The 60,429-nt window shown below is 47.5% G+C and overlaps 1 protein-coding gene and 1 long non-coding RNA gene across 4 annotated transcripts; one reads left to right on the plus strand and one right to left on the minus strand.

The window, feature by feature from the left end:
* The first annotated feature begins 3,709 nt into the window (after window positions 1-3,709).
* MCHR1 (melanin concentrating hormone receptor 1) lies at window positions 3,710-6,120 on the plus strand. The gene is made up of 2 exons (XM_042947910.1): window positions 3,710-3,806; window positions 5,141-6,120. Exons 1-2 carry the CDS (start codon window positions 3,725-3,727, stop codon window positions 6,118-6,120), a joined length of 1,062 nt encoding a protein of 353 aa, XP_042803844.1. The 5' UTR covers window positions 3,710-3,724.
* Window positions 4,237-48,283, minus strand: LOC122225161. Of its 3 annotated transcripts, none has more exons than XR_006205135.1 (3): window positions 47,906-48,283; window positions 43,632-43,702; window positions 4,237-4,362 (listed from the first exon to the last, which is right to left on the minus strand). It is a non-coding gene; the product is annotated as an uncharacterized LOC122225161 (long non-coding RNA). The 3 variants fall into 3 exon arrangements; XR_006205133.1 differs by lacking the exon at window positions 4,237-4,362 and adding an exon at window positions 6,008-6,085; XR_006205134.1 differs by lacking the exon at window positions 4,237-4,362 and adding an exon at window positions 6,750-7,793.
* Between the last annotated feature and the right edge of the window lie 12,146 nt (window positions 48,284-60,429).

Consider the following 60,429-nt stretch of genomic DNA (forward strand, 5'->3'; position numbering starts at 1 on the left):
GCCAGTAGGAATGAGCCACACGTCTCAGTCTTGGGTTCCTAGAAAACAGAGCCAGAGACAAAGTCTCTGGGTGTTTGACAGCTTGGGTGTTTGACTGGAAAGTGTGGCTCTAGGAATCAGAAGTGAGGACTGAGCAGCAAAGGAGGGAAGCTGGGAGCACTATGGAAGGAAGTCGAGTTGGCCATCAGTACAGGTGACTGGTTGCTCTACCCCATGGGAGTGCTGGTTAAATGGTTCACCCCATCCACTGGTTAAATGTTTACCCTAAGGGGTGTTAACTCTCCCTGTACTTCCGAGTTGCTCATGCATGGGGCAGTTTCATGGATTCCCATATTCTAAGTTGTGACAGCAACACAGAGCAGAGGGTAAAGGACACACGGCGCAAGGCTAAGACACAGCGCCAACAGGTCATACCTGCACCTGCACCTGTACCTGAAGTTGGTCAGGGACTGTGCAGAGTGGGTCACTGCAGCAATGGATGGAATATAACCTGTGTGGCCAAGAGGATTTGAAGGGGTGCACGTGGGCAACCAGTAGACATGCTCATTCCTAAAATGGCCACTGGTGAAGGTCATGAGGTTGCCATTGACTGGTTTAAATCAATCATTTGTGATGAATGGATGCTGAGGGTTCCACCCGAATGCCTCCTCAAAGAAGTCATCCTTAACTCTCCTCTCTAAAGGACCCCAGTCATTCCCTTGGTGACGCTACCACAGTGAGTAATCAGCCCGTGTGGCTGCCACTGTGAGTTGACTAACTCAGTGTTCACACACACCCCCACCCCCCAGCGTGCAAAAGCTAGAAAGATCAAACCTGCCCTTGCTGCTCAGTCACGGTTTAAATTCAAGCAGAGTCATTTTGCTAGTGCCGATGGTGGAAGTGGTGGCATCATTTGCCCTTTTTATGAACACCTAAATCCCTTCGTGATGAAGTCACCTGGACTTGGCTGGATCTCAGCAGGAAAAGGGGTATCTTGTTTACTTGCCAACTTGCTCGTTATTAGCTACATGTCCCCACTTAAGCTGAAGCTCCTTGATAGCAGGCACTTGTATTCTTTACTGTGTGGATGGTGCCTGGTGCACAGCAGAAGCTCAAGAATGATTTGTTGGGGGCACCTGGTAGCTCAGTCGGTTAAGGGTCTGACTTTGGCCTAGGTCATAATCTCACCGTTCCCGAGTTCAAGCCCCGTGTCGGGCTCTGTGCTGACAGCTCAGAACCTGGAGCCTGCTTCGGACTCTGTCTCTGTCTCTGTCTCTCTCTCTCTCTGCACCCCTCCCCCACTCGCTCTTTGCCTCTGTCAAAAATAAATAAACATTAAAAAAAATTTTTTAAAAACCCAATGATTTGCTGGACAGATGGATGGACAGATGGAGGCGGGAAGACGATGGCAAGTGGAAGAAGAGGTCATAATGCTCATTTTCCCACCCTGAAAGCTTTGGAATGCCCCAGGGTCAAGTCCACACAACTCTATCCACACGCATGCACTCCCTAGGTGAGCTCATTCAGGGTCGTCAGTTTAATTTTGTATCTCCAGGCACCACTTCTGCCTCGAGTTTCTGACTCACATCTGACTACCACCCAACATTTCCACTCAGGTGTTAATAGGCATCTAGAATATAACAGATCCAAAATGGAACTCTTAATTTCTCCTCCAAATCTTCTCCTCCCACAGACTTCCTTATCTCAGTAAATGACAACTGCATTCATTAGTTGTTTGGGCTCCAAACTTGGGAGTGACCCCGATGCCTCTTCCTCTCACACACTTCCAGCTCTCCAGCAAATGGTCTGGTCTCTATACAGTGTATACAAGCCCACCATTTCTCCCCACCTCCGCCTTCCTGATCTGGGACGCCATCCTCTTTCAATTGGATTGTCACAGCAGCCTTTTACATGGGACGTTTCTGGTAACCCATGTCACATTTCCCCCGGCCACTTCTGACTTCAGCTCTGGCTGCAGCGGACAGTTGTAGGTGAGTTTAGCTGATCCTATGCTTATCGTGTCTTGCCTCGAGTGCACACCTCGCACCTGTTTGCTTTTTGCCCTGGATTTCATACTGTCGGAGTCCTCTTAGTTCCAGCACAAGATTCACTTGCCTCTTACCTCGGGTGTGAGCACCCTCCTGCCTCAGGGCCTTTGCACTGGCTCTTCTTGCAGATATTCCCAACCATGCCTCTTCATTTCCTTCAGGACTCTTCTGAAAACACTTCCAGAGAGGCCTTCCTATGTAAAATAGCAACCTCCACTTCCCCTAGTGTTGCCTGGCCCCCTCTTTTTCATAGCACTAATCCCTAACCTTGTAAATTGTCTTTTTTATTTTTTGTATACTTTCCATTCCCCCCAACCTTCCCTCCTCAACTTGAATGTAATCTCCATGAGGACAAGGATTCAGGGACTTTATTGTTGTTGTTGTTGTTGTTTTTTCATTACAAAACCTAGAACAGTGCTTGGCAAGTAGTAAGTGCTCAATAAATATTTGTTGGATGAAATGAATAAATAAGACTGAAGACACACACAGGTAGGGATCAGGCTGTTGTTACCTTGAAGCCCCTGCTTCCGAGTCTGGTGGTAGGTGTGTTGGCAACTCTTGGCCGTGAGGGGCACTGGAGGCTGGCAGCAGGACACCTCTGCCCAGAATTCCTTCAATGCTTTGCCCTCTAAGGTTCCCAGTTGACAACTTCAGGGACGGGGGTGCTACACTCTGAAAATTGTCTCAAGAATCAAATCTCGGGGCCCCTGAGTGGCTCAGTCGGTTAACCACCTGACTCTTGATCTCAGCTCAGGTCATGATCTCACAGTTCATGAGATGGAGTCCTTCGTCCGGCTCTGAGCTGACAGCGTGGAGCCTGCTTGGGATTTTCTCTTTCCCTCTCTCTCTCTGCCCTTCCCCACCTCTCTCTCTCAAAATAAATACATAAACTTAAAAAAAAAAGAAAGAAAGAAAAAGAAAAATCTCTGTACGTTTGGTCCTCAATTCTGTGCAGAGGGTAGTGTCCCCTTCTGGTCCCTAAGACCTTGGCCATCAGCAGCATCAAAGAGTGACCCCAGTCACCTCTGAGTGCTGGTCAACAGCTCAGCGGCCAACGAATCTGCTTGTGGCGGATGCTGGAGGTCCAGCCGGTGAGATGGTTAGGGTACCGGAGAGCAGCTGAGGGTGGCCTGGGGGACAGGCATGCTGTGGTCTGAGCCTTCCATCTCCGAGCTCTGTGAAGTCACCCCTAGCCCCTGCCACATGGCCCAGCCACCCATATCTGGGGTTAGGGACTAGGCCAGGCTCATTCACTTTTCCGGAGGGAGGCAGCCCGTTTGTCTTTACAGGCACCTGGATCCTCCCAGGAGGCAAGCTCCTGGGGGCACAGGAGCACAGCCCCCAGTGCACGTGGGAAGGAAGCCCCCTCCCCGATGGCTTTGCCTAAGCTCGCCCCCGCGCCCCCACCAGCTCCCCAGGCTCCGGGGGCTCCGCAGGCAGTCGGATGCGGGAGCTGCTGCTCGGGACTGAAGAGGTTAACGTGCATCTGCCTCCGAATGTTAATGTGTCTAGGTGATGTCAGTGGGAGCCGGGGAAGGAGGGAGTGGGGAGAGAAGCGGGGCTAGGAGGCGGCAGAAGCTGCCAGACCGCCAGCAAGACCCCCTTCCGGACTGCAGGGCTCGTGCTGTGGGACGGGCGGGCGGCGCTGCCGCAGCCTGCGTGGGTGGACGGGCGAGCAGGCGACGGGCAGCGGCAGGATGGACCTAGAAGCCTCGCTGCTGCCCACCGGCCCTAATGCCAGCAACACCTCGGACGGCCCCGATAACCTCACCTTGGCGGGTGAGTAGTGTTGGAGGGGAGTCCTCCCTCCTCTGCGCTGGGGGTGGGGAGTGGGAAGGTTTCACCTCTGCGCTCAGGAACTGCTCAGGAAACTTTATTACAGTTCTAGAGGATCAGACCTGCAGTCTGCTTTGCCCGGAGGGGAAGGGGAGAAGGGGGCGGGGCAGGCAGCGGCAGAAGGGGGCCGGGGAGGAGGAGAATGAGAAGAGCGAAAAGGCACATTGGGAAGTGGCAGGGGATGGGGGCCAGCCCTGAGGGAGACAGGAGGAGATTCACCCGTGAGTTCCAAATGCTTTGCAGATAAAAATTCCAGGCTGGAAAAGCAAGCAAGAGAAGATAGAGGACAGTGTGTGAGGAGAGAGCCGGGTAGGCTCACTCATTTGCTGGTCCCCCTGTCTTTTTACTGAAACTGTGGTAGTGGGATCTGAAACATCCTTACTGACCCCTGGGAAAGGCCATGGGAAGGGATAACTCACAGAGCCACGAGAGGATTAACTTTGCTGGTGAATGAAGCTTCCTGACATTTCCAGAGCTGAGATGCCCTGAAATTCTACCTCTGAGGAAGGAAAAAAGAGGAAAGGCTTGGTGGAGAAAAATCTCAAGCGGCTTAGGCTGCAACACACAGCTTTGGTCTCTGCTCACTTGGGAAGCCCAGGGTCATAAGATACAGACCAAGGAAGCCCCTGATAGGCACCCAAGAGAAGAGAGGGCTGCGGGCCTGATGTGCAAAAACCTCTCTCCACAGGAGAGTGGCCCACAGATATGCCTAGGAATCAGCGCACAGCTTCCAACCAGTGATTTCTAAAATGAGATGATCAGGGCTGCAAATAGGAAAACACATGCATGCGCCCATGCATACTCTTGCTCGCCCGCATGCGCGCGCGCGCGCGCGCGCGCACACACACACACACACACACACACTTTCATGTCCTTCTGGCTATTTTGATGAGGTTTCCTGGTAAAGCCTAGGGGCCCACAGAATAATTCTCTGCAGACAGCTGTGGTTCTTGAATCTGTGCCTTCTGAGACAATGCAGGAAGCAAAGGACCGGGTCCTTCAACTAACAGGTGGTGCGGGAGAATCTGGTAGGATTAGCCAGGGAACCGGTGGAGGAGGGCAAGGGGACAGGATTAGCAACGGTGTGGAGAGGGAGAATGTGGGGAGGGAGAACAGTAGGAAAGGATTCCAGATGAATGGCAAGCCCTGAGGGAACCGGAAAGAAGATAAAGAGGTAAGCAAGCACATGATTGCTGGAGGCTAAGCACCCAGTAGGACATTAGCCCTTAGAGAGGAGTCCATGATAAATGGTCACAGCTCGCTCCTTTTGTCCCCAGGGTCACCTCCTCGCAGAGGGAGTGTCTCCTACATCAACATCATCATGCCTTCAGTGTTTGGCACCATCTGCCTCCTGGGCATCATCGGGAACTCCACAGTCATCTTCGCGGTGGTGAAGAAGTCCAAACTGCACTGGTGCAGCAACGTGCCCGACATCTTCATCATCAACCTCTCGGTGGTGGACCTCCTCTTTCTCCTGGGCATGCCCTTCATGATCCACCAGCTCATGGGCAATGGAGTCTGGCACTTTGGAGAGACCATGTGCACACTCATCACGGCCATGGACGCCAACAGTCAGTTCACCAGCACCTACATCCTGACCGCCATGGCCATTGACCGCTACCTGGCCACCGTCCACCCTATCTCCTCCACCAAGTTCCGGAAGCCTTCTGTGGCCACCCTGGTGATCTGCCTCCTGTGGGCCCTCTCCTTCATCAGCATCACCCCCGTGTGGCTCTACGCTAGGCTTATCCCCTTCCCAGGGGGCACGGTGGGCTGTGGCATCCGCCTGCCCAACCCAGACACTGACCTGTACTGGTTCACCCTGTACCAGTTCTTCCTGGCCTTCGCCCTGCCCTTTGTGGTCATCACAGCTGCGTATGTGAGGATCCTGCAGCGCATGATGTCCTCCGTAGCTCCCGCCTCTCAGCGCAGCATCCGGCTGCGGACAAAGAGGGTGACTCGTACAGCCATCGCCATCTGCCTGGTCTTCTTTGTGTGCTGGGCCCCCTACTATGTGCTGCAGCTGACCCAGTTGTACATCAGCCGCCCGACACTCACCTTTGTGTACCTGTACAACGCAGCCATCAGCTTGGGCTATGCCAACAGCTGCCTCAATCCCTTTGTGTACATCGTGCTCTGTGAGACATTCCGCAAACGCTTGGTCCTGTCGGTGAAGCCTGCTGCCCAGGGGCGGCTTCGAGCCGTCAGCAATGTCCAGACAGCTGATGAGGAGAGGACAGAAAGCAAGGGCACCTGACGCTTCCCCTACAACCCTGGGCACCTCCAAGTCGGGACAGCACGGCGGACCATGATGGGGAGAGACGCTGAGAAGAACCCAAGACCCCTCTGGGAGAATGCGGGGAGGCTGGGTGGTGAGGGGTTGTTGCAACTAAAAACATTCCACGGGGTCCACAAATTGCCGGGGAGGCTGGCAGCCAGATTTTGGGGGCTTCAAGCATCAGACATCCCCTTAGGAGAGGAGGAAGAGACCTTTGGGTTGAACAGAAACTGAACAAGAAGAAAATTTTCATTCAAATGTTCAGTTGAGCCCTATATCTCTTGGCTCCCCAGTGTCTTTTTCTAAATTGCTGATTTATTTAAAACCTGGGAAGGCCAGGGTGTGAGCAGCGGGGCCCTGGGGAGGTTGGAAAGTGATGTGGCCTCAACGCTCCTTCCCATCTCTCCCTGGTGTGATGGAGGGCAGCCCTTCTCCCAAGCTGGCGGGTGATGAAACGAAGCATGCCATCTCTCTGCGTTCCAGCATCCTGTGTCGATTTGCCTGTATCTCTAGGGGATGCATGTTTATTTTGGGGCGGGGTAGGGTGGGGTGGGGTGGGGCTCTGAGCCCACAGGAGTAGGAGAGCCACTTATTGAGAATGACAAGGCTACCTTAGGTGGGTATGGGCAGAAGTCTTTAAAATTAAGAAAAATGGGGAAGAACAAGGGGGCTTTTGCAGCTGTGGGGACGTTGTTGTCATGAGGCACATTTGTTAATCACCTGATCTGGAGTGAGTGTCCATCAGAGTCCTGCATGTGCAAGGGTCATTCTGATGCCTGGTGTGTTGGCATAATCTTTTTGCTCCAGCCCTTCCTCTCCAAAATAAAAAACGAATAAAGGAAAATCTCCACCCACATCTCTTTGGATGTTCCTGTATAATTGCATGGGTTTGGGGGTGGGGGTGGGTGGCAGCAAAGGAAAAGAGGGGTCACTTGGCTGCGGCATCTAGACCTTGGTCAGGCTGCATTTTAGAAAGCAGGAAGCAGGGGATCTAAACCCACAGGGAGGGATCCTCTAAACCCACAGGGAGGATTCAGCCACACAAACGGAATTGCTGTGAATTCATTAGACTGCTGCTCAGCTTGGGCTCAGGACTCATCTTCCTGTCTTCTGCTCAGTTGTCATCAGTCCTGGCCCCCGGGGCCCCAAGTCCCACCCGCCACCTCCCCCGCTGAGTCACCAGTCTCAAGGCTGGCTTCTGGGGCAGCCCGAGCCTGCCTCCTGCTGCTGCCAAGATGTGGTGTTGAGCAGGAAGATTACAGACGGGCCGCTGGGCGGCAGCCAAGCCTGCTGCTTCTCAGCTTCTTCTCCGGGAGGAGCTGGGAGCCAGGAGTCCGGGGCAAACTGCTCGGCAGATGTGGATGAGATGGGGGCAACACATTGCGAGCTCCCAGCTTGTCCAGATGCATCTTTAAAGCGGGTGCCGCGGCACAGCCTCTTCTTGCTGGGTGTTTTTCACTGCACGGTTGCAGCAGGTATAGGCTGCCTAGCAAACTTCGGGTCCCGGGCAGCTCTTTTTGTCATCGTCATTAGCCGCAGTGTCTTCGGGCTTGAGTTCCACTCCACCTCGGTACCAGGGGGAGCCGAGAAGCTGACAGTTGTCCTTACTCGCTGACAGTGGGGGCTGTAGCTGCCACAGGTAAACTCCCAAGCTATTTCAGATTCACATCCAACAAAAGAAAAAAGATTCTTAGGGGAGCCTTGAGGCAGCTCCCACCCACCAGTTCCAGAAAAGGAGGTTTTCCTGCATCTGGTTTGCCTGTGAAAGGCTTCCTGGGGGTCTACCCCTCCCGCCCCCTCCAAAAAGGAATCTGGGAGGAGAAATAGGTGAGGTGGCCTCTCCCAGGAAATGCAAGTGACCCAGTCTACAGCTCACTGAGGTAGGCGGGCTGAGGAAGGCCCAGCAAGCCCTGGAGAGGGGACACCCCTTCCTTCAGCTCTCAACCCCTACTGAAAACTGATATTGAAGCAAAGTAGGTTGAAACAGAAAGTGAGTGGGTGGAAATGTAAACAGAAGGGAAGGGAGAGGATGGGGGAGAGTTGGAGAAGAGTTGGAGGAACACGGGCACACAGAGAGGAGGGGGGCAGGGAGATTATAATGGGGGAACCCTCGCCAACACATCCTTCCCCAGCCCAAACCTGCAGGTGACACCGGGTAAGAACAAGCGTGTGCAGGAAGAGGGGGTGGTGGCACTGGCAGGACGCTCTTCGTGACATGGTTAGTGGGAATGGTGGGCTGAGAGTAGGGCTTGAGGCTGGTCTGAGGAATGAGTGGGATTTTCCTTTCCTCCTCATTCAAGCTGGGGCTATGAACAGCCCAAACTTCAGGGAACTGGGGGGGCCACGGTGAGGTACAGAGAGAGTACCGGAAGTGGGTGAAGAAGACAAAACTGATCTCTTTGCTCTTTTTCCCCTTTCCACACCTAACAAATACCATCTCTCTCATTGGGCCCCGTCACACCATCTCCCCAAACCGGGTGAGTGCCCTCTACGCTGCCCCCTCCTCTACTCCCCAGAAGATATTTCCTCTCCAACTGTGAGGATTAAGTCCCTAAAGTCCCCTGTGGTGGAAGGATTCTGCAGCAGGGGGACTTAGGATCTCACAGATGATGCAAGCCAAGATTGCAAGTGACTAAGTGACTGCAGGGAAACCCTTCTGCATATTCATACTCACTAAAGAAGTACTGACAAGAACACCAAATAAAGAGACTAGGAATATTTTTATTTCCTGTATTATCAGTTTTATTTGATTTTTAATTTTTTTAATAAATTTTTTTAAAGTTTATTTACTTATTTTGAGAGAGACAGAGACAGTGCAAGTGGGGGAGGGGCAGAGAGGAGAGGGGAGGGGAGGAGAGAATCCCAAGCAGGCTCCATGCTGCCGACGCAGAGCCTGACGTGGGGCTAGAACCCACAAAACTGTGAGATCGTGACCTGAACCGAAACCCAGAGTTGGACGATCAATTGACTGAGCCACCCCGGCATCCCCCTTTTTACAAATGTTTTTTTAATTAATTAATTAATTAGAGAGAGAGTGAGCAAGCAGGAGAGGGGCAGAGAGAGAGGGAGGGAGAGAATCCCAAGCAAGCTCTGCACTGTCAGCACAGAGCCCAAAGCGGGGCTCAAACTCCCTAACCGTGAGATCGTGACCTGAGCGGAAACCAAGAACTAAACACTTAACCAACTGAGCCACCAGGCGCCCCATTTATTTATTTTAATGTTTATTTATTTATTTTGAGAGAGAGAGAGAGAGCGCATGCAAGTGATTAGGGCAGAGGCAGAGAGAGATGGAGGGGGAGGATCCCAAGGAGTCTCCTTTCTGACAGTGCAGAAGCCCAATGTGGGGCTTGATCCCAACACCTGGAGATCATGACCTGAGCTGAAATCAAGAGTCGGATGCTTAACCGACTTAGTCACCCAGGTGCCCCTCATCTTGACTGCTTTTGAATGTACAGTTCAGTTGTTATGTATATTTTACCACAATAAGAAACAAAATAGGGGCGCCTGCATGGCTCAGTTGTTAAGTGTCCAACTCTTGATTTCAGCTCAGGTCATGATGTCACAGTCATGAGATCAAGCCGCGCGTTTAGCTCTGCACTGGGCGTGGAGCCTGCTTAAGATTCTCTCTCCACCTCCCTCTGCCCCTATCCCCTGCTCATTCTCTCTCTCTCTCTCTCTCTCTCTCTCTCTCTAAAAAAAAAAAAGTCAAGATGGTACGTTTTAATTATGTGTATTTTACCACAAAAAATATATAATACATACATATTTTCTGTATATATTAACCACATTCAAGTGTAAAATTCAGTGACATTAAATAATTCACATTATTGTGCAACTACCACCACTACTCATCTCCAAAATTTTTTGGTCTTCCCATACTGAAACTCTATACCCATCAAACACCAACTCCCCATTCTCCTTCCCCACAGCTCCTGGCAACCACCATTCTATTTTCTGTCCATGATTTTGACTACTCTATGTACTTCATATAAGTAGAATTATACAATGTTTGTCCTTTTGTGTCTGGCTTATTTCAATTACTATAATGCCTTGAAGGTTCATCCAGTTTATAGCATGTATCAAAATAGTTCCTTTTCAAAGTTGAATAACATTTCATTGTATGTATTTACCACCTTTCATTTATCCATTCATCTGTCAATGGGCATTTAGCCTGTTTGTACCTTTTGGCTATTGTGAATAATGCTGCTATGAACATGGGTGTACAAACATCTGTTTGAGATCCTGCTTTCAATTTTTTTGTGTGTTTATAGCCAAAAGTGAAATTGCTGAATCATATGGCAATTCTATGTTTAACTTTTTGAGGAACTGCCATACTTTTTCCACAGTGGCTGTGCCATTTTACTTTCCTTCTGGCAATGCTCAAGGGTTCCAATTTCTCTACATCCTTGCCAACAATAGTTCTTTCTTTCCTTCCTTCTTTCTTTCTTTCTTTCTTTCTTTCTTTCTTTCTTTCTTTCTCCCTCTTCTCTCTCTTAACTAATAGCTATCCTAATGAGTATAAAGTGGTCTTACTGTGGTTTTGAATTGCACCTCCCTATTGATAAATGATGTTGAACATCTTTTCATGTGCTTATTGACTATTTGTATATCTTTTTTGGAGAAATGTCTGTTCAAGCCCTTTGCCCATTTTTAAAATTGGGTTCTTTTTTATTGTTAGCAATAATATTATACTCAACCTCAATAAGGCAGGTTCTTAATGCCTTATTACTAAGAAAAAAAACCATTATTTTAGCTAGGCTATTTCTCCTTGCTATTCAATGAGTTTACTTGTCTCTGCCCACCCGCCTCCCTCCTCCCCGGCCTTGAACATTCGGATGGAAAACCACAAAGCCTCCAAAACCTCCTCCTCCCTCCTGACTTATGACGTGCAAGAGTCAAACTGATCCAGTAGCTTCAGGTGAAGAGGTCAGAGAAAGCAAGGCAGCATCCCATCTTGGAAGAGGTTTGGCGAGGCCAGGCTAAACGTAATTTTACAATTAGCGATGACTTACTAATTATACCTAAATTTTGAGATTGTGGAAATGGGGGTGGTGGTCATGGCGATGGGGAAGGGGAGGGAATTCCTCTTTGAGGCGGGATTCCTGTTGAACAGCGATGGGCAACCTACTGTGAGTACCCCAGCCTCATGTCTAACTGTCAAAGGATAACCAAGGGAAGAACCTTCTAGAAGGTCGGGGTGGAATAAAGAAGCCATTCACTTAATTATCTGCTAAGCTATCTCCTCCATTAGTGATGGGTAGTGGTGGTCTCAGGTGACACAGAAAGGCGACATCCTTTGTTAAAAGAAAAAGAAAAAGAGTAGCTTCTGTTTCTTTTTAAGGTCATTCTTCTGCCAAGTGCTATGCTAAATACTATATTTACTTAATAACTCATTTAATCCCCCCACAAGCCTTTTGTGGGAGGGAGAACTTTATGCCCATTTTAGAGACGGGTCAGTTGTGACTTAGGCTAAATGACTTGCCCAAGGTCACAGAGTTAGTGGCAGTGCCAAGATTCAAATTCAAATATGCTTGATTCTGAAGTCCACACACTGTATTATCTCTTCTCAAATCATATGCTTTTCCTCAAATTGGCCCGAGTCTCATCTCCACCGACCTCCAATAACTGCACCCTGGGTCTCACATCTCTCTGCCTTGTACACCCCTGAGCTGAAGAACCCCTTCTCCTCTCCCAGGTGCAATTCTTGCTTGCCCTCTGAGATGAACTGCATCCCCCAAAAGGAGACACGCTGAAGTGTTACCTCCCAATACCTCAGAATGTGACCTTATTTGGAAATAGGGTCTTACGGATTTACCCAAATCCAGATGAGGGTCCTAATCTAATCAGCGTGGGTCCTAATCCAATATGATTGGTGTCCTTATGAAAAAAGGGCATTTGGACATGAACAGACACACACTCAGGGAAGATCATGTGAAGACATGGGGAGAATGCCATGGAAGATGGCAGATTAGAGTGATCCATCTAGAAGCCAAGGAATGCCTGAGGCAACTAGCAGCTGGGAGACAGTCCTGTGACAGACCCTTCTCTAGCATCTTCAGAGAGACCACCTCTCTGGTCCTGCCCATCCCCTGACTTCACATTTCACAAATTCTGTTGTTTTAAGCCACCCACTTTGTGGTACTTTGTTATGTATAGCAGCATCAGGAAACTAATGTACCCCCCACGTGTCATCTCTGATGTGTTCTCATCTGGAAGGACAAGGGCCTCCCCTCCTGAGGTTTAATTGCTTTCCCTTCTGGATTCCCAGAGCTCTGCATAAGCACCCCACTCCCCCTCAGTTACCACCTTGCTGAAGGGCTCTTTAGTGCATTTGCCTCCTCCAGTGAGTGAGCTGCCCAGGCCGGGATTATTCACTTTTGCTTCTCAGCCTCTCTCACAGGACCCCCAGCACAAAAGCTCAAGCACATACATCATCCACATGAAACATCATGGAATCATGCGGTTGGGAGGCCGGCACTGGTCTTCTAGTCCAGCCCATCATAAACAGACTTGTCCAGGAGGCTCCAGAGAAGGCCCAAAGGCTGTAGACTGACTCACAAATTGGCCAAAGCAAACCAGGTTTTCATCCCCCTGCCATTTCTACTTCTATGGCCCCCTTTCAGGCTCTGTCTCTTCAGAAATACTGCGCCTCCCTTTCTCCCCACAAGGGCCGTGCAGGTAAATCCCACGACTTGCTAGCACTTAGTAGGCGGTGGCCTTGACAAGTGACTTCCTCCCTTGGGCCCATTTCCTTATCTGTAAAATGGGGAGAACAACACCTGGGCGGTGGGCTGTTGGGGTGATTAAAGGAAATGTCACATATGCACCCTGAGGGATTCCCAGGTTCACCTTCACCTGAACTTAACATCTCTGTCCTGGGGTGGGGGGGGTTGCAGGCAGGCCGGTGCCTCCTCAAACATTTCTGCCAGTGGTTGTGTATCACCAGCCACCGCTGGCTCAGACCCTCCCCTGCCTGGCTCTCTGCAGGTGGCTTCACCCTGAGGCAGCCAGGGCTAGCCCAAGCCTGGGACAGCGGGACTCAGAGACTGTCAAAGCAGGGAAGGAGGGGAGGGCCCAGAATCCAAGGACTGAGGTGGCCAGCAGGTCTCAGGATTCCTGCAGTCTGTCTGTGACACCAGGACACAGGGAGTCACTTCTGCCCCCTCTTCACGGGCTGGGACTGTTGCCCTGTTACTGAGCCATGGACACTGGACCTGGACCCTTTCCCCGTCTCCTTCTTCCTCCTTGCTTTAAGGCCTCCAATCTCTTCTTCCCTAGCCTGCTCAAAGAAAACCCACAATCCAAGGTAAAATGCAAAATTGTTCCTGCCAAAGAAGATATACCCTTTTACTCTATTATGCAGAACAATGTATTTAAGTCTCTGTATCTCAACCTATCTCATTGCTGACAGGGGAAGAAGAGACACTTGATCTTTGCAAACCCCGCCTCCTAACCGCACAAAGTGCTTCTCACAGTAAACTGTCAGTAACTTTTCTTTTTTTTCCTTTTTTAAATATTTATTTTATTTTGGGAACTCGCAAAAAGGGGAGGAGCAGAGAGGGGGGTGCAGAGGATCCAAAGTGGGCTCTGCACTGACAGGCTGACAGCAGTGAGCCCAACGTGGGGCTCAAACTCAAGAACTGTGAGACCAGGACCTGAGCCGAAGTCGGATGCTCAACCAACTGAGCCGCCCAGGTGCCCCAGTAATTTTTCGAAGGAGAGTTTTCCGTCCATGATCCTTAGAGCAGAAGTCTATGTTTGGCTGCCTAAGATGCTGCATCTGACCTATAGATGTGAATTTTTGGGTTTTGCTTTGTTAAGATAAAAGAGTTTGCGAGTTAGTTGCCAACTTTTAAATTCCTAGATTTACTTAAAAATCTGAATGACCTAGCTTCTCTTAAAATATCGGAAGGTCTGGCGATGGGGCCTGCCTTCTCCCAGGCCAACAATCTGCTGGATTCGAGAGAGACCATCCCCTTTCACAGGCATGCACGCTACAGTTTGCCACAGTCCCCACTCTTCCTTATCGTTTCCTTGACTCTGCTAGTTTCATTTATCTAAGTCACTTGCCTGTACCCTCTAGACATTTGATTTCATAGCCTAGCCCCGGGCCCAGCTCATATAGGGTATTGTGAACCATACCAATGATTTTATTTTTATTTTTATTTATTTTGTTTGTTTGTTTATAGCTCCATGCCCAAGGTGGGGTTTGAACTCGCAATCCCAAGATGAAGAGTCGCCTGCTCCACCAAATGAGTCAGCCAGGTGCCCAGTGATTCTGGATTTTATACCAAATCTAAGCGAAACCATCAAAAGGCTTTAAGCATGTGAATGATATGCTTATGTTTGTATCTGAAAGTCATCATCCTGCGTTCTGTGTAGACAGTGGATTAGGAGCGGGTAGAGAATAAAAGCAAAGGGCCAGTCTACAGTAGTAACTCTGGCAAGGAGTGGCCTGCATTGGGTGGTGGCCGTGGAGACGGAGAGAGGTGGACACATGCGAGACACATTTGTGAAGAAGAAGCCATGGGGCCTGGGATGAGCTGGATGTGGAGGGTGGAGAATGAGTTGATGGAATGTGTAACTGGGGGGGATAGGGCTTCCGTTTATGGAAACGGGGGACCCGAAAGGGGTGCAAATTTATGGGAGGACATCCTAAGTCCCGTATGGGGTTTGTTCATATGTGAGACGCTCAAGTGTCCCATTGATTTCAGAAGAGCCAGGCTGGGAATACAAAGTCGAGGGCCACTGGCCCACAGATGGATGAGATGGCCTAAGGGGAGAGTAAGTGCAGAGTCAGATAAGAAGAGGCTTAGGCCTCGGGGCGCCTGAGTAGCTCAGTCAGTTGAGCGTCAGACTTTCGCTCAGGTCATGATCTCACAGTTCTTGGTTTCCAACCCCACATCAGGCTCTGTGCTGACAGCTCGGAGCCTGGAGCCTGCTGCAGATTCTGTGTCTCCCTCTCTCTCTGCCCCTCCCCTGCTCACGCTCTCTCAAAAATAAATAAACATTAAAAAAAAAAAAAAAGAAGAGGCTTGGCCTGAGTCCTGGGAAATTCCCATGCAGAGGCTGAACTGAGGAGGAACAGACAGGCCAGTGAACACATCTGTAAAGGAAGAGTCACAGGGGTAGTAGGAACACCGAGGAAGTGTGGCATCATCGAAGCACGAACGGAGTAGTTTAAGGAGGAGGAGTCAGCTGGAGCAAAGCTGCCTAGGAGGTCAGGTCAATGAGGCATGAAAGGGTCCATTGGATTTAAGATCACGGTGGTCACTGAAGACCACAGCTCACTGGGGCTGGGGAGTGATGGCTTCCTTTCAGAAGAAGCAAATGCTCCCTAGTTTGTCACAGCCCCACCACTCCTTCCCATCTAACACTTGGTCCAGAGTCACATTTATTTTGTCCGGTTCCTGGAAGCATTTATACATCTCACCCTTGCCCTGCAGCAGCAAGCCCTATTTTGCAGCATAATTTTAAAACAGCAATTTTTCTTTCTCCTAACATAAAAAGCACTTAACATTAGGCCTAGCACTTCATAAATGTTAGTGGTTAATTATCTCACTTTTTCCTGTCCTGTTCTCCATAAACCTCCACGGGATGCTCCAGACTCTTTTCTTCTCTGGTTGATTGCAAATAACTTAAAGGCTCTGCCCCAGGGGCGCCTGGGTGGCTCAGCTGGTTAAGCATCTGACTTCAGCTCAGGTCAAGATCTCATGGTCTGTGAGTCCAAGTCCTGTGTTGGGCTCTGTGCTGACAGCTCGGAGGCTGAAGCCTGCTTCAGATTCTGTGTCTCCCTCTCTCTCTGCCCCTCCCCAACTTGCACTCTGTCTCTCACTCTCTCTCTCTCTCTTTCAAAAATAAACATTAAAAAACAAAACAAAAACCCCTCTGCTCCTGCCCTATGGGGTTTCCTCCATCTGATTTGACCTTTCATCCCCTGTGCCTACTTGAATCCTACCCACCCTTCTGTTCCAGCTCAGTTTCCTGCTTCTCTGTACAGCCTTCCCAGCCCTCACTAGTCTCCAGTGAGTGAATCATTCTCCGGACTCATAAAACTTCCTAGCTATGCCACTTACGTGATTAATCTTGCTCTGACATGTGACTTGGATGGTTATCTACTTGAATTATTGCCTTGTCTCTCCAACTTAATTGTAAACTTGTGGTCAGGGAGGTATATTTCTATACATCCCAGCAATTTTTACACATCGTCTTGCACACAGTAGGTCCCAACATAATGGCTGATTGATAACTTAATCACACCTTCCTAGAAGTGGACACCTATTGTTTTGTCTGACAGATCCATCTTCCTTTTCTGGAAAATGTCTACTGTCCCTCTGCCTCCCCCCTCCCCCCTCATGGTGACAAAAGAAGCATGAGGTCTTTACTGGGGAACACCTGCCACCTCAACCCTCTTCCCTGCCCATTCACTCCTCTCTGAGGCCCTGACAGGAACATACAAAGATGTCTCACCAAGCTCCTGGCAGAAAGCAGCAGTCACGGCCAACACTTATTGAATGTGTGTCAGGGACGGTTTCACATGCTGTACAAACGTTTTGTTCAGGCTCATTAAACCCATACAAGATCCCTACGAGGTAGATAATACCATTCTCCCCATTTTACAGATGAGGAGACTGAGGCAGACCTCCCATCTTTCCCACGTCTCCTGTGTGGAAGCTAGACTTCTCACACTCTGAGCTATTTCTTCCCTCGCCACTGAAACTCCACTTTATTCTCCTCCCGCCTCCTCCACAGCACAGGTCAGGTGTTTCCTACCATCACGCCTTTTGTTGTACCAATCTCGCTGCCTGGGAACACTGTTCCCCCCTTTTTTGCCCAAGTAACTCCTGACAAAGGTCAGGTGGTGCCTCTTTCAGGAAGCCCTCCTTGAATAGCCTCCTCCCTCCTAGATGGGAGAACGGCTGTCATCTCTCCACCGTGCCCTGGGTGACCCTCCAGGATTATACTCACTACGTTGCAATTCCCTAGTCTGTCGACTTATCTGTGCCTCCATAGACTCTGGGCTCCACGACAACATGGAGACCAGGGTCCAGCACTGGGCCTGATACAAAGTCAGCAGAGTGAAAGCAGAAACAGCGGTTCTCCCCAAATCCATGGTGTCGCGGTTAACGCTCCTGTGCCAGCCTCACAGAACTGTGGAGGAGCGAGAGCCCCAGAGAGCTTCAGTTCAACGAGTTGAACGCCTACCGCGTGCAGTCACGGTGGCAGAGTAAGACGGGCACTAACAAGTTCTGGCGAGGATGTGGAGAAATCAGAACCCTCAAACACTACTCGCGGGGATGTAACAGGTGCAGCCACTGTGGAAAGCAGTGTGGCGGTTCTTCAAACGGTGAAGCACAGGGCCGCCTGGGTGGCTCAGTCGGTTCAGCTTCCGTCTTCAGCTCAGGTTATGATCTCACCGTTGGTCGGTTCGAGCCCCGCGTCGGGCTCTGGGCTGACAGCTCTGAGCCTGGAGCCTGCTTCGGATTCTGTGTCTCCCTTTCTCTCTGCCCCTCCCCTGCTCGTACTCTGTCTCTCTCTCCCTCTCTCCAAAATAAGTAAACATTAAAAAAAGGTGGGGGTGGCACCAGGGCGGCTCAGTCGGTTGAGCGTCTGACCTCAGCCCAGGTCATGATCTTGTGGTTCACGAGTTTGAGCCCCGTGTCGGGCTCTGTGCTGACAGCTCAGAGCCCGGAACCTGCTGCACATTCTGTGTCTCCCTCTCTCTCTGCCCCTCCTCTGTTCACGTTCTGTCTCTCTCTTTCCCAAAATAAATAAAAACATTAGACAATTTTTTTAAAAAAAAGGTTAAACAGAGTTAGCGCATGACCCATCAATTCTGCTGCTGGATGTACACTCAAAAGAAATAAAAACATACATCCACACAAAAACCTGTACACAAATGTTCATAGCAACATTCTTCGTAATAGCAAAAAGGTAAAAGCAACCCAAATGTCAATTAACTGATTACTGGATGAACAAAATGTGGCAAATCCATGCAGTGGAATAATATTAGGCCACAGAAAGAATGAAAAAGAAACCACACATGTTACATCGTGGATCAACTTGGAAACACTCTGCTACACAAAAGAGTCCAGTCACGAAAGACCACATGTTGTATGATTCCATTCATATGAAATGTCTGAGAATTGGCAAATCCATAGAGACGGAAAATAGATAGTGGTTGCCATCTTTGGGGAGAGGATGATAGAAATGTTCTAGAATTAGACAGCAGTGGCAATTGCACAACCTTGTGAATCTACTAAAAACCACTGAATTGTACACTGTAAAAGGGTAACTCTTATGGTATGTGAATTATATCTCAATTTTAAGAAAAGTGGCAGAGTATGCAAAGCTGAGGGAGGTGGAGACTAGGGGAGGTGATGAGGAGAACAGGACAGTAATAATAATGGCTAATAGTTATCAAGTGCTGGGTATGGGATACACACGAGGCTAAATATTTACCATAAATAAATTATCCTACTAAATCCTCACAGCAACTCTGTGAGGTAGGTTCTATCATTACTCCCATTTTATAGATGAGGAAATTAAAGCCCTGGAGAGGTTCAGCGGCTGATCCAAGCCATAACCATAAAGCTGCACCACATTGGAATACTGCCTCATGCACGTGACCATCCACAAGACAGAATTAAGTCCCCGAATAAAAGTAGAAGGTGATGGAAGAGGCTGAAGAAGTCTTCACATCTCACTGGGGGTTTGGGGCATTTGAAAAAGATTTTGGAGAGCAGATAGGACTGTGATAAGCAAAGATGGAGAAGAACAAGTTTCAGAAAGGTGGAAAAAACTTGAACAAATATGTAGAGTTGAGAAAGCTTGAGTGTATTTATCTTTTAAACTTTTTTAAAAAGTTTATTTGTTTATTTATTTATTTATTTTTATTTTTTTAACGTTTATTTATTTTTTTGGGACAGAGAAAGACAGAGCATGAACGGGGGAGAGGCAGAGAGAGAGGGAGACACAGAACCGGAAGCAGGCTCCAGGCTCTGAGCCATCAGCCCAGAGCCTGACGCCGGGCTCGAACTCACGCTCCGCGAGATCGTGACCTGAGCTGAAGCTGGACGCTTAACCGACTGAGCCACCCAGGCGCCCCTGTTTATTTATTAATGTTTATTTACTTTTGAGAGAGAGGGAGAGCACAAGCACGGGAGGGACAGAATGGGGGGTGGGAGGGCAGAGGATCAAAAGCAAGTTCCATGCTGTCAGCACAGAGCCTGATGTGAGGCTTGAACTTGTGAACCTCGAGATCATGAACTGAACTGAAGTCAGATGCTTAACTGACTGAGCCACCCAGGCGCCCCATAAAGTTTATTTATTTATTTTTGAGAGACAGAAAGAGAGAGAGAGCAAGAGAAAGAGAGAATGAACAAGGGGGAGAGAGAAAAGGAGAGAGAGGATCCCCATGCAGGCTCCACACTGTCAGCGTGGAGCCCAAAGTGGGGATCGAGCTCACCTGATGAGGGGCTCAAACTCATGAACCATGAAATCATGACCTGAGCTGAAGCAGGATGCTTAACTGACTGAGCCACCCAGGCACCCCAGTTTGAATGTATTTAAAGGACTGCCTAACATTATCGGTGGCCCCCCCCAATAGTCATGCCCTCTTCTTCCTCACCAACAGAATCTCCATGTGACGGATCACGATTAGTCCAAGACCATTGGACAAAACAGTCTCCTGCTTTCCCAGCCTCCCTTGCAGCTAAGGGTGCACATGTGATCCAGTTTTGGCCAAGAGGACCTAAGCAGATATCTGATGGGAAGTTTTCCTTCCTGATTGAAGGAAACAGATGAGCTTCAGACCATTGGGCCCTTCCTCCTTTCTCCCTGCCTTGAATGCAGATACTTTGTCTGGAGCTGCAGCCACTCTCCTGGCATCATGAGGTGACAAGTATGAGAATGCTAATCAATGCACTGAGGTTGGTGGGGCAGAAAGACAGAAAGAGCATGGGTCCCTGAAGCTATCACTGACTTGCTGAACCAACATCATCCTCCAGACTTCTTGTTGTGCAAGAAAATAACTTCTATTTGTTTAATAACGGTTCTGTTAACTCTCCTGATAACATCCTGAACTTGTAACCTTGTGGTTTACCAAGGACTGACCCCACCTCCCAGCTCCAGGGATGGGCCCCAGCTGGCTTTAACCAATCACTCTATCCCATCTCCCCGGCTACAGTGGTTCATTCAGGGATGCAGCACTTTGATCTTAGACTTCTAGCTTCCAGAACTGGAAGAAATCAAAGTCCATTGTTTGAGCCAGTCAGTCTATGGTATTTTATTACAGAAGCCTGAGCTGACTGAGACAATCTGCGAGAATTTTTTGATTGTCAGTGACAGAACTTCAACTCCAACTGACTTGAGCAAAAAAGGGGAATGTATTGGCCTATTAAGTAAAAAGTTCAGGGCTGGCTAAGGCTTTAAGTCATGACTGGATCCAAGGGCTCAAACTCTGCGATTAGCACACACTCTCCCTTTTTCTCTTCCTCATGCCCCTCCCTCTCTTCATGGCTTTCCTTAATTTCGCTCTTCCTCAACTTCATGCTCAAGGGATGGCCGCCCATGTGGTGGCAAAGATGGCCACCAGCAGGTGTATGAACTTGCATTGTCCTCACAGACAACAGCTCTAGGCTTAGCCAGCATTTCCGTCCTGTCACCTGATAAGACCTTGGCCCCACAACATCTGTTTCAAAACGGGAAGAGGCCTCTGATTTTGGTTCTGTGTTTACAGACTTTCCCACGTCCACTCGACCAAGTGTGAGAACTAGGAAAATGGGACACTCCTGTCGGCTAGTCCAAGTCACGCGTTCACCCCAGCGGGGCCATTTCATTGGAAGCCCCATTGTGTGCTTGTGCGCCATTTCTTTTAAGAGAAAAAAAAAAAAGAGCGTTTCTATTACCTCAAGTAGACAGAAAGGTGATAGGAAGACAAAATCAACAGATATTCTGCCGGGCTGGGTCTCAGTAGTAGAGAGGAGGGCATAGAAAGTCAAATGGGCAAAGGATGTAGGTGACCCCAAGAATGAGAGCTGTTTGCTGTTGAGGATTTTGCACAGGAAGGAATCTTCAATCTTGAATCTGACGAAAATCTGGATTCTCCCCATCTCAAATAAACATTTCCACGTGCACTTAAAATACAGCAAGTAAGGGGCGCCTGGATGGTTCAGTCGTGGAGCATGCAACTCTTGATCTCCAGGTCGTGAGTTGGGAGCCCCACATTGGGCATAGAGACTACTTAAAAAAAAATACTGCAAATAAGTGTGGAGGGTTTTTAACCTCCTCCCTGGATGCCCGAAGAAGAACCCTGAGGAATGAGCAATTCCTAGAGGTGAAATCTAGAAACGTTCATCAGATAATCCCACACATCAGTGTAAACAGTTGGGATTCTACAACAGAGAGGTATGAGAGAGAATAAGTGCCGGACAAGGATAGAGCTGAAGAAGTGACATTTCAGCCACCAAGCCAGAAAGGATACGGAGGGGAGGGGCCTTCCTGCTAAAGGGAGTCACCTGTGCAAGAGCCTTGTGTTTGGAAGGAGGTGAAGGAAAGGCTGATGGATGCCCTGATATGGTGAACCCAGGGTGAGCCCTACTGTGTTCTCATGTCCTCCTGGGTCTACTTTATAGTGCGAAACAAGAAAGAAATCTGGGGGCCCCTGGGTGGCTCAGTCAGTTGAGCATCCAACTTTGGTTCAGGTCATGATCTCTCAGTCATGGGTTTGAGTCCCGCTTTGGGCTCTGTTCTGACAGCTCAGAGCCTGGAGTCTGCTTCACATTCTGTGTCTCCCTCTCCCTCTGCCCCTACCCTGCTCAAAATAATAAATAAACACTAAAAAATGTTTAAAAAGAAAGAAATGTGGTTGTAATTGTGGTTGTGGTTGTAATAGCAGTCTGGGGGCAAACCATTCATTGCAAAAGGGAAAAAACAAGAGAGTTTAGTTCATAGAAGCTCTGCTGTCTTTCCATCCTGGTCTCTCCTGGATCTCAGTAGAAAAAATAAAAATAAAAAGGCTGCAATCCCAAATGCCAGCTTAATTACCACCCATACTTGATAAAGCTCTGACTCATCAGACAAATGGATCTTGAGCACAAACCACGCTACCGCAGAGCCACTGCTTGGTGCTCCTAGGTCAGCTCCCCCACCCCTGCTACCAAGCCCGCATCCTTGCTACAGGGCATCTGAGAGTAGCATCAGTGCTCTACCCTGCAGCCAGGTCCCCGGCAGCTTCTACCCAGGCTCACCTGGCTGCCTGCCAACAAGAGCTTTTCTGGAGACCTTCGTTATTTCTGGTGGCCTCCCCAGTTCTCCTTCCTTCCTCGGGAAATGGAGTTAAGAGGAAGAAATCAGAAATCAAGCCAACTATCTTCCTGAAGGAAATGGGGAAGGGAACTTTAAATGCCAGAGCACCTTGTAGATAAAGCAGGTACAGCACCCGAAAGTCACCAGTCACAGCCTTTGCCCTCATCTCCATCTCCTTGACCAGTTGACCACTCCCCCCTTTTTAGTGATGCTTCTCAAATTCCTATCTCCCTTCCTGCCCCCTGGTCCAAGGTTCCCATCTGTCTACCATCCCAGACTCAATATGGTGGAAGCCATATGTTTATTATTTATTTGTTTATTTATTTAATGTACTTATTTTTGAAAGAGAGAGAGCTCAGACAGGGGAGGGGCTGAGAGAGGGGACAGAGGATCCGAAGCGGGCTCTGTGCTAACAGCAGCAAGCCCGATGTAGGGCTCCAGCTCAAGAACCATGGGATCCTGACCTGAGCCAAAGCTGTAGGCTCAACTGACTGACCACCCAGGTGCCCCAGAAGCTGTATTTTTACTATCCTCCTGCTACTTACTCCTCACACTAACTTTCCCAATCCCCCATTTTTCTTCAGGGCATCGTGTCTTTTGCTCTTTTTGTTCCATCATGAAGTCCCAGCATGTCTTATATTAAATTATTTCACAGATTCATTCCTTATATTTAATTTCTAGACTCAGAGACACATGGGTTTATACCCCAGCATGGCCATTAACTTGCTGTGTGACCCTGGGTAAATCACTTAACCTCTCTGAGCTTTTTTTTTTTTTAATTTTATTTATTTATTTTGAGAGAGAGACAGAGAGAGTGAGCAGGGGAGGGGCAGAGAGAGATGGAGAGAGAATACCAAGCAGACTCCGTGCTGTCAGTGTGGAGCCTGACATGGGGCTCAAACCCATGAACTGTGAGATCATGACCTGAGCCAAAACCAAGAGTCAGACACTTAACTGACTGAGCCACCCAGGTGCCCCAACCTCCCTGAGCTTTATAATCTGGAAAATGGAGGTAAGAATACATTCCTTGCAAGGTTGCTGTGGGACTTGAAGCATATGTAAAGTAGTACCCACTAGTTGCCCCATAAAACACGAACAAGTTCTCTTCTGCCCTTGCTGTCTCCCTTGGTAGCATCCTAATCTAAACCCTCCTCATCACATACTTCCCAAAGGTCCCCAGTTTTCTAATCTTCTTCTCCAATCCAATATATCCAAACACGAAGACCAGAGAAATTTCAAAATATTGTGTTCCTTTTCCCACTCTTCTGACCCTATAACAGTCCTTTGCTATTGCCATCAGGTAAAGCTGAAGACCTTTTCTAGTCCTAAAATGTGCAATAGCATGGCCTCATACATCCCAGGATGACTCCACTGTGTCTTGTTGAAGACCATGGGAATGATTGTGATTGCCTGAGGGGGACTGGAAGATGAAGAGACCTAAGGACAGGACAGAAGGTTGGGGACATTAGCCTTTCAGGGCTGGAAGGAAGAGAACCAGTAGAGGAGCTTGTAGAAGGCCAGGTAGAGAGGTAGGCCTGGCATCCAGAAAAAGTTAGTTTCCAAGAGAAAGTGATCACGAGTGTCAAATGTTGCAGAAAGGTCAAGTAGAGAACTGAAAAGGGCATGTCACGAGTTTGAATACTGTCCTCCAAAAAGATGTGTCAAGTCTTAACCCCCCACACTTGTGAATGTGACTTTATTTGGAAATTGGGTCTTTGCAGCTGTAATTAAGTTAAGGATCTCAAGATAAGATTGCCCTTCACTCTGGAAAACAGTATGGAGTTTCCTCAAAAAATTAAAAATAGAACTACCCTATGACCCAGCAATTCTACTACTAGGTATTTATCCAAGGGATATAGGTGTGTGGTTTCAAAGGGGCACATGCACCCCAATGTTTATAGCAGCCCTATCGACAATAGCCAAGTATGGAAAGAGCCCAAATGTCCATCGACAGATGAATGGATAAAGAAGATGTGGTATATATATATATATATATATATATATATATATATATATATATACAATGGAGTATTACTCGGCAATCAAAAAGAATGAAATCTTGCCATTTGCAACAACGTGGATGGACCTAGAGGGTATTATGCTCAGCAAAATTAGTCAGAGAAAGACAAGTATCATATGACTTCATTCATATGAGGAATTTAAGGTACAAAACAGATGCACATAAGGGAAGGGGAGCAAAAATATAAAAACAATGAAGGGGACAAAACATAAGAGACTCTTAAATACAGAGAACAAACTGAGGGTTCCTGGAGGGGTTGTGAGTGGGGAGACAGGCTAAATGGGTAAGGGGCATTAAGGAGGGCACTTGTTGGGATGAGCACTGAGTGTTATACACAGGGGATGAATCATTGGAATCTACTCCTGAAATCATTATTGCTCTATATGCTAACTTGGATGTAAATTAAAAAAATAATTAAATTAAAAAAAAAGATTGCCCTTGATTTAGGGTGGGTCGTAAATCCAATGACTGATGTCCTTGGTGTTTATTAAAGGAGAGGGACACAGGGACACAGAGACACAGAGACACAGAGGTCAAGGTATGTAAAGACTGAGGCAGAGACTGGATGAAGGTGTCCATGAACACCAGAAATTAGGAGAGAGGCACCGATCTCTGGATTTCGGTTTTCTGGCCTCAGTGAGAGAATACATTTCTCTTACGTTTGATTTTGTCACAAGCTACCATGTTTGTGGTCCTGTTACAGCAACTCTGGGAACTAATAGAGGACGCCTTGCATTTATGAATAGAGTGGTTGTGGGCGCCTGGGTGGCTCAGTCGGACCTCAGTCTGGCTTCGGCTCAGGTCATGATCTCACGGTTTGTGAGTTCGAGCTCCATGTCGGGCTCTGTGCTGACAGCTCGGAGCCTGGAGACTGCTTTGGATTCTGTGTCTCCCTCTCTCTCTGCCCTTCCCCTGCTTGTGCTCTCTCTCTCAAAAATAAATAAACATTAAAAAATTAAAAAGAAAAAAAGAAATAGAGTGGTTGTTGGTTGACCATGGTGGGTTCTGAAGTAGTAGGAACACCTTTTCCAGGAAGCTTTACTAGAGGGGTGAGGAGACGAGGGCAGTAACTAAAACTAGGTCATCTAAAGAAAAGGGCTTTTATTTTTTAATTTTATTAATTCATTTTTTGAGAGAGAAAGAGAGAGACAGAGTGTGAGCTGGGGAGGGGCAGAGAGAGAGGGAGACAGAATCGGAAGCAGGCTCCAGGCTCTGAGCTGTCAGCACAGAGCCCAACGCGGGGCTTGAACTTCCCAACTGCGAGATCATGACCTGAGCCGAAGTTGGACTCTTAACTGACTGAGTCACCCAGGCACCGCAAGGTTTTTGTTTTGTTTGGCTTTTGTTTTTTACAAAATACTGCTCATAGGAGTTCCTATGCCCAACAGTGTTAGAAGGACAGAATCCACAGATTCACAGACTTTCAGGGCTGGAAGGACCCTTAAACATGCCTGGTCAGAAGTGTGTGGACTGGGAAGAGGATCTGTTGAAAGGGAATCTGGGAAAGAGGATCCGCCAGAAGCATCTGTTTGCCCTGGAGAGGATTGGGAATGCAAAGAGAAAGAGGGAATCGCTGCTTGGCTTTGCACATCCCCAAAAATATTCCAGCGTGTAAAGCAAAAGCGAATAGCCTTGAAAGCCAGTCTCTGCCAAGAGAGACAAGATTTTCTAAATAATATAAACCCACATTAACATATCAAGAGCCAGGCCTGGTGGACTAGGCCACCGAGTTTTGTTAGGAGCCTGGAGTGGAAGGCAGAGGCCAGGGACACACAGGGTTTCAATCTCCTCCTCTGGGCCAAAGCCAGGGGCAGGGGGACGGCGTGTGAGAGGGTTGAGGAGTAGCGAAAAGCACTGCCTTCTTGGCCCTCCTTCTTATTTGGATCCCTAGGAGACCCACAGTGGGCTAGACAGCGTGTCCAGCAAGCAGAGGGGCAAAAATGCAACACGGAGGTGGGAAAATGACTGGCTAAGTGACCCTGGTCCCCCTGGCTGCAGGGGATCCCGAAATTCCTCTGGGATCCACTAAGGGAACTGGGGTGCTGGAGGGCCCAGAGGGTCTCGGAAACCACCCTTTGTAGGGCATGATTCCAGCAGTGGCTGTCAGCAAGACACTCCAGAAAGCCCTCGGTGGCCCTGGCCACCACCACCATGGATAGTGGCAGTAGAAAGGAAAGGAACTTTAAAGGACTGTGCATTTACCCTCCAGAAACTGAGTCATCGTGAACTGGCAAATTACCTTTCCTTTCTACCTCCCCGAAGAGGGGCAGGGGCTCATCAGAGAAGTTACAGGAACCATTTTTCCTTGAATCTTTGTACCTGCTCCCCTTGCCACGGTCACCAGGCGGCGCTCCGAAAGCTGGGCCGCACGGCACGCCTGGGGCGGCATTTCTGAGGCCTGCCGCAAGGGGTGGGCTTGTGGGACAGGGTTGCTTGTGGGTCTGGACCATGGAGACTAACTGTGTGTGTGAATGGGACAAGATTCTTCTGGGAATGGTTCCAGGGATGGTTGCCGCTGGCACAGGATGTAGAAAAATCAAATTCGAGGATATAAATCTATACTGTCATATACCCTGGAGGCTAGGGAAGCACCTTCCCACCAGAGAGGCGGCGTAAGAGAAAGCAGAAAAGGCTCCCAAGCCACTGGCTGGGTGGAGATCTGGGCTGTTTAACAGAAATGTCACATCATGGGATCCTTCCTCTCGGTTCACTTCATCCTCCCCACAGCGCTAAGTGTTCTTATAAAAAACAGACAAGACCCAGAGCACCGGTTTCCCATATTCCTATTTTGAAATGGGGGTTCAGACGAGGTCATGATCCACAGCTAGTATGGGTCTGAACCTCCACGCCCCCATGTTTTCCCCACCAGAGCTCACTGCCTGATTCGAGAGGGAGGTGGAGGTTAAGGAGGAGGGGACTGGCAGGTGAGGGGAGCACAGGAAGCTCATGGGTCAAGTCCCCATAGACCTCTTTGTCATCTCCAAATTATCTACTGGTTGGGGGTGGGGAACATGACCTTGGGACCCAGGCAGGGCCAGGTTCATGTATCTGCAGTGAGATCTTGGGCAAATAACTTAAGCTTTGGGGCCTCTGATTTCATTCTTAGAACAATGGGGATGGGGACGCCTGGGGGGCTCAGGTCATGACCTCACAGTTCAGTTCGTGAGTTTGAGTCCCAAGTCGGGCTCTGTGCTGACAGCTCAGAGCCTGGAGCCTACTTCGGATTTTGTGTCTCCTTCTCTCTCTGCCCCTCCCCCACTCACGCTCTGTCCCTCAAAAATAAAATAAACATTAAAAAATAATAATAATAAAATAAAAGGAGATACTAAAGCATTAACAACAACAAAAAAGAACAATGGGGGCAATAATTCCCCTTATGGAGTGAGGGCTGAAGGGTTAGATGAGGGTATGTCCACAGTGTGCCCAGCTCAGAGCCTGATACAGGGAACAGGTCAAAATAATTTCATTCTGCTCTGTTCCAGTCATCATTTTCAAGGCTAAATGCTCTGGAGAAAGCAGAGCAGAGTGATTTAAATTTTTTTTTTTTTTTTAATGTTTGTATTTATTTTTGAGAGGAGGGGGCAGAGAGGGAGACACAGAATCTGAAGCCGGCTCCAGGCTCTGAGCTGTCAGCACAGAGCCTGGCGTGGAGCTCGAACTCACAGACTGAAAGATCATAACCTGAGATGAAGTTGGATGCTTAACAGACTGAGCCACCCTGGCACCCCAGAGCAGAGTGATTTAAACCAGGGACTGGTTTAAGAAGCCTGACCAAGCAAGCTTCCCCTGACCTTGACCTTTGGCGTTCTTAAAAAACACGATCTAGAAAACCTTTTCTTGTGAAGGGAACAGAACAGTCTCCTCGGGAGCTTGGCCCACCTGCTGCCTCCAGAGAGCATCAGAAAAGACAGTGCAGGTCGGTGGGGTCCATTGTCTCAGTGTTTTAGGCAAGAGACACAGGTGCAGCCGTGCGCTGGGTGAATGGGGCTCAGCCAGCTCCTCGCCTCCAGAGGACATCTGAGAATCACATTTTGTCAGTGACAGGGTGGTCACTGTCTGAAAATGTGCACTGACCTCAATAAAAGAATGCCAAACTCCGTCTTTCTTCCTCAAGTAATCTTGAGAGGAGAGAAGCCTCTGCCAGGTGCAGAAGAAAGAAGAAAACCCGCTTTTGGCAGCAGGGGAGTCAGGTTGCCATGGCAACGAGCTCCTTCCCAAGTCCACTTATTATATGGCTTTTGAATTAGACTTCCTCCTGTGTATACATCTAGCAGCTGGATTCCCATCTCGACACCAGCTCACCCTCCAGGCTTCTCTCCCAGGGAAACCACCACAGAAGGGAGCCACTGACCCTCCTTTCAAAGCCGGTGCCTCCTGTCCCTGGGATGGGACAGTATTTACTTGGCTTACATTGGGAAGAGCCGGAAAGAAACCCTCTCCTCCTCTGTAGGTGGGAAGGTAGTTGGAACAACTTCTTTGGCAATTTATTCAAATGGAAGTACATACTCTCTGACCTCGCAGTTCTGGGATTTAACCCTGGCACCTCAGCATTTCTGTAGCAGCAAATCTTCCTATCACTGAGAGGGAACTGGTTAAATATCAGCCGTGGCTACTGTGGAATACTATGTGACTGTAGGAATAATGAGCTAGATCCCACGAGCCCCCATGGGAAGATGCATTAAGTTCAAAAAGCAAGTTGCTCGAGCAAGTTTTTCAGACTCATAGAAGTAGAAAGTAGAATGGTGGCAGAGAACACTGGGACGGGGGAATGGGGGGGAACTGTTTAATAGGCGTACAGCTTCAAGGGCTCCTGGCTGGCTCAGTCGGTGGAATGCCCTCTTGATCTCGGGGTTGTGGGTTCGAGCCCCACGTGGGATGTAGAGACAACTTAAAGATAAAATCTTTAAAAAACAAAATAGGTGTACAGTTTTAGTATTGTGAGATGAAAAAGTTCTGAGATCAGTTGCCCAGCAATGTACATATACTTAGCACTACTGAACTGTAAACTTAAAAACGGTTAAGACAGTAAATTTGGTTTGCGTATTTCACAACATTCCAGAAAAGCAAGTTGCAGAATAGAATCAATACTGACAGCACGATCTTATTTGTGTGTGCATGAGTATGTGCATGCGTGTGCGTGTTTAATGGCAATGCAGTTTGGGAAGTAGACAAAATAAGCTGTTAACCAGTGGCTCCTTTTGCAGTGGGAAGGAATCGAGGAAAAACAGGATATTGCTTCTCATTTTATTCCTTCCCACATTGTTTTAAGACATATATAATTAGCATTTATTATTTTTGTAATTTCAACAAACCGGTAAATGAAGGGAGATGATATTAACATACCTGATACCAGGAAGCAGGCATGAATTTATTTATTTATTGAGTGTTAACCTACTGTGTACAGGCACTGTGCTAAGTTTGAGGGAGAGTCCCTGCCCTCCTGGGGGTTACACTCCTACAGTGGACAGTCTAAGCACAGCTGGGGCCAGACACAGAGAATACTGGAAGGCAAGAACTGCTTTCCCCATGTCCTCTCACACCTCTGAGGAGGTGCCATTTAAGCTGAGACCTGAAGGCTGGAAGGAGCCAGGCAGGGAAGGAAGGAAGGGGATCTGGGCCCAGGAGAAGTGATTCCAAAGACCCAGAGCCTGAGGAGAGAGGTCAATGTGTCAGGACTGAAAGCAGGAAGGAGAGGGTAGGCAACTAGAGGAGAGGAGGCCGAGGCGTGTTCCCGGTTCCCAGGGCTGCAGGATTCTCAGCAGAAGAGTGACATGATCTAATTTATGTTTTAAAAAGATCACCATGGCTGCCCTGGAGGGAATGGGTTGGAGAGGGGGCAAGAGTGAAAGCAGACAGACCAGATAATGATGTCTTTATTAGCTTCCTGCTGAACAGCTTTGACGAGCATTTTGGTTTTAGATGAGGTTGGAAAATTGCAGGTAATTACTGGGAGGTTAGAAGAGCGTGCTTTTTAAAAGGCTTTCATGCACACAAACCCGGTGACACTTGTTGTCTCAGCTGGGGTCGGGGAGAAGGAGGGTTACTGCCAGCTCTTCACATTTTCAGATGGCCTGAGTCAGTGGGATCCTGTTAAATGCAGAATCCGACTCAGCAGGTCAGGGTAGGAGCGGCCTGAGACTCTGCATTTCTGACAAGTTCCCAGGTGATGCTGAGTCAGAAATCACGCTAGCAGACTAAGGAGGACTTTCATTTTCAAAATTCCTGTAATGTTCACATTCCTTATTTATTTATTTATTTATTTATTTATTTATTTATTTATTTATAGTTTATTTATTTTGAGAGAGAGAGACAGCATGCACGCAAGTATGAGCGGGGAAGGGGCAGAGAGAGAGGAGAGAGAGAATCCCAAGCAAGCTCTGCACTGACAGTGCGGAGCCTGGCTTGGGGCTTGAACTCATGAACTATGAGATTGTGATCTGAGCTGAGATGGAGAGCTGGGTGCTTAACCAACTAAGCTACCCAGGCACCCCTATTTTTATTTTTAAAAAATGTTTATTTATTTATTTTGAGAGAAAGCAAGTGCATGTGAGTGGGGGAGGGGCAGAGGGGGAGGGAGAAAGAAAGAATCCCAACAGAGCCTGTGCTGTCAGTGCAAAGCCTGATGTGGGGCTGGATCTCATGAACGGTGAGATCATGACTGAGAGGAAATCAAGAGCCAGATGCCTGGGGCACCCAGGTGGCTCAGTTGGTTGAGCACTGACTGATCTCAGCTCAAGTCACGATCTCACGGTTTGGGAGTTCAAGCCCAGCATGGGGCTCCACGCTGGCAGAACGGAGCCTGGGATTCTCTCTCTTCCTCTCTCTCTGCCCCTCCCCCACTTGCTCTCTCTTGTTCACACTCTCTAAATTAATAAACATTAAAAAAAAAAGAATCAGATGCTTAACCAACTGAGCCACCCAGGTGCCCCACATTCCTTTTTTAAAGGCATAATTTGCTTTTGTGCTGGAAAATAATAACAATTAAAAAGATATTTTTAAAGCCTCCACACAGCCTGCTTGAGATATGAGCAGACAAAGCAAAAGGACAGATTAGGTAAGGGACATCTCTGGCTCAGGCCTCCAGGATGGCGAGGTCACCTAGCAGTAAGCTCTCCCAGGGAAATCTCAGAGCCCCAGTGCAAGACAAAGAAGAAACAATCTTTTTTTTTTTTAAGTTTATTTATTTATTTTGAGAGGGAGAAAGACAGAAAGAGAGAGAGCGAGGGAGGGGCAGAGAGAAAGAGAGAGAATCCCAAACTCGAACACACGAACCATGAGATCATGACCTGTGCCGAAACCAAGAGTCGGATACTTAACCGACTGAGCCACCCAGGTGCCCTGGAAGAAACAATCTTAAATAAACGTTAAGCACCTATTATCTATCAAGAACTATGTTAAGTTCTGGGATATGGGAGGAAAGAGTTGCTGGCAGAAGAGCAGGGAAGACAGATATAAACAGAGAATCTCAGCCCAAGCCCAAGGTGCTAAGTACACTGATGGAGATACGCACCAGGGCCAGAAGGGCGGCCAACCCGGGGAAGGAATGTGGTGGGGGGGGGGGGGGGGCTGCTGCCAAGGAATCACCTAGATCACCTGGGTTGATCTCACCTCCCAGGTCAGGCAGGAAACTGGCTCAGAGGCTCAGACACCAGAACAATGTTTGAATGAGTGACTTCCGGGTGCCAGGCACCGCCCTTTGGAGACAAGTCTTAGAGCCTGAGTGCTTAAGGGCACAGACTCTGGGGCCAGATTACTTGGGTCCAAATCTCAGGTCTGTCACTCACTAGTTGTGTGAACTTGGACAAAGTACTTAAACTCTCCGAGCCTCAATTTCCTCCTCTGAAAAATGGGATAATAATAACTAAAGAGTGTTGTAAGCATCAAAGGAGTTATTTGTATGTAAGGCACTTAACAATGATGATTAGTATGTAATAAGAGCTATTAAAGCACTAGCCATTATTACTTAATCCTCAAAACTCTGTGAGCCCAGTACTATTAAATGCCCATTTTGCAGGTAAAGACACTGAGGATTGCAAAGATCAAACTCAGCTCTGGAAAAGGCCCAAGCAGAGAAGCCCTGGGACAGAGCAGCGCCCCACATGCATCTCTGAGTCCTGAATCCCATTTCCCCTAGCACTGCTCAGGTGCCCCGAGCCCACCCCAGGCATTGCAAACACACCTGGTCCTCTCTCCCTCTGACTTCAAACAGCGGCCCTGTGCAGGACCCAGAGGCCACTCGGGCAGGGTCCCAGAGCGTTGCGTCCTTAGACTGCAGTATTCCCAGCTGTTCACTCAGCCAGCCTCCCTGAGGCAGATAAACCACAAATCTGACACTCAGCCTGCAGGGGCCACATTAGAACAGAACCGCCCTGGCTGCGCAGAGGGCCCTGCAAGATGAAAGAGGTTTCTGAGATGAGAAAGCAGCCTACCTCCATCTATCTCACTTAGTCCTGCTGGTTGGATGCAAATTGCTTTTTCACACTGAAGCAAAAGAATGTTTGTGGGTGGGATGAAGTGACAAGGGGATGCAGCTTGCTGGGGGAAGAGGGAGGGAGAGGGAGCCCCGCGGCAGCAGGACCCCCGAGCCAGAGGGGCCCCTGATGCCGGGCAGGGTGCAGCCACCAGGAATTCTCTCCTCCTTCCCAGGTGTACAGAATGTGAGAGTCAGGTTTTCTCCTCAGCCTTTGACTGGGACAGCAGGGCCTAGAAGCATTTTGATGGACTAGCGTATCTCCTGGAGTCAGTGGAAAGCGGGCTCCCGGGCCACAGGGCAGGCCGGCTGGGGTCCCTACCTACAGAGGCTCAGGGAGGGGAGACCTGTGTCCCATGCAAATAAGACGGTTGAAGGGAGGTCAAGTCTGCTTCTAGACACACTACTCAAACTCATATTTTATTTATGTATGATGGATGTATTTATATATGTTTATTTATACCCACTTCATTACATAAAGATCCTGAGATGGTTTGCAAAAAATGTGCACAATGTCAAGGAAGAAAACAAACAGCTTTGGGAGCTGCCGTGAGAGGGAAATAAAGGGAGGGAAAATAATGAAACTAGGAGTAAGATTAGCATCCATAAGTGTGCAATAAATAGTTCTGTGAGGTTGCTAACAAGGCCCGTACACTTGGTTCTGAGAACCTTAGTGGCCAAAGCTAAGGGCGACCGACAGTCAATGGAAAAAACGCAGAACTCAGAAGTATCACCTTAACCCTGGTGCAGAAACCTGGCAGGAGTTCCCCCATCGTCCACCTAAAGATGACCCTGGGATGCAGGAGACAAATGGATGCCCTCAATGGTACCCTGACAACAGATACAATAACAATCATTTCTCATAATGTGCCTCAGTGTTAACTGTGGCAGTAAAATGTCATCCCAGAGTAATCCTAATAATCTTTTTGGGCTGTTTGTAAGATCAGAAAGTGGAGACAGCCTCAATGTCCCTCAAACACACTGAAGTACAAACTTCCAATGGAGTACTACACAGCTGTTAAAAAGAAAGAAGAGGGGCGCCTGGGTGGCTCAGTCGGTTTAGCGTCCGACTTCAGCTCAGGTCACGATCTCGCGGTCCGTGAGTTCGAGCCCCGCGTCAGGCTCTGGGCTGATGGCTCGGAGCCTGGAGCCTGCTTCCGATTCTGTGTCTTCCTCTCTCTCTGCCCCTCCCCCGTTCATGCTCTGTCTCTCTCTGTCTCAAAAATAAATAAATGTTAAAATAAATAAATAAATAAATAAATAAAAATAAAAAGAAAGAAGAACAATTTAGGTATTCATATGAAACAATCACCAAGATGTATTGGGAAATGGAAAAAAAAAAAAAAAACAAGGGGTAGAATGATGCCTATAAATGAAAAAAAAAAGTGTATACACTTAAATGCTTGCATGTACCCGAGATCATTTCTGGAAGGGACCTGAAGCAGCTGCTGACTTCTGGGGAGGGGAACCAGGCAGAGGGTGACAAAGGCAAGAAGTGGACTTTTCATTATACAGTCTTTTGTACCTTCTGCATTTTGTACTCTGGGAGTGTATTACACATTCAACATAATTAAATAATGCGTTATAAACATGTAAGCAAAAATATCAGAGTGGTTACACACAAGGACCTCTATACAGACCCTCCTTTATGGTCAAGCTTAAGGACAACATATTGATTACCCAGGAGAACGGAAATCCCACACATCCCTCAGCTCAGTTCTCCATGAAAGTCATTTACCCAACGTGTTTCTGCCGAGACTCTGGTGGGTAGAAGATTTATATTGCTGATTAAGATCCATCGCTTTCCTCATCAACTGGAAAATTAAAAAACCTTTCCTTTCCACAAAAACAAACTGTTAGAACTAATATGGTTAGCAAAGTTGCAGGATACAAAATCAACACAAAAATTGGTCGTGTTTCTATAATGAACAATCTTAAAAAGAAATTAAGACAACAATTCAATTTACAATAGCATCATAAAGAATAAAATACTGAGGAATAAATTTAACCAAGAAGGTGAAGAACTTATACAATGAGAACTGCAAAATGTTGCTGCCAGATGTTAAAGAAGACAATAACTGGAAAGCTGTTTCTTGTTCCTGGATTGTTAAGATGTCAATGCTACCCAAATTGATCAACAGGTTCGATGCCATCTCTGTTATTTTGTAGAAATTGAAAAATCCATTAAATGCAGCTGCTCTGAAAAACAGTGTGGAGATTCCTCAAAAAATTAAAAATAGAACTACCCTGTGACCCAGCAATAGCACTGCTAGGAATTTACCCAAGGGATACAGGAGTACTGATGCATAGGGGCACTTGTACCCCAATGTTTATAGCAGCACTCTCAACAATAGCCAAATTATGGAAAGAGCCTAAATGTCCATCAACTGATGAATGGATAAAGAAGATGTGGTTTATATATACAATGGAATACTACTTGGCAATGAGAAAGAATGAAATCTGGCCATTTGCAGCAACGTGGATGGAACTGGAGGGTATTATGCTAAATGAAATAAGTCAGTCAGAGAAAGACCGACACCATATGTTTTCATTCATATGTGGATCTTGAGAAACTTAACAGAAGACCATGGAGGAGGGGAAGGGGGAAAAAAAAGTTACAGAGAGGGAGGGAGGCAAACCATAAGAGACTCTTGGATACTGAGAACAAACTGAGGGTTGATGGGGGGTGGGGGAGAGGGGAAAGTGGGTGATGGGCATTGAGGAGGGCACTTGTCAGGATGAGCACTGGGTGTTGTATGAAAACCAATGTAACAATAAATTATATTAAAAAATAAATAAAAAGATAAAGAAATAAAGAAAAATCCATTTAAAAAATTGAAAGTTTATTTTAGTTTTGAGAGAGCAAGAGAGAGCGAGCATGAGTGGGGGAGGGGCAGAGAGGGAAATATAGGATCGAAAGCAGGCTCCAGGCTCTGAGCTGTCAGCACAGAGGTTGACAGGGGGCTTGAACCCACGAACCGCAAGATCATGACCTGAGCCGAAGTCAGCACTTAACCGACTGAGCCACCCAGGCACCCTGAAAAATACATTTTAAAATTCATATGGAACCTTAAGGGATCCTGAATTACCAAAAAAATCTTGAAAGAGAACAACGCTGGAGGACTCACGCTTCCTGATTTTAAAACGTACTACAAGATAATGTGGTCCTGGAGGGGCGCCTGGGTGGCTCAGTAGGTTAAGGGTCTGACTTTGGATCAGGTCATGATCCCACAGTTTGTGAGTTCGAGCCCCGCGTCGGGCTCTGTGCTCACAGCTCAGAGCCTGGAGCCTGCTTCAGATTCTGTGTCTCCCTCTCTCTCTGCCCCTCCCCTGCTCATGCTGTGTCTCTCTTTGTCCCCAAAATAAATAAAACATTAAAAAAATTTAAAGATAATGTGGTCCTGGAATAAAGACAGATATGTAGACCAATGGAATAGAATAGAGAACCCAGAAATAAACCTTTGTATATATGTCAAATGTTTTCAATAAAGAGGGCCAAGGTGATTCAATGGGGAAATAACAGTCTTTTCAACAAATGGTGCTGGGAAAACTGGGTGTCCCCATGCAAAAGAATGTAGCTGGACCCCTACCTAGCACCATACACAGAAATGAATGCAAAATGGCCATCTTTGATTTGAGGTAGAGATTCAATAAATAACAGCTGAGAGACTGAGTGTCCTCACTTGTCCCAGTGCCCCCAAATGGTGCTTGAGAAGGTAGAGATGGAGGTAGACTGAGTATTTGGGGTATAGACAAAAGGTGAGTATTTTATGCCAACCAGGGTGCTATGGAAGGTGCTCCTTTACACACGCACGTACAAACACAATATGCATTCCACACCACACACACTGAGCATAGCATACATACATCATACATACATACATCACAGACATCCCACACATCCCACATATTGTACACAACACTACACATCCCCCAACATACACCACCAAATCACACACACACACCCCACATCACATGCCTCACGCACACACACCACACACACATCACACAGACATACCCCACTAGGAGTGGTCTATGATGTAGATCGAGAACAGGAGAGCTCCTATGAGATCCATTTCGTACCTAAAATTTTGCCAAATCTCTATTTCTACATCTCCCCCCACCCCCACTGCCCTGGCTCAATAAATACTGTGAAATGAATTAGTAATCAATATGTGGTTCCAGGGACTCCCATCTCTGCCACTCACTTCCCAAGTCTACAGTTCTTCCCTGGGGAGCTCCATGTGTCAGCTCAGTACTCTGATGGATGTAAAAGAATGACACCCTCTCCCTCCCATCCCAGGGAGAGTGAGGCTCCTATCAGCCATGTGCACCTTAGTATGAATGGAAGTGTGAGGGAGACAGGTGAGCATGGAGAGGAGCATGGCTTCTAGTTCTGGCGGTTACCAACCAGGTAACTGGATAATTGGAGGCAAAGGTATGGGGTGGGGGGAGTGGGGAGAACAGGAAGCTCTTCAGGGTGAGCAGGAAGGAAGAACTCAGAGGAGGCTCCAGATGCCTCCAGATGGAGGCATGTGTGGGCAGACGGCACCCGCACCAGCACCACCCGGGAGCAGAGGGAGCAGTGGGGGACTGTCCCAGCGTCTCCCAGTTGGCCCACGGCCAGCCCTGTCCTTACTTCCGTTCCCCATTCCCGGTGAGATGAGAAAAGACATGCTGTCTCCCCAGCTCACAGAGGCAGCAGATAAAGTAGGTGAGAAGAAATGAAGAAGCGACACAAAGAGCCCCAGGCCAGCCCTGAAGCAGCTCCGTAGGGTCTCTGCATAGTCCCCAGGATCAGCCTCCCCCAAGGGCTGTCCTGCACTGGGGACAGAAGCCTCTCTGTCTTCCATTCTCCCCCCACCGCATATCGTTGTGCTTGCCTTCCAGTAAAGGAAAGTCGTCGGCCCTGGGCTTTAACCTTGATGCTAGGACCAAGGAAGGCCTTGCTGTGTTTGGTTTTATTCTTGAGGCGTAAGGATGGGGAAGGAAGAGAGCATCATCATTTCAGAGAGCTGTGGATGTGCTCCAAGCACCCCCGGGTCCTCTTTATTTAGAAAACCTGCTTCATTAATTGATCCAAATCTTTTTTTTTTTTTTAAGGTATTTTGAATTTTAGTCAAACTTCTATTTAAGTAATGAGTTTCAGAGGGGGAAGAAGTCAAAGGCTGTGTTGCTCTTGGAACATTGATCATTAAACGATGAGGGATTCTGTCAACACTATCTTTCCCTCCTGTGCCCCCTACTCCTCCAGAGTCACACCAAGAAGGAACCTTAATTAACTTCTAGTTAGTTCCTTCTTTACCGCCCTCCCTCCACCCCACTCCATCTCCTCCCATCATTACGTGAATATACGCTGTGCAAAAACAAAACAGCCTCAGCCTAGCCAGTGGTGGGTGGAGGCCAGGATTCCTTTACAACATCCCTTGCCTTTTTGCGGGGGGGAAACCACCTCTGTGGGGCAAGTTGTGCCCTGAGCTTCCCACAGGGTCAGGTGGAGGCCGGTCATTTCCCGAAACCACATCTTTCCTCAGCATCTTCCTCTTGCAGGTTTCTCCTGAGAGCCCTCCCTCAAAAAATCCCTTGCAGAGATTTGCAAGGATCCCTGTCTCCTGGGGTCTGACTCTGACACTCTCTTCTGCTTTCTTTCTTTATAAAATGGTGGGGTTTCCAGGGTCTCTCCAGGAAGGATTTTGGCTCTCCTGCTTTTTTCTTTTAATGTTTATTTAGTTTTGAGAGAGAGAGAGAGGGAGCATGAGAAGGGGAGGGGCAGAGAGAGAGGGAGACACAGAATCTGAAGCAGGCTCTAGGCTCTGAGCTGTCAGCACAGAGCCCGACACGGGGCTTGAACTCACTAACTGCGAGACCACGACTGGAGCCAAAGCCGGACGCCCAACCGAGCTACCCAGGCACCCCTGGTGAGTCACCCAGGTGACTGAGCTACCCAGGCACCCCTGGCTCCCCTGCTGTGCATCTGTCAGCCCCACCTTAGGAGCCCTCCAAGCAGAGCTGAGTTTCTCCACCATGATGACCATCTCACATGTGCACAGGAAGGGTCTGGAGTGGGCACGTGAGTGTGGATGCTGTCGATCTGAGCGCCCTGAATGGCTCCCTTGAGATCCTGTCTGTGGGGTGATGGCAATGGGAAAACCATGCTCCCAGGTGCACTGGGCTGCCACAAAGTGCCAGCAGTGGCTTGAAACGAGAGAACTTTATTGCCTCATCGCTGTGGAGGCTAGAAGTCCAAAATCAAGGTGTCAACAGTGGCATACTCCACCTGAAATCTGTAGGGGAGCACCCTCCCTTGCCATATCTAGCTTCTCAGTTTTCCTGCAGTCCTGTGCTCCTTGCCCAGCAGCTGCATCCGTCCCATCTCTTCCCTCATTCTCACCCCCGCCTTCTCCCTCCTGTGTCTCTTCTCATAAGGACGCCAGTCATGTTTAATTTAGGGCCCACCCTAGTACAGTATCACCTTAACCAATGACCTCTGCAATGAACCTATTTCCAAATAAGCTCACATCCTGAAATATTAGGGGTGAGAACTTCAACGTATCTTTTTTTGGTGGGGGGAGAGGTGTCACAATTTAACCCTCTGCCATTTATAATGCCATCGCTGCCATTTGTTAGCTGTGGGATGCCACCCACGTGCCAATGTGTCTCAGCTCCTTCAGCTGTAGGAATGAGAATACCAGGGTGATATGGCCAGAGAGAGGAACGAGTATGGTCATGTATGTCCATTTGCCAGCATGGTGCTCGGTATATGGAGGTAGATCTTTTTTTTTTTTTTTTAAGTTTATTTATTTATTTTTGAAAGAGAGAGAGAGAGAGAGAGAGAGACACAAAGCATGTGAGGGGCAAAGAGAGAGAGAGAGGGAGAAAGAATCCCAAGCAGGCTCCGCGCTGTCAGCAAGGAGCCCAATTCGGGGTTTGATCCCAGGGACCGTGAGATCATGACCTGAGCTGAGATCAAGAATCAAAAAGGGCCACCCATGTGCCCTTTTTGAAGATGAATCTTTAACAAATAGTGATGCTCTCCTCAGCAGGGGCTCTCTTGGCTACCCGAAGGCTATTGTTACAGCCCTGCCCTCCCCCAGACCCCACCAAGCAGCCTCCACCCTGGAGATCTATTTTGTATCAATAAAAGATTACTGGAGCCTTTCAGGAAGTGAGGCTTCAGGGCCCATTATTTAAGTGCCACTCCTGTGACTGCTGGATGAGCAAGAGGAGTGCTAAGAATATATTGGGTAGGACAGCCTGGGTGAGTGAAACATGCAGGAAAGGCTCAGCACACAGTCTTTTCTGTCTAACAATGACTTTGCACTATGCGCAAATCAATCTTCCTAAGGCAATTTCCTGTTGCCAGGACAGAGCTGTCTCCCTTCTTCTCACCCTCCTGCTGTACTCCCCTTCATGCTGGGCTCCAACAAAGGGGTAAGTGTTCAGTATTTCTCCTAATTGATGCCATGACAGGTCCTTTTGCTGACATATCCTGGCATCTGTCTGCTTTATTCAGGGCAGCACAGCATTAACCTGAAATTGTCAGCTGTTTCCAGAATAATCAGTTCTCTTTCTGATCTAAGTCTCAAAGCGTGCATTGATTTTATTCAGTCTAGGATGCGTGTAGGTCATTTCAATAGGCTGCCTCCACCCTTCCACCCCCACCCGGAGCTCACCAAAACAAAGCAAATGAAAAGACCAACTTAAACTTCAGATTCTTTTGCCCTCCACCCTTGCAGAAACTGCTCATCAGTCATTAGTGCTTCTCAAATCTTAAGGAACAAATGAATCACCTGGGAGCTTATTAAATGCAAATTAAGATTCTGTAGATTTGGGTGAGGCCTGAGATTCTGTACTTCTAAGGAGCCCCCATGTGATACGGAAGGTGCTAGTTCACAGACCACACTCCGACCAGCGGCACCTACGTGGTCCCTCTCCACAAGGTCCATACATGTGCCAGGGACATAACAGGTAATATGACCAAGGTTTGCTCTGGGTGTTAGAGGAATAGCAGGGACAGAGTCCCTAACTGCCTGGGGAGTTAATGGAGACCTCCCAGGAAATGTAAGCCAGTGTAAAGAGGGGCCACGTGATCTGTGCTTCTACAAAGGTTACTCTGGGAATGACCTGCTGTGGGGAGAATGAAAAGGGAGGGCCAGGCTGAAGGCAGAGAGACCATGCGGAGGCTCTTGCAAAAATTAGGACAAGTATGATGAGGTCTGACGTAGGGCAGGGGTAGCAGGCAGGAGAGGAAGGGAAGGAAGATGTGACTGGAGGTGGGGGGCGGCGGAGCAGGAGGATGCAAAGTGCATCCCCAGACCACTGGTGTGACAGGTGTGGGGAAATGAGAAGTAAGTTCCTGGCTGGCTGCCAAGGCATGGTGACCTTGGGGAAGAGCCAGGAGAGGACAGGATGTGCAGGGAGAAGAATGAGGAACCGGATGGCTCACCACTAAGCAGGGTTCCAATGAGGAGCATTTATGCCGGCGGCTTTGGGTTGGAGGCAGGTGGGAAAAGAAGCAGGGGGCAGCACGGGAAGGTGTCACCTGGTGGGTGACAGCAACTGGGCCTCTTGGCAAGGAGACAGCATGGCCTGGCCCCAGCCCCAAGGGTAGCAGCCTACAACCAGGGTGTCCAAGACCCCATCACATGGTGAAAAGCAATGACCTCTGGTGGATGACCTGGGCCTCTACCCAGATCCATGGTTTAGTTACTCCTTTTATCTCTACCATCACCTTCTTTCTCCTGTCCTTAAGTTTATTGGGTTGGATGTTTATCTCATGACTTTTATCCTTTTTTCTCTTCTAATAGAAGCATTTAAGGCCATCAATTTCCCTTGAAGTATGGCTTCTATGGCATCTCCCAAGTTTTAACATGAGGCATGTTCATTATTCAATGCTAAATAATTTAAATATCCATTAATTAAATATCCATTAACTTTGACCCACGAGTTATTGAGAGAGGTGTTTTAAAAGTTTCAAATATATGTTTAAAAAATTTTTTAATGTTTTTTTTGAGAGAGACAGAGAGACAGAGAGACAGAGTGCAAGCGGGGGTGGGGCAGAGAGAGAAGGAGACACAGAATCCGAAGCAGGCTCCAGGCTCTCAGCTGTCAGCACAGAGCCTGATGTGGGGCTTGAACTCATGAAACGGGAGAACATGACCTGAGCCGAAGTCAGATACTTAACTGACTGAGCCACCCAGGCACCCCTCAAATATGTTTTAAAAATGTATCTCTTGGGGGGCGCCTGGGTGGCTCAGTCGGTTGAGCATCTGACTTCAGCTCAGGTCACAATCTCGCGGTCCGTGGGTTCGAGCCCCGCGTCGGGCTCTGGGCTGATGGCTCAGAGCCTGGAGCCTGCTTCAGATTCTGTGTCTCCCTCTCTGTCTGCCCCTCCCCCATTCATGCTCTGTCTCTCTCTGTCTCAAAAGAAAAAAAAAAAAAGTTAAAAAAAAAATTAAAAAAAAAAAAAACGTATCTCTTGGGCGCCTGAGTGGCTCAGTCAGTTAAATGCCTGACTCTTTTTGGCTCAGGTCATGCTCTCACATTAGTGAGTTCGAGCCCCGCACTGGGCTCTGCACTGACAGCACGGAGCCTGCTTGATGTTCTCTCCCTCTCTCTCTGCTCCTCCCTGCAATGCATGTGCATGCTCTGCTCTCTTAAAATAAACATTAAAAACAATTTTTTTTAAAGAGACAGAATGAAAATGAGAAAGAGATTGTTGAAAAGTAGGAAGGCAATTTAAAAAAAAGAACTAACTAGAACTTTCTTCTTAAGTAGGCTCCATGTCCAACAGTGAAGTTTGAACTCATGACCCTGAAATCAAGTCACATGCTTTACCAACTGAGCGCCAGGAGCCCCATCGAGAAGTTTAGAACATGAAAACAACTGTGGATGTGTTAAGCAGAAGGTTATAGATAATTTGAAGAGTAAATTAGTGAATTGGACCTGAGGCTATTGTACAGTGTATAACACAGAGACGATAAGATAGAAATATCAAAGAGAGTAAACTCCCAAAGTGAGAAAGTTTAGTATATGCCTACTTGGAGTCCAAAAAGAAAAGACAGAGGAGAATGGAGGAGAGGAAATATTTGGAGAGATAAAGCTGAGAATTTGGAGAAAAATGCACATAGACACATTTGTGCAAATGTTTCTATGAATACTCACCATAGCTCTCTGGAGGCCCACGGAGCCTAGCTAGGTAAAGGACCCCTGTGTAACAGACACTGAGAGTTGCCTATTCACATTCTTTTTCCTGTTTTCCCTATTAATGACCCCAACTTTATTTGGAGTAGCAGCCCCCTTGTTCCTTGGAAGGCCACGTGACTCAGTTCTGGACGATGAGATAATAAGCTTTGGGGAAGGAAATAAACTCAGTTGACGTGTGTCTTTTACCTTCTGCTCTTAACCATCCTGCTTGGAACTTGAAGGCAACGCTCGGAGGCTTGGTAGCCATCTTATGACCATGTGGAGGGAAGCTCACGCTAAAGATGGTCAAATGGAAGACAGAAAGCCCAAATGCTATCCGTGGACTGACTACTTCCAGATTTGGTGTATAAGAACAATAACTCCCTTTCAGTAAAGCCACCATGAACAGATTTCTCCTAAACACAATCCTTACTGCCTTCCATCTACCTATAGCACCAGACAGTCTACAGACCAGGGAGAGGTAGAAAGTAACAGATCCGTACATACCTGTGTTCACTTTAGACCGGGGCCTTTTAAGAAATGGTGACTATTCTTTGTTCCATGACACCATTCTCAGCCTGCAGAAAAAGCAAGAATAGTGAGAAAACCAATTTAAGCAGGAGTTTTATCTCTACCACCAAAAACCTTTTTTTAGAATGGTATTCTTTTAGGAAAATGTTCTCTTGCCATCTTGGACTCCTTCTGCTTCTCTAACAGCACCGAAACCACAAAGTGCAGACTGAGACACGACACTGACATATGGCAAAGGCCTGTGCTTCCTTCTTCCTAATGTCTGATCTGTTTGGTTTTTTTTTCTTCCTCCTCCCACCCCTCATTTGCATTCTCCTTTTCCCCCCCTGCCTTTCCCACTTCCACCCCTGAACCCCAAACCCACCATCTGGTTGCTGCTCAGCCCAGGTGAAGATACGGCTGGCCTCTGGCTCGGAGGCTTCTGGTAAGATCGGGACAGGTATCATGTCAAAGCCTCTCACTGTTGTATCTTGAAACTCACCCACCAGTGTCCACCCAGCTCAAGGAGAGAAGTCAGAGCTTACCCAGGGCACAGAGCCATGCCAGTGCCTTTTTCAAAATGAGTACTTCGCCTACCATACTGAATAAGAGCCTCCAGATGTCATAAAATCACAGTGCAAAGAATTAGGTCTTCATTTTTCAAACATGGCATTGATAAGATGGTACTAGTCTTGTTGTTGTTGTTGTTTTTGTTGTTGTTGTTGTCATTGTTGTTTATACAATGGTAGCAATAATTTTATTCTCTCAGGCTTTTTTTTTCATTCTTTTTTCTTTTCAACGTTTATTTATTTTTGAGAGAGACAGAGTGCAAGTGGTGGAGGGGCAGAGAGAGAGGGAGACAGAATCTGAAGCAGGCTCTAGGCTATGAGCTGTCAGCACAGAACCCAATGCGGGGCTGAAACCCACGAACCATGAGATTGACCTGAGCTGATATCAGACACTTAACTGACTGAGCCACCCAGGCATCCCTCTGAGCTTTCTTAATAAGTCACTTGCTCTAAGAATTGCCCATGAAGGTCTTGCTCATGAAGGTGAGAGCCACATAGAGGTCTCCCTCTTTTAGGAAATCTGACGTCACATAAATCAAGGTTTCTAGCCATGCTCATGCGTACCACAAAAGGCTTTTGATTTTGCAAATATGACAAAGGAATCTGCTTGGGAAGCAGACGTATCTGTCCCTCTCTCCTTCCCCATTTATAGGAAGGAAGGACAGTGAGAAGAAAAAAAACATAGTCCAGTTTTTCAAAAAAATTTTAAGTTTATTTTTTCATGTTGAGAGAGACAGAGACAGCGCAGGAGAGGGGCAGAAAGAGAGAGAGAGAGAGAGGGAATCCCAAGCCTATTCGGCACTATCAGCATGGAGCCTGATGTGAGGCTCGAACTCATGAAACATGAGATCATTACCTGACCCGAAACCAAGAGTCAGATGCTTAACCAACCGAGCCACCCAGGTGCCCCGAACACAGTCCAGTTTTTAAAAAAAATTTTTTTAACGTTTATTTATTTTTGAGACAGAGAGAGACAGAGCATGAACAGGGGAGGAGCAGAGAGAGAGGGAGACACAGAATCCGAAACAGGCTCCAGGCTCTGAGCTGTCAGCACAGAGCCCGACGCGGGGCTCGAACCCACGGACCGTGAGATCATGACCTGAGCCGAAGTCGGACGCTTAACCGACCAAGCCACCCAGGCGCCCCCACAGTCCAGTTTTAAGATGAGCAGGCCCCGTGGGTGAGCAGGGAGGTAGGGACTTGCAGCTACTAGTGAGACACGGAAGGCATGCTCTGGAGGTCCAGCTGTACTAGTAAGTTTATCATTTCTGGAAACTGACAGTGTCTGGATTAGAAACAGTCATAAAAGCCCTTGTGCCACGATTTCTAAGCTAAAGCCTACTTTCAAATTCCTTTGAAGAAAGGAAAACAATGTTTATTTGAAAAACAAATGTTGTCTTTAAAATTTGGAAAACAGGATAGTCGTAGGGGCCCTTAAATCTAGTAATCCTTCCTTCTCCCAGGATCTCCTCCCACCACAAAGCAAAGAAGCAGAAATACCTGCCAAAAACAAGTCAATTATTCTGAAAATCAATTAAATTATTTATACCCTTTGAAATAAGCATTTCAAAAGGAAGCCTAGAGAAAGTCAATTAGAAGCCATGGTATTGAACAGCTTATTAGTTAAATCAGGCTCTTTGTCTTTCTGTTTTGCTAATGGTGTAGACTTTTGACTTTCCTAATCATTAACTTTGGCTGTCTAGGGAGATCCCACCGGACTCAGTGTGTTCATACTTTTTTGAGTGACATGTCCCCCAGTTTAATGGCCCCAAAGCATAATGAGGTGACTGAATCACAAGTAATAATAATTTTAAAAATCTAGTCAGGAACAAAACCGGGCTCATTACCATGAAGAAGCAGCATTCCGATGAGGAAAGGAAATCACCCAAGAACAGGGGAGAATACATAACAGCCACTGCGTATGTGCACAGCTTGCTACACGCCAGGCACTACTCTAAGCACTTACATGCACTCACTCATTGAGTCCTACTAAAAACATTTTACAGGGGAGGAAACTGAGGCACAGAGAGGGTAAGTAATTTGCTTAAAGTCACACAGCTAGGAAGTGGCCAAGCTGGTATGTAACCAAGGCAGCCTGGCTTGAGGCTGAACTTGAGGCTGGACTGCCTCAGCCCTTTTAGGGAAGGTGAATGGGAAAGTCACGGAAAGAAGTTAAATGTACATAAAGATGAGGACACTAATATTTGTAAATGCACATTGATCAGTGTATCAAATAACCATAGACTAGGTGGTTTAAAATAATGGACATTTCTTCTCTCATGGGGCTCTGGAGGCCGGAGTCCAAGATCGAGGTGTCGGCAGGGCCATGTTCTTCCTGACGGCTCTAAAGGAGGACACCTCCTTGTCTCTCCCAGCTTGTGGGGGCTCTGGGTGTGCCTCGGCCTTTGGGGCCACAACTCTGGTCTCTGTCTCCACCTCTGCGTCTCTCATCAGGGCACCTGTCATTGGTTTAGGGCGCACCTGGAAAATCCAGGATGATCGCGTCTCGAGATCTTTAACTTCACAATATCTGCAAAGACCCTTTTTCCCAATAAGTCACGTTCACGAGTTCTAGGGGCTAAGATGTGAATGTATCATTTTGGACCACCGTTTAACCCACTACAATCAATTACAACCCACTACATCTTGACGATGTTGTAAGAAACAGAAAACTCACCTCAACCTGGCTGAAATAACAAAGTAGATCTACTGGCCCATTTAGCTGAACAGTCCAGGGGAACTCTCTAGCTTCAGGCGAGGCGTGCAGGACCGGCTCCATTCTCAGGCAGACTCTTCCCCTACCTTCTGTGAGGGGCTCCTCACAAGGAGGAGCTGTGAGCAGCTCCTGGGGTGACATCTTTCCTTGTTCAAGTCCACATGGATGAGAGCAGTTTCTCCTTCCCAGAAACCCCCAGCCTATGTTCCTGTGCCTCCCATCAGCTCTAAGGTCCGTGCCCATCAGTAGCCCTACCCCTGTGACCGGGGAAGGCATATTGGCTGTCCTAAGCCAATCAGGAACCGTGTGGAGAGGCAGAGATGATGTCTCCCACTCAGGATACATGGCTGGGAGCGGGAGAGTCCCCAGCTTAAAATCAAGGGACTGATAGGAGATGACCAGTACATGTCCGCTCTGGACCTTTAGTCCTTCCTTGAACCTTCTCAGGTGGGTGTGGCTTCTTTCATTTTACAGATGCTGAAATGAAGGTTCAGAAATATGGGCCAACTTGGTTCAAGTCACTCGCTAGTAAAAGGGGCGGAACCAGGATTGAAATTCAGCTCTGCTTGGTAGCAGAGCCTCTCCCCAGCAAGCAGCCACCCCCCCCCGGGGCCCAGTCTCCCATCCGCCTTCTAGCAAGCCTCCGGTAGTCTCCTTGGAGCGACACCATGATGGATACGTGTGAGTTAGCTGAACATGAAAATAAAAACTGTGAAGGGGGGGCGCCTGGGGGGGGGGGGCTCAGTCGGTTCACGGTTTGTGGGTTCAAGCCCCCACGGAGCCTGCTTCGAATTCCGTCTCCCGCTCTCTCTGCCCCTCCCCCACTCGTGCTGTCTCAGTCTCTCAAAAATAAATAAATGTTAAAAAAAAATTTTTTTTTCACACCGTGAAGGGAAATGACAACAACCACGTAGCTCTCCAGAGGGCAGACGGGAGGGTCTGGGATGAAAGATGACCGCAACACAAAAAATTAAATACGACCTCACCTTATAGTTAGTTTCACGCCCATGGGTAGTTTCATGCCGCCAACTGGGCCAGTCCCCTAACGCGCTGGCGAACTTAGTCGAGAAAGCCGAGAAAAGCCGTGTTCAGAGAGCGGAAGTGTCTTCTCTTCCGGCCTCCTCCGTCTGGGCCGCAGAAAGGAGAGGGGAAGACGCACGTGCCGTGGCGCCGCGGTGACTCCGCCACCCTCAGAAGTTGGCCGCCCGGGCAAGCAGAAGAGAAAGTGCAACCAGAGCTCCAAGGCTACAAGATGAAGCGTCCCTGGGAGCCGGTCAACGTGAGGCGCCTGAAACCTGTGTACCGCGCGTTCGGGCCCGGATCCCGTGAAGGAAGAACCCCTCCCCCAAGAGGGCAGCTGTTGCAGAATCCGGTTCATCTTCAGGATTTCAAGGATTAGGGGCGGCTGGGTGGCGCCGTGGGGTAAGCGTGGGACTCTCGGTATCAGCTCGGGTCAGGATCTCGCAGTCGTGAGTTCGAGGCCTGCATCGGGCCCTCTGCTGTCAAGTGCAGAGCCTGCTTGGCCCCTCTCTACCCCTCCCTTGCTCGCTCTCTCAAAAAGAAGCTTAAAAAAATGATTTCTGGGGCGCCTGGGTGGCTCAGTTGGTTGAGTGGCTGACTTTGGCTCAGGTCACGAGCTCACAGTTTGTGAGTTCGAGCCCTGCGTGGGGCTCTGTGCTCTGTGCTGACTGCTCAGAGACTGGAGCCTGCCTGGGATTCCGTGCCTCCTTCTCTCTCGCTCTCTGCCCTCCCCTACTTGTGCGTGCGCTCTCGCTCTCTCTCTCTCTCTCTCTCTGTCTCTGTCAAGAATAAATAAATAAACATTTTAAAAAAAGATTTCAAGGATTCGTTGCACAATAAATGTCTGGTTTTAAAAAAGTGTGACATTCTATATATTAATTTCTGCTTTCCCCATTGTATCGGGGAGAAAATGAATTCTCTTCAGGACCACTGGAGCATGGCCACCTCATCATTTGCTGTGACAGAGGCAAGCCAGCCGTTCTGGTATCACTGGCAAGAGAAGTGACAGCCGGATCCAGTCACGGGGAGGGTAGAGTTTGCCAGCACCGAAAAGTTGTGATTTCTATAAAACCTATTATCTAGAAGGAGCTTTAAAGGTTTTCCAGCTCATCCTTTTACTTAATATAGGGATCCCCTTTACTTCAGGCCACAACATCGTGAATGTATGAAATACCACTGAACTGTACACTTAAAAATGGTGAAAAGGGTAAATTGTTACGTGAATTTTACCACAATTAAAAACAACGGGATGTATTTGTGTGTGTGTAAGTTTTCTTATGGGGCCAAGCCTTGGCTAGAACATTGCCTGTTCCCTGCCTATGGCACAGCAAAATGGGTGTCATAGGATCTGATAAGAGTGTTCGAACCCAAACAAGTATCCATCTTGTTACGTTATCGCGGATTGCAAAAGTCACAATTACCTAAAAATCAAAAAATGGGGGTGGGGGGGCGCCTGGGTGGCTCAGTCAGTTAAGCATCTGACTTCGGCTCAGTTCACCATCTCACGGTTCATGGGTTTGAGCCTCAAATCAGGCTCTGTGCTGACAGCTCAGAACCTGCAGCCTGCTTGGGATTCTGTGTCTGCCTCTCTCTCTGCCCCTCCCCACTCTGTCTCTCTGTCTCCCATAAATAAATAAACATTAAAAAAAAAAACCCTTTAAAAAAATTAAAAAATGGGGAGACGGGCGAGGCAGTGGTGGTCTCATGTTGGCAGGTCCTTTTCCATGGTCAGGTTCCCCAGGGGGCTTGGTGAACTCAGAATCTCATGCTTCTGGGGGGCTCTGTCCTACCCCTTTAGGCACTTAGCCCTGTGAACTCTATCTGTATATTGTTCTGTGTTTCCACCAGAATGGGAAAGGTGAGAGCAGAGCTTACATTCAACCCCTAGGGTGTGACACACAATGCTTGGTATACAGTAAGCACTCAATATGTGTTTGCTGAATGAGTAAATGAATATCCCTGCCCAAGGCAGAATGTACTGCTCTAGTGACCATAGATTTAGCATTTTCCCTCCCTTGGCGCTAGCACTGGGCAATCACTGCTAATTTCTTTGTTTTTGCTGTCCTTTTCCTAAAATGAAAGTAGAGAAGTTCCTTCTGGGCACATAGTCCTTCCTCAGCTCACCGGTGTCATTTATCAGACCCCAGCTTGCTTTTACACTCTGTTTAGTCAGACCAAGATGACACATCTATGGCCATGATTAATTCCAGCAAAGTCCTGCTTTGATTTAGAAGACACTTCTTCCCTGAAGGAGCAGGTCTAATCTCATCCCATCAGGTAAGGCTTTTACTAGTTTAGATCCTCCCTGGGAAACGGAATCTTTCAGTTCTGAGGTACCTCCACCCCCGGAGGAACGGAATACCCCTAGGAGGAACTGGCAGAGCGGGTAGGGGGAGTGTGCCTGAGGTAAAGGATGTGTCCTCTGTCACCTTTCTCCCCTTTCTCCCCCTGGCCAGCACAGGTGTCATGTGTCCCCCTGGAGAAGAAGGTGTGGCACACTTATTCACACTGCCATGATAGACAATGTGTCACAGCCTCTTAAAAGGATGCGTTGTCATTTTGCAAAACCTAACAAATTCATAAATCTAGGCAATTGTCACCAGTGGCTGCTAACATCACAAAAAGAGAGACGATCAAGCCTTGTGAGAAGAACAGTACCACCTAATCTTGACCAAAAGGGAAAAAAAATCAAACCTGAATGTGATCAGGTCTCTATAACCAAGGAACATTTTACAGAAAATAAAAGTGACAGGAGAACACATTCAAGAGCCATCACAGGATGTGATCAGCACAATCTGTACCATGGGAAATGCTATGGGACTAATGAGCCAGTTTCTAAATAACAGAGAGAGAATCCGACATGCCAACCCATCACAGTGTATGGGTCTTATTGATTCTGATTCAAATATTTTTTTAAAAAATCAAGGAGCTAACAATGATGGAAATTGAACACTGACTAGATATTTGGTACTATTAAAGCATGATTGTTCATTGAGGGGAGTGAAAATAGTATTGTGGTTATTTTTCTAAGGATCCTCATCCTTTAGATAGATATCCTGAACTATTTGCAGATGAAAGGATGTGAAGATCTGAGATTTGCTTCAAAATATCCTGGGGCGGGATGCCTACATTCAGTTAATCATCAAGTCCTGTACATTTTATCCTTCTAAATATTTCTCAAATTCATCTTTTCATTTCTCCTTGAGGCCCCTTCCAACTGGGTTCCCTGCTCCTTTAAAACTTTTTTAAAAATGTTTATTTATTTTTGAGAGAGACACACACAGAGTGTGAGTGGGAGAGGGGCAGAAAGAGAGGGAGACACAAATCTGAAGCAGTCTCCGGGCTCTGAGCTGTCGGCACCCAGGGCTCAAACTCATGAACCACAAGATCATGATCTGAGCCAGAGTCAGATGCTTACCTGACTGAGCCTCCCAGGCGCCCCTGGGTTCCCTGTCTAATCTCAACCCCTTAATCCCTCCTCCCACAGCAACTATACAGCAATCTGTCTAAAATGACCATTTCATTCTCCTCCTTAAAACCTTCCAGGGGCTCCCCGCTGCCTGCAAGGCTCCCCATGGTCTGCTCTTATCCTCCATCAGTCTCATCTCCTGCTGTTCCTGTCCCCCAGGCAACATGGACAACTGCTTGTAGTTTCTCTATCTGCCAGACCTCCTGCCAGCACCACCCCCTTTCACCTCGCCTGGCTAAGGCCTTCTCCTGCCTCTCTTCCAGGCTCAGTGTGGGCATTACCTCCTCCAGGGAACATTCTTTGTCTCCTTCTCTCAACTTCCCCTTCTACCCAAGCTGGCGGTTGGCTTGGGAACTCACCCACACTTGGACTTACTACATGGCACTGTAACTATTTGTTCTTGTGTCTTCCTAAACCCTTCAGACTGTGAGCTCCTTGAAGTACAGGACCATGTCTTACTCATCTGTTCACCTCTTTATTTCCAGTAACTAGCATAGGACCAGGTGCACAGTAGGTGCTCAGTGAGTGTCTGGGACAGGACAGTACTTACTTAACACAGATGATTCAGCTTCCGGTGAGTGAATTCCAGAGAGTAACAACAGTAACTGATAGGGGATGTCTTCGTCATGTCCTTCAAACTCCACAGGCTGTCACCAACCATGCCTAAGTGTACAGCCTGGCTGGCAGGCAAGGGTTAATTAGCAGAGGAGTCACTGGGATCAGGAGCCTCAGGATCGTCTTCAGTTTGAGTGATAGAATCAGGAAGGCGCTTCTCTTAGAATTAGTTGGGGAAACAAACTCACCATCTATGGGAGTTTGGGTATTTCCTTAAGCAGGTATCAGCAGGTAACAAATGGAGTTTACAATTGATGTCATTTTATGAACCTGCTTCTTCTTTTTTTTTTTAGTGTTTATTCATTTTTGAGAGATGGAGTGGAAGTGGGGAGGGGCAGAGAGAGAGGGAGACACAGAATCCGAAGCAGGCTCCAGACTCTAAGCTGTCAGCACAGAGCCGGATGCGGGGCTCGAACCCATGAACTGTGAACTCATGAGCTGAGCCTACTTACTTAACCTACTCAGCTATGAGCTTAACCTACTAAGTCACCCAGGTGCCCCTATAAACCTGCTTCTTTTTTTTTAAATTTTTAAAAATGTTTTTATTTATTTTTGAGACAGAGAGATAGAGCATGAGCAGGGGAGGGGCAGAGAGAGGGAGACACAGAGTCTGAAGCTCTGGAGCTCAGGCTCCAGGCTCTGAGCTGTCAGCACACAGCCCGACTCGGGGCTCGAACTCACAAACCACGAGATCATGACCTGAGCTGAAGTCGGACGCTTAACCGACTGAGCCACCCATGCGCCCCTCCACTGGTGTTTGACCAAACAACTGGGTACTCTTGCTTAGCCACGTTGACACAAGGTTGACGATAATGTTACCGATACAGCCTTCAGGTGGAATCTTTGTTCTCTTCTTTCCATCCTCATGAACACCCGGTCCTTGTCCTTCAGGATCTCCCAGCCCAGCTGGGAGAAGGCTCCCACAAGCTCCTGCCACTGCACAGAGATGTGCATCAGACAGCAGGAGCCCAGAAGGGGGACCTTGGAAAGGTGTAGCCTTCTCCTCTGCTCTCCCCGTCGAGTCTCCCCTGCTCCCAGGAAACGAGGACCATATCTCTCTGGTTAATATATTAGATTCTTGTGAGTTTGGTTTGTGTCAATCAGATGAGCTAATCTTCAAAAGGGCCAAATTAATTTTGTATTAAGCATATTGCTAAATACATAGTATATAGTCAAAATATCTTGAACTGGGTGAGCAAACCTACAACTTAATACAGAGGGTTCTGAGGAAACAGGTTTGGGGTGGGCAGAATATAAAAAAAAAAAAAAAGCTCTCTAGAAAAGGACGTTTGAACTGAATTTGGAAGGTCAGATGAGGAGTTATCCTAGTGGAAAGAGTCTGGAAAAGCGTCTCCTCCAGGGAACCAGCACGTGAGAAAGAAGGGGCGAGAAGCGCATGTCGGGCCAGCTAGACCACGGCTGAATGTTCCCACAGCGCTCCAGTATATCCCTGACCAGCCCTCTCAGACTCATTTGCTCCGAGTCTGTATCCCCCACTGCATCACGAGCACAGACAGGCACGTCACATTTATTCCCAGAACTTAGCGTATACCTGGCACATACTTACTTAATCAATGTTGGTCAAAGGACACTGGGTTCAAGTTCAGATGTGGTCACAGTGTGGGTTCACCTCTAACCCCTGCCAGCCTTTTTTACTTTTTTTATTTTTTTAATGTTTATTCGCTTTTGAGAGAGAGAGAGAGAGAGAGAGAAAGCGTGAGTGGGGGAGGGCAGAGAGAGAGGGACACACAGAATCCAAAGCAGGCTCCAGGCTCTGAGCTGTCAGCACAGAGCCTGATATGGGGCTCGAACCCATGGACCAGGAGATGATGACCTAAGCCGAAGTCGGACACTTAACTGACTGAGCCACCCAGGTGCCCCAACCCTGCCAGCCTTTTGACAAGTCCTTGCTGTGCACAAAGAGGACTTAGAGAGACAGGGAGGGAAACCGACCACCAACGCTACTCCTTCTTCACTGAGAAAAACAGAGTGTATGTTCTACCGTGGGTGCAAAAGTAATACCAGTAAGGAACAGAAGCTGAAAACAGTTTTTGCAAATGTGGATGTTATAAATGTGTTCACACTCAATAAATTTTTAAAAAGGGGGCAACTGGCTGGCTCAGGTGGAAGAGCCTGAAGAGGGTGTGACTCTTGATCTCAGGGTTGTGGGTTCAAGCCCCATGTTGGGCATAGAGATTACTAAAAAAATTAAATAAGCTTAAAAAAAATTTTTTTTAATGTGTTCACATTGGTCTGAAAGCCATCCATTCAATAAGTGTCTTTTGAACAAATGAATAACCATATCCTGATTCCCACAGGTGTAGGTACTATGCTTAGTGCCATAGATCGTTTTGGTCCAAGGCTATTAAAATATGTAATCCTCTATGTGCCATCTTCTTTAGTTTTACATCGAATGTCTTAGAAGGACAAAGACACTGCTGGGGGTCAGGGGAACCAGCTCTCAATAAGCCTACCAATGTCCCCAGGGGGTTTGGAGCCACCGTGAAGAGACAGTCAGCACTACCCCTGACTTTTCCACACCACTGGCCTGAACGAGGTTTCAGTTACTATAGCTACAAGCCTGTCTTTCAGGGAGCACAGCACACCATGCGGTAGGCTCCCTAAAAAGGCCATGCTGGTCATATGAGCTGTAGATCGCTGCCTAAATAGAGATATTTTCTCTTGTAACTTATAATTAATGAAGTGACACTCAATAGCGTGAACGTGACAGAACAAGATACAATAAAAATAATGGGTCTGCTTCTGTCAGATGGAAATAAACAGGCTAGTCCATAATGAGAGCCAAGAGGAAACAAAAGCTGGACCCTGTAATTATTTGTTCATTGTGGAACATCTTTAGCTATTGGACATGGCAGGCTTCCAGAAGGCACATGCAGGAGACATGTTGGGGAGATCAAAAAACCCCAGCCCCTTTCAGATGGGGAATCAAAGTGAGTTTGTTACTCCATCTAATAAACAAGAATGACATATCTATACAATGCCTTTTAATTTTGACTACATTTTCTTGCACGGTTGAATTTAATCTAAGCCTCTACCATTCTTCTGAGGCTGTTAAGTACAACACCCACTCCTATTTTCAGCAGATGTCCATTTAAACCCGAGCTTCAAAGATGCCATGCGGTTTGCCCAAAGCCACCCAGATGATTAGTGAAAGGACAGAGGAGGCAGCTGGGATTTGAACCCACGTCTCCCAGCCCTACATCCGGTGAGCATGCCAATGAGTTCTAGGTATGATTCAAAAAACAACTAATTTTCCTGTCTAAATCCTTGGGGAAACAACTTAGATGAAATGATTTTCTAGAAGCAAATATCATGGAAGTGATCACAGAGCTCACAGAGAGGGCCACGTGAGAGGCTTTTACAAACTAGTAGCTCAGAGCCCTAAGAAAGCTCTGTGGCAGATTTATCAAGAGGAATCAGGATTTTGGCATTTTTGAGGGAAAAAAATTAATGATAGGCTAAGTTTGTGAGAGGATTTTTCCCCCTGAATCTTTTTCCTTTCCTCCTGAATTAAATTAAATTCTGATATTCATACTGAAGCAATGCATCTGTTCCTGAGTAAAATAAAGGACCATCTAAAGGCATAAAAACTGTTAAATCATAGCAGAGACATACAAAATAAAAATATCACCATCCCCTAACCTCCCTGTAGGACCTCGGGCCATAGCTAAGAAAAATAGCTAACACTTACAAGACACTTAGCATATACCAAGCACTGTTCTATGCACTTTACATATATTAACTCATTTAATCCTCCCCCAAACTTTAGAACAAAGGAACTATATTCATCTTGACTTTGCAGATGGGGAAACTAAGGCCAAGTAGCTTGCCTGAGGTCATATAGCCAGTCTGTGGTAAAGCTGAGATTGGAGACTGAGCTGTCCTGGGGTCAGTCCAGGTCTTAACCACGAGACCAAGTCTGAGATGTATCTGACTTTTCCTCCAGAAGGGAGCAGTTTGGACAGAAAACTCCTGGGTTTTCTCTCCACCCAGTCACTGGTCCCTAATTTGTGAGATGTGGAGTTCCTCAGCATTCACTGGGCTACATTAACAATGCGAGGAGAGGCACCTGGGTGGCTTAGTCGGTTAAGCATCCGACTTTGGCTCGGGTCATGATCTCACGGTTTGTGGGTTCGAGCCCTGTGTCGGGCTCCGTGCTGACAACTCAGAGCCTAGAGCCTGCTTCAGATTCTGTGTCTCCCTATCTCTCTGGTCCTCCCCCACTCTCTCTCTCTCTCTCTCTCTCTCTCTCTCTCAAAAATAAGCATTAAAAAAACAACAACAATGCAGTGGACCATTAAAAATTATACATACCAAACCATAACATGGGAACTAGGTATAACCTGATGTAGAGTAGCAAACATAGGATGCAAAATTGCCCATTAGCACTATGTTTTAAAACTATACTTATGTACATCCCAATCTTAGCTTTACACATAAACACACATGGATGCAAAGACAAACGAGAAATACATTAAATATTAACAATGGCTGTTTTGTTTTTGGGGGGGGCATGGACAGAACCCTGAGTGATTTCTTTTTCTTTATCCGTTGATCTACTTGGCCTAAGTTTTTTTCAGTGAGGAAATCTGTATAATGAAGGTATGAAATTTTAAATCATGTCATAGTTGGGAGTAACATAGGTAAAAGTTGCCTGAGAGTAAGGAGTGTAGACTAGAAAAAATTTCAAAGTTCAGGTTGCCAGAACAGGATCGGGTCTTGAACTTGGCATTAGATGGGGGGCTAGCCTGGGAAGAAAGTATAATAAGGGGATACAGGGGCCGCACACAACCCTAATAGTCATTCAGGGGACGGCACGGGTACCACAGTGGGGCATGTGGCCGGGTGTCATATTGCCCACAGCCCCATATGAGCCTGAGAACCCAGTCTTCTTTCCTGCTGCTCAGTTCTACTGTGGTTTCACAGTTAACTGAGAGGGCGCATCTGACTCTCACGGCTGAATCTCAGTGTTCCTTGTCACCTTCCTGCCTGTTTGGCTGCAGCTGGAGGGGAGGGAAGGGGAAGAACATATCTATGCTCTGCAATTGGTCCCCACTGTTAGTAAATTACACCTCCAGACAATGCACAAATGTCCTCACGTCAAATCTCTGGCAGCTGATGCTATTTCTTTTTCAAAGAAGCTCAACTGTTCATTGCAGAGACAGCCTTAAACTCAGGAACATGATGATCTGTGTAACTCAGTTTCATCTTAATCCGAACTGAGAGCTTCTGTGTTGGAACATTCAATGAAACATAGGATACGGTCTCTGTTCTGGTGAACCTTACAGTTCAGCTGCATGAAGACAGGGCGACACGGGAAGATTTGTAGATACTAACTCTTAAGTACATAAAAGGAAACAACATTGTGTGGCTGACTGCCTTCCACAATAACTGTAAGCTTCTTGGGGGCTAGGGTTGTCTCGTTTCTTCACCCACCCTGCAGCGTCGCCACAGTGCCTTGAATACAGTAAGGTAACGTTTGGTAAATGTTTCGGACTAGAAATTATATGTCAGTCCTAAATGTATAGCCCGGTTGCCTCCTCTTTTTTGTTTGTTTTAGTTTGAGAGAGAGAGAGAATGCAAGTAGGGAGAGGGATAGAGAGAGAATCTTAAGCAGGCTCCACGCTCAGTGTGGAGCCCGATGAGGGGCTCGATCCCACGATCCTGGGATCATGACATGAGCCGAAATCAAGAGTCGGACGCTCAACTGACTGAGCCACCCGGGTGCCCCTGCCCTGTTGCCTCCTTCGGTGGCAGGTGCCCCTGTCCTAAGGAAGGTGTGGTGCTTCCTTTCTGCAGACGACAAGGTCGAGATAAACTAACTGGAACCTGGCTACTTGGGGGCTAAGAGAGAAAAGCAGATTTTCATCATTCCTTAGAAAACAAGAACTCAAAACCAGGAGACTCCTGATTAAATTTAAAATAGCAGGGCTTTCATAAGGATCTTCTAATTCAAACTTTCAGTATTTAATTTCCTTAGAAAGGGAGATTTAAAAAAATATTTTTTTAATGTTTATTTACTTCTGAGAGAGAGAGAGGGGGAGAGAGAGAGAGAGAGAGAGAGAGAGAGAAAGTGTGAGCATGGAGGGGCAGAGAGAGCAGGCTCCAGCTCTGAGCTGTCAGCACAGAGCCTGACGCGGGGCTCGAAATTACGGATCATGAGATTATGACCTGAGCCGAAGTCAGTCACTTAACTGACTGAGCCACCCAGGTGCCCCGAAAGGGACGTTTTTAAAAATGTGCCTTGAGATTCCTCAATAAAAAGGCTAGATGAACATTACTTAGGAAATAAGGAATCAAAAACATTGGATGACTCTGAAGAAAATAAATGGATTTAAATTCCTAGAAGGGAATTGTTAGGTCATATACTAAACTCTTGATGGTAGTTATTTCTGTGTGGAAGGCAGGTGAAAGGCATACATTTGTACTGTTGGAAGCCTGTACAACCAGAATGTATTCATGGAGAACTTCTGCCAATAAAGTAGGAAGGAGAAGGAGGGCGGGGGGAGGGGCAGGAGGAGAGGCTGCTGTCATTGGTGAGGAAGGTCAGAAAATGTGTTATTTAACTGGGTGCACAGTCATGATTCAACAGTACCATTCTGGGTTCTGTTGCTAATGAAGAAAGAGGAAATTCCTAGTAGTGAGCAATTGAGTAATCTCTGCTTCAGGGAAGAAAACACGTGCAGAAAAAATGGAGTCATAAGGAGCACGGTGTAGCTGGAGGGTTGGAGGACAAAGAAGCAATGCTTAGAGAGGCAGGGACTAGATGATAACCAAGACCAGCCAGTCCCCTGTACCTGTCAACCAGCCACTTTTGACCTAAGCCGATGAGCTTCTGAATCTACTGGCCTCTGATAAGTCTTGGGATTTGCTTTTTCTTTAAGCTCTACAGGTAAATCTGGTTTAGGTTGGCTTGCTCCAGGTCTGTGGTTCTCAAATGGAAGGTGTGTACCCTTCAGGGGGCATTTGGTAACACATGGCTACATTTCTGATGGCCACTCGGGGTGGGTACTGCTCACATGCAGTGGGTGGAAGCTAGGGGTACTGTTAAACACCCTGCACCGGGCAGTCTCTCCAACACACCAACAGTGTCACTGCTGAGAAACCTTGCTCCAGGCAATGAAAAGCCATTGAAGATTTCTGAACTGTGAATTAATACCCACTCAAATACCTATAAAAGGGTTTCTATGAGCCAGGAACTGTTCTAGGCACTAGGGATAGAGTGGTGAACTAAACCAAGCCTTGCCCTGGAGAAGCTAAAACTAGAGGAAAGAGACCATGAACAGATAAATATATAATATCAAGCAGTGAGAAGTGCTATGCAGAAAAATAAAGCAGGCTAAGGGAATAAGAAGTAGTTGGTGCTATTTTAGATAGACTGGCCAGGGAAAGCCTCTGAAGAGGACACCTGAGTGGTACTGAGTGAAATGACCACATAGGCAAGTGACAGAAGGAAGGGCGTAGTGCAAAGAACCCAAGTAAGTAACTTGCTTGAGTCTTAGGAATGTGGCCAATGTGGCCAAAGTTTTGCGTGCGTGTATGTGCGTATGTGTGCACGCACAGATGGGATGGGGTTAGAGAGGTAGCCAGGGGTGAGATCATGAGGGACCTTGGGGGGCCATGCAAAGGAATCTGCACTCTACTCTAAGTTTGTTGGAAGTCACTGTAGGGATGAGAACAGGAGAAAGACAGGATCGGACTTACACATAAAAGGCTCTTTCTGGTTCCAATATTGAGAAGAGAATGTGTGGGGGAACCATAGAAGCAAGGGGATCAGTTAAGAAGCTATTGTCTGGACGAGAGCAATGGAGGTGGTAGAGGTAAAGGGGAGAAACGATATGATCGCAACATATTCCGGAAAGATTTGTTATAGCGGGGTGGGGAGGACAAAGAATGATTCCAAGACTTCTGGCTTGAAAAACTGAGTGAGTGGTGCTGCCGCTCATGGAGGTAAGAAACACTGGGAGGGAAGCAGATTTTTTATGTAGGACTAGAGACCAATTTTAGACATGTTAAGTTTTAGAAGACCACTAGACATCCAAGGGGAGATCTCCGTTGCCTGTTCCACCAGGATCACCAATGTTTTCTATTCCAATAAATGTCACCACCATCCACCCGGATGTGGTGGTCATCCTTCAATCACCCCTGTTGGGTCAAAGCAGATATGTGACTCACTGGAGTCACAAACTGAGCTGTTTTTAAAAATTAGAAGGGTTGTCACTGGAAGAGTAGCACGTCTTTATGGTTCCAATGGACAGAACTAGGACCAGAAGATAAAAGCCTCAGTGAGACAGATTTCAGCCCAATATGTGACAGTGAACTGTTCTAAATGTTCTAAGTGTGCTTGAAAATGTATTTTCCAATCTGGGGGTGAATAATTATGAG

The sequence above is a fragment of the Panthera leo genome, chromosome B4 (assembly GCF_018350215.1).
Source record: "Panthera leo isolate Ple1 chromosome B4, P.leo_Ple1_pat1.1, whole genome shotgun sequence".
NCBI lineage: Eukaryota > Metazoa > Chordata > Mammalia > Carnivora > Felidae > Panthera > Panthera leo.

What these genes read in the sequence shown, in the direction of transcription:
- MCHR1 (XM_042947910.1), top strand. Translation starts at nt 3,725, where the DNA reads ATGGACCTAGAAGCCTCGCTGCTGCCCACCGGCCCTAATGCCAGCAAC. An exon ending in CGATAACCTCACCTTGGCGG is followed by an intron (nt 3,807 to 5,140) that starts GTGAGTAGTGTT and finishes TTTTGTCCCCAG; the next exon opens with GGTCACCTCCTCGCAGAGGG.